The sequence below is a fragment of the Haliotis asinina genome, chromosome 9 (genome assembly GCF_037392515.1).
Source record: "Haliotis asinina isolate JCU_RB_2024 chromosome 9, JCU_Hal_asi_v2, whole genome shotgun sequence".
NCBI classification, from domain to species: domain Eukaryota; kingdom Metazoa; phylum Mollusca; class Gastropoda; order Lepetellida; family Haliotidae; genus Haliotis; species Haliotis asinina.
Window position 1 is genome coordinate 42130018 of NC_090288.1, and position 72089 is coordinate 42202106.

The window sequence follows — 72089 nt, forward strand, 5'->3', positions numbered from 1 at the left end:
TAGGGCTAACAGTGGCATGAGGCTAACCTAACCCATTCACTCACTCAGCTCCACTTCGATCCTCCTAATCATGAAACCCGAGGTACAGTTCATCTATCCGCCTCGATGCATGTAGGACACTTGCTGAGTCATGTCCAATATTGCGACCACTCAACCACGTTTCATCTCAGACGGTCATCTCTCCTATATAAACAACCACGACCAGAACATGTAAACAATAACATGTGCCTCTAGCGTGTCCAACCATTACATCAGCACATCGCTACATGAGCACCTATCGAATCCACACGTGGAAACTAGGACGTTGTGTCCAGAAACCATTCCTACCCTGCTAAAATCCAGGATATTACGTTGCAGATTCTCCCAGGGTCACGCCTCCCACAACAACCCACAATGTCGCAAACATGCATAGATATGCTGATAAATTACCCCCGAACTTTAGACGAATGAATTAGTTGCTGGTCATTCCGCGTTCAGGGTTTCTGCTGTGTCATGTCCCCAGCTCAATAAATAAAGCTCGAGGAACACAGAAAAGCAAGATCACATCACAATGGTCAAGGCAAAGAAGTGGATACTTGCTTCCAAGTTTGATGGAGAACCAAAGGACTCCAACTTCAAGCTCGAAGAGGAGAACCTGCCTGCGTTGAAAAATGGAGGTGAGAGTATGGCGTAAAGATGGCCTTGAGATCGCCCACGTACACAGGTCGCCACGATTGTGTTTAAATATTGTCGAATCTGGTGTAAACTTTCACATAAATTTCAATTACTGATGAAAACTAAAACAAAAAAGCATAAGCAATAAAGTAAAGCATCGGATAGGACAGGACAATTTTTCAGCTACATTTCCCTTTGCTCATTGATTGGCGTATTTTCTCGTGATTTCATTTAGTTTCTCACTGTTTCAATAGCTTTCACGTTGTTTCGATTGATTTGTCTTTTTTGTGGCATTTTATTAGTTTTAATCAAACGCAAACTCTTTCTTTTTTATCACATTTTCGCTATGATATTTTAAGACACGTGAGACATGATTGTGCCGTCAATGAACATCACACAAAAGCATCTCACGTGATGATGAAACATCACGAGGAGAACCATGGGCAGTGGAGTTGTCATTAACTATGCCAGGATCTCTTGGCAGGTGTTTGACCTTACCGTGTAAAAGTATTAAATATTTTACATTAAACATTTCGTATTAGCTTTAATTATGTGTCTGCGTTCTTAAATGTAAAAACATCATTTACACATAAACGTTTAATCCAGTGCATATATATATATATATATATATATATATATATATATATATATATATATATATATATATATATATATATATATATATATATATATATATATATATATGCTATTGTAACGCTTTTTATTGTTGGCGATCTAAGAATTAGTAATATTTCGATTCATAAACGAATGTGTTTCGGTATAAAGGTGAAGTCATATATGCACACACATGTACACGCATTACCTTTAGAATTTTCCTTCATAGCTAAATCAAGCCAATCTTTGCCGTGGCCTGTATCGTAAAGTTCGTTCAAATGGGCTGATGTATCACCTAGAATCATTCTCTATGTTTAGTTTTTAACAATATTAACCCGAATCACAAATAACTTAAAATCAGGATGAAAAGAAGGACGTGTAATCTCCTGATGCTACCACGTAAGTGTCACTTCACGTCAACTAAGACCCTTGTCAAAATGGTATTTACTACATACACGAGGAAAAGTCAAGTCGTATTCCCCAGGATCGAATACATGCATACAATGCTTTTAGATAACGACGTAAAGGATGGTAGAGCTTAGGTAGCACTATTCGGTTTGATGTCCATTAAGGGCACCTGTTGAGCAGTAGTGGAAGACTTAAAAATAACTCAACAATTTTCAAAGTGCACGTAGTTTTACTGACAGAAATATATATATATATATATATATATATATATATATATATATATATATATATATATATATATATATATATATATATATATATATATATATATATTTAAACGTCACTATATCCCCCATTATGTCCTAATTTGAAACTATACAGGACACAACCCTATGTGACCACCGAACCATCATGTGGTTTAAATTGAAGTCCTTATTTGACATCTAACAACTGTGCCCTCATTTGGCACTGTATGCGAGACAGTCACCGACAGCATGGTTGCCCTAACGAAAACATGTCTAAACTCTACCTGCATCAGTGGCCGTGTACACTGATGCAGGCGTTTGCGCTTGGTGTACATTTTTCACGAATGGCTAGCCACCGTCTTCAAGTGGTGCGTTCGTGCGAATGCCTGGGTTCGGTCGGACCTTCTGTCCAGCACCTGTGCACTTCTAATGTACAGGGGGGGAATACTTCTATGGATATAGTAGTTCTTTACCTCTATATATGTCTCGTTTCAGTGTAACTTTAAGGAACAAGAAAAATCGAAGCACTGAAATAAATCGAAGCAACGAGAAAATAATAATTATTGCAATTATTAGGAAGTATTAATTACGTTCAGTAAATTAACTATAGTGATGTGCCCCTCCCCCCTCCCCCTCTCTACGCCCAAGCAACATCCAACACCCCCGTCACACAAAGCCAAGGCTAGCGCTATTGTATAGCGCGACGACCATCGTACTTCCTGTACCACAATATCAGACTTACGACGGTAGTAGCGCTACAACAGCATTGTGAAACGAGGCCCAGGTCCGTGTCCTAGGTGACCGAGGTTTTGAACTGTCTTTATATTGACAGAAAGCCACATCGTCCCCGTTAATGGACAGGTTATCTGTCCGTTATATAGGACACGAACAGGCAGTTCATTCGAGAGTACAATTCATTCACCCTCTTCCAGAGACTGGCGGTATTTGTACACATGTGTAAATAAACTGCTTATCGCTGGTGACAGCGATCCGTCATTCGAAATAGCAAGTGATATTTCAGGCTACACAAACAAGTGACTCGCTTGTATATAAATTACAGATGTGAAACCAAGCAGAGACAAGTACGACTGTACCTAACTTCAGCTCCATAATATTATATTCGATATTTCCTGTAATGTACCTTAATGTACCCCTGTCTCCCTCTTACCAAAAGCTGAAATCAGGATGTATAACATTATATTTTCCTTTTCTTATTTATTTGTTGGTTGGTTGGTTGGTGGTTGGTTGGTTCGTCCATTTGATTTATCCATCCATCCATCCATTAAGCCGTTCATCCACCCAAACTCACTCGCTCATTCATTTTGGGGAATAATTTCTGGATTAACAATGCTTTAATGCGTTACTTTTACATCAGGCATCAGGACTGTAATAAATGAGACCGCGTTTTAAGAACGTCCGTAGACAACACCGAATGTAAATCTTGGACGAAGTTCGACTTCACAAACTAGAAGTTTACTGTGTTTTTAATGAACATTCATGTGAGGACACTTAAACATACACATGTAGGGTACTTTACATTAACCTTCAGCTAGATATATTTTCATTCTGGTTTCTTACGATTTCGACAAAGGGCTTTTACAATGCAAAAAATAAGTGAGTTGATATTTAGCGTCACATCGGCAATATTGCAACCGTATCGCGACGAAAACAGTTCAGTTTATGTCAATATTAGAAACAATAAATTATGATCTTAAAGACCTGTCATCGAGGGACTGTAAAACTATTAGATAATCACAGATCATTATTTAAAACTAGAACGCTATCATTAAATATAAATCACTAGGGACAGCAGTACAGTGTGAAAAACGGGCTGTAGATCACCAGGAACTGAAGACTGATCACCAAAACCGAGACCGCCCAAATTAAGACTTTACGAGGTCTGATACAGGCCTTCTCAGACCTTAGGCCTTAGGTAGTCTGTCTCACAGTCCCCGAACCTCGTTATTTTCCCTACTGCCAAGCCCTCTCTACAGCGCAAAACCCCTAAATATGGCAAGTCTAGATTACTACTGGTTCTGAATCTCTGCTCTCCCAGGGCTCATTTTCAATGTATAATAGGTTTGTTTGTTACTTTCAAAATTATATCTATTCAGAGACTAAACATTAGTCCAACCCTAAGGCTCTGCATCCTTTATAAGGCTCTGCATCCTTTAGAGATAAATTCGACAACGCACCATCCATAGCAGGGTCGATTGTACCTTTCTGACTATGTCAAAATAAACACAAAATATTTTGGTGACGGAGAGATGGTATTTCAAATAGAATTGTCAAGAATTGTTCTAATGGATGAAACAATGGTTTTGAGACTAAAATAGTCTAATTACTATGTCTATGTATTTGTGTTTTACTCATGTTTTGTTTGTTTTAGAATTCATCTGTGATGCAGTGTATCTCAGTGTGGATCCATACATGAGGTAAGGTCAAGCTTATATTAATTTTTCCGAAATGGAATTTTTCTTCAGTTACTCAGTAACTGAAATATGGTCATCACCCTTGGAAAGTCGAATATGCAGCACTGATCTCTTTACACATGGTGAGACGATGAGCCAGATCGTTAAGAAACCATATGTAGCCGCGAAGATCCGTGTTAGAATTGATCTTCAGTAACCCATTCTTGTCGTAAGAGGCAGCTAACAGGATCGGGTGAGCAGACTCGCTGACATGGTTGACAACTGCGTGCTGTTGGTCATTGGGCTGTCTGGTCCAAACTCAATTATTTACAGACTGCCGCCATATAGATGGAATATTGCTGAGTGTGGCATTCACCAAGAAACCAAACGAAAAACCCAAACAAACAAAACCAAGTCTGCACCTACTTTGCATATAGCTTACCAAACATACTTCAGTAAGTCACTCTCATTGTATCTGGTTTCACTTATCTTGCAGGACGCGTGTTTCTTCTGTTGGGAGTGTCGTCATGGGCGAACAGGTAGCGAGGTAAGCAGCTTTTTGATTTCTACTGAACACGTGAGTGAGTGAGTTTAGTTTTAAGCCACACTCTGCAATATTCCAGCTACATATGGCGGCATTCTGTAAAAGAATAAGTTTGAACCAGACAATCCAGTGACCCCCGGCATGAACATCGATCTACGCAAATGGGATGCAATAACATGTAACAGCCAAGTCAGCGAGCCTGACCACCCGATCCATCGTGAAACCAGATTCGACGCCAGTTCATCAGGGTCCAGGTGTGAACATGAGGTGCACCATTGAACATGATGTTGTCGATGCTCCTGACGCAGCACGGGGCCAAACAATGGTTTCTAGCTCTTAAACCTGCCTCTCGCAGTCTGATCCTGACGGTCTGTGCAGATATTCTTCTCAGTCCTGTATTTGCGGCTACAGTTGTAGCTGTTCGATGACACAGATGGTGTACCCGGAGTGGCAACTCGAGGTCGAAAGCTTCTACGCCTATCTTCATAGCAAGTTCTGCTGGTGATGTCTCTCCCAGAGACGAGAAATGACGTTCACACGACGGACAACTGTGTACCGAGTCCTTCTTTCAAGAGACCTCCAGCAATATGTCGATTTGCATGTTTCATTTGTGGCATTTTGCATTCCGTGAAAACTCCTAATTACAATAAATAAACCAAAGACAGTGGTCAATATATACCCATCAATGGCACGAGGTGTCAAATTTCAGGTGCATTGCACGTGCATTATATATTTTGTCACATTACACGCGTCTATTGAAAATCTATTGTTACGAACAGGTTTCTCATGCCGGATGCATTGGGATATGTTTTAAGACAAAAAAGCCATAGAAATGATTTGAAAGACCATAGGTTCGGGTTAAGACCGATACGGTTTAGTTCAATATTTAGCATTTGTTCCCAGGGTGACGGAGAGTAAAAACAAGGACTACCCCGTCGGATGTCTGGTGCAGGGTCTGTTGGGGTGGCGTTCACCTACACTGGTCGACGCTACAAGCAAGGAGGCTACTGATGCCGTATTTCTTTCCAAAGTGCCCGACCTTGGAAATCTAGAACCTTCCGTCGCACTGGGAATCTTGGGCATGCCAGGGTAAGTGTTCTCATCAACAGTGAATAAGTGAATTAAGTCTTTAATCAGTGAATTAGGTATCCTCAGATGAATGAACTTGGTGGCATGTCTATAAAGTACACGCGATGCAGGTAAGCGAATTACAATAGGCCTAGATGTCAGTGAATAGTTTCGATGTCATCAAGTACGACGTCAGTGATTTAAGAGTTTTGACAGTTAATCAACGATATGAATGAATAGGTGAATTTGATATGTTGGTGATTTTGTCGGTGTTGACGATGTAGTGTCCATGACGTTTGTAACATTCAGCAATATTCCAAGTATATCACAGAAGGAAAGTCCTCACTAGACAAACCAGCGGTTGATAAAAGACAAACCTCCAATGTCGTCGATTACGATGACGTGTGTTGATATCAGTGAATGTGCAACTGTAATTTTATTGGAACAGCGTGAACACCGTCGGGCTTTTTTATTGAGCGACTGCCACATTTCAGGATGACATCCTACTTCGGGTTCTTGGAGCTTTGTCAGCCAAAGGCTGGAGATATTGTAGTGGTGAACGGTGCAGCAGGGGCGGTGGGCAGTGCTGTCGGACAGATCGCCAAGATCAAGGTGAGAATTGAGACAGTGTAATCAAACAACAAGAACATATGTGTGATGCTTCAAGAGCTACCACCTCACCACCTCACCACACCAACTCCTCCGCACTTCCCCTCTTCACCATCCCGACCCCTGCCTCCCTGAGATGAACAGTTCCAGATGATGACCCGAAACCATTTAACGCGCTTAACCCACTGCAATAACCGTTGTGTACTGGAATCATATCAGCTGTGATTGTATATTGCCCGGTTGAGCCGTGACGTTAAATTCTTGATATTGGTAATTTGTAATTTACGTAAACGATTAATATTACTCACATACTTTTCGAAAAACCAATAGTTTTAACATCGTTTTCAGGGGTGCAAGGTGATTGGCTTTGCTGGATCAAAGGAGAAATGTGATTGGGTGAAGAGTCTTGGATTTGATCACGTGTTCAACTACAAGGAACAAGACATTGACAAGTCCCTGAAAGAGGCGGCCCCGGACGGAATTGACTGCTACTTTGATAATGTACGTACAGCGTCCATCTATTGTCAAAATACTGTACAAAACCAACGCCAGGAATGTACACAAAACAGTTTGTGTGTCCACTTCTGGTATTACTATTATTCTTGTATACATAATGAAGATATAAAGATTTCATAGAACTTTAACTAATGGATGAACTTTGAGATCCGGTAGTGGGCGACAAAGGATGGTCACAGTTAAATCTCGCAGAGGAAATGGCTTCGGTTACATAAGACGGTACACAGTATGGACAGTAGAAGACAAGGATTGAACACTCATCTGGCAGTAGGAGACGAGGATTTAACATTAATGTAATAGAGGAAGGCCATGATTTAACACTAATTTGGCAGCGGGAGACTATTAACACTAATTTGGCACTGAGAGACCAGAGTTATAAACTTAATGGGTAGTATAAGACCAAGGTTATAAACATACTTGGAAGTATAAGACCATGGTTATAAACTTACTGGGTAGTATAAGACCATGGTTATAAACTTACTGGGTAGTATAAGACCAGGGTTATAAACTTACTGGGTAGTATAAGACCAGGGTTATAAACTTACTGGGTAGTATAAGACCAGGGTTATAAACTTACTGGATAGTATAAGACCAGGGTTATAAACCTACTGGGTAGTATAAGACCAGGGTTATAAACTTACTAGGTAGTATAAGACCAGGGTTATAAACTTACAGGGTAGTATAAGACCAGGGTTATAAACTTACTGGGTAGTATAAGACCAGGGTTCAACAACCATTAGGCAGTGGGAAACCAGGGTTATAAACTTACTGGGTAGTCTAAGACCAGGGTTCAACAACCATTAGGTAGTAGGAGAACAGGGTTGAATATTAAGTAGGTAGCGAGTTCGTGAGTGAGGTTTTGCGTCGCATTCAGCAATATTCCAAGGCGGCGATCACCAGAAATGGGCTTCAGACATTGTACCCATGTGGGGAATCGAACCGTGTCATCAGTTAGATGCATTCAACCAGTAAGCTACCTCATCGTCTCCAAAGTGGGTAATGAAAACTATTTTTGTCAGTGAGAGACCAGGGTTGAAAGCCAAGTGGAGAAGCAACAACAGAGTTGTGCACAAATTTAATAGCAGCAAACTTTGGTTGAACAGTGATTGTATTTCTGGAAAACAATATGAGCATTTGAAGACAGCGATTACGCATAGTTTGGGAAGAAAGGGATCTATAGGCTCAGCAGTGAGAAGGACATTAGAGGACCGAATTATGATACCAGGAGACTATGTTTGCTCATTAATTGTGCAGGAAAAATGTAACAAGCAAACATTGTGTCGGGACAGGTCTATGTTGTTAGGGACACCAGTGGTTAGCGCTGAGTTGAGTAGACCTGGTTGTCCAGTTTGATCAAACACCAAGCTGTGACGGCAAAAGACCATCTTCCAGTAACTTGCACATCCGTAAAGACGTAGAGCCTCCATATACGTAAAGGCTTTCAATTATCACATGTGTAAAGACTTACAACTACGATGTTACATAAAGACTTACAACTGCCGCATAGGAGGATGATCTGTGTAGTTAACTCACTGGGCCCCGTCTCACAGAGCTCTCGTAGCGCGACGACTATCGCAAGTCAGTGTTACGGTATAGGAAGTACGTTTTGTCAAACGGGCCCTGGGTAGTAGTAAAGCAGAATGAACCTCTACGTGCGATATGGGCTGATGGTTGGCACAGATGTGGCAGTTTGAGACCATTGTGTTCACAATCCGTAATCACAACAATCATGTTCTTTTACAGGTAGGGGGAAATTTCACGGCTAAAGTTCTTCAACACATGAAAATGTTTGGTCGTGTTTCTGTTTGTGGCGGTATCTCAGTCTACAATGACGCCAAGCCAGCTCTCAGTAAGTATAAGCTTATTTTTGTCAATAATATAACATATTATTGCTGAAGAGTCGAATGTATAGTTCCTTCAAGTGTGGAATATAGTTACAGGTTATTAACTGCATGTAACTAACATGTTCAGGGCTATTCTCCTGCACACCTTGCTGACCATATCTACCACCTACAATATATTATCATATATTTCATTGATTCGAGTTGACTTAGAGTTTAATGTAATTCGCAAAATGTGTGTGTTCGTGTCTACAGCCATAAGTGTATTGTTTCCACTCACAGCTCCAGATCCGTTCATGACAATCCTACACAAACAACTTAGAATTGAAGGCTTCATGGTGTTGCGATGGAGGGCAAGATATCCCGAAGGCAAAGCTCAAATGAGGAAATGGATAAATGAGGTAACCACTATCTAAATTCAAAAAGAAAGAGACTCTTAAAATTAGAATTGGTCCACAGTAACCCGTGCTTATAAGAGACGACCAACGGGACTCATTGACTTGGTTGACTCGTGTCATCGTATCTGAACTGCATAGATCGATGCTCATGATGTCGATCACTGGATTGTCTGCTCCATTACTTACAAACCGCTGCCATATAGTAATAACTGGAATAATGCGGCGTAATACTAAATTCACTCACAAGATTCATAGTACCATTCTATTCATTTAACAGTACATTTACCATTATCCATAACGTTAAGTGACTGATGGGCATAAGTAACTAAAACCAACATTCACTATTTCACCAAAATATTCTATAAAAAGCATATAGGTCACAAGACTAGCGTGTTCGTGAAACGATGTTTGTAACGAAGCTGGAGTGAAATTTCTTCAACACGAATTCCAATTTAAGACCATATAACCATATGGCACCCGCAAGTCCTGACAAATAATTCGGGCTCGTGTTAAGTCTGTGGTTATGTAGATATTGCTGGAGTATTGCCAAAAGCGGCACAAACTGGTTGTATCAGTTGTTCCTGTAATCTGTGATCCGCAGTTTTGATCATGTTCAAAAAGCATATTTCTTTCCCAGGGAAGGATCAAGTACACAGAGACGATCAGACAAGGTCTCGACAACATGCCCAAGACCTTCATGCAGCTTCTGAAAGGAGCCAACACCGGGAAAATGCTCGTGAAGGTCTAGATCAGGCATATCATCACTGATTATTTCAATCTGTATTGACCACTGTTAATGAAATCGGCAACCTGCATTAATTGTTTATGATCTTGTAGCTGAGTGATTTGTACGTTTAACTTCGGAAACATTTAGAAGGTAAACCAATTCATAACTTGTCACATTTTTTCTGGAATTCCATTTGTCTAGAAGTGATTCAGTCCCAGGAAGTTCATGCATACACCATGTACGTATTTAATGTTTATGACTGATCTGTTATTCTGATGTTGTAGTCCTGTTCTGTTAAGATCTGTAACTCATTAAACATGAATAAAATCTGCAATCTACACATTCTGTGAGTTAAGGTCTTTGAAATACAGATCAGGCGACAGGCTGAAATCTATATTTTTGCGTTTATCAAATTTGATCAAATGGCATCTGTAGCAAACAAGTTCTGTAAACTAACTAGTTCCGAAATTATAGACAGAATGTTTGCATAATATAATGCGGTAGCTGTATTTACTTTTCTCATATTGTAAGACAAAGCTGAATGAATGTGTCTGTTTGCTCCATAACAAATAGTTATCTCCACGATGAGGATAACGAAACAACACTGTCAACAGACGTGATGTACGCCGAGATATTACTTAGGTTGACTTGGAGGAATAATTCCATTCTTTATCTTGGTTAGAGTATTGACCTTCAGTAACCCATGTTTGTCGCAAAAGGCGACGAACGGGATCAGACTCGCTGACTTGCTTAGCACGTCATCAAATCCAAATTTCGTTGATAATACTGTTGATCACTGGATTGTCTGGTCCGGACTCGATCATTTACAGACAAAACTAAGCAACCAGCCAACTTTCGTGGAAGAAGTGTCTCTTCTTACGACACTAAGGACGGTTATACATAGTTATATATCTGTGTTATACATAGTTATATATCTGTGTTCGGGCGTTGAAAGTGATGTGTCAAATATAAACGTAAATGCCTTCTGAGGTTTACTGAGATAACAAAATATGGCGGATATTGGATTTTCTTCGTTCATAATAGGACCGCCTCCGTGGTGTAGTGGATTGAGCGTCCGCCCGGACAGTAGAAGGTCGCGGGTTGAATACCCAGCCACATCATGCCAAAGCACGTCAGAATATGGCCCTAGATGCTCCATGTCTGGCGCATTAATGGGCAAAGCAAGGACTGGTGGACTCGGGGTCAATATAATGTGTCTACGTTTGGTCTTCATACTTAACTGCGGCATGGTACCTAAACGAGCTTGCACTATAAAATCAGATTAAGTCTGGGCTAAGGTGCCGTCCGAAATAGAATATATGGAGTTTCCCCATTTATATGTATAATTTATGTAGTTAATATGTGAAAGTGTGACATGTTTGTTAAACTATGTTCGGCGTAACTACAGTCTTATTAGTAGGAAGATAGGAAACGTTAAACAGGACTTTTGTGAGGAGTGATTAGTAAAGAAATGAGCAATGTGGTCCAAATCATGACTTTATGCAAATTATAGCGCGATGATATGGTATTACAGATAGTGCTGGGAATTCGTTGTAACTCGTAATTGATGATTGCTTCATTACTAACGAACAATCATAAAAAGATGGGTTAAGGTCAGTTTTCAGATTTTCCTATGCGGGTTGTTATTATTACGATGCAGCGTACTACTCTAAAGCGCTGACCAATATATCATGAACATACGTTTCCTGGTGTGACTGGGGCCTTCAATATATATTCACTCATGAGTTTTCAGTTAGTGAAGTGTGTGTGTTTTTTTCAAGAATTAAACACGTTTTCAGACCTTGACAACTTCGAAGATATATGTTCCATTGTCAAGAGTTGCAAAGGCTAAAAGAGTAGCTCCCAAATCGTTTGTGTTCTATTGTGAGAAAATGTGATCGATTGCAGGAACATGAAGTTAGAAACAGATTCGGGATTCAAATCCCGAATCTGAATATTTTGTTCAGATTCGGAGTTATGAACAACAGTGTCAATATACATTATCTCACCCCTTCTAAGGTACTAGGGGCCGCTAGTAACACCGGGAAAATTTCAGTCTCAACTTTGACTTTTCTTCATACTCGGGTATTTGAATCTGAAAAAAATTATTCAGATTCGGGATTCGAATCCCGAATCCCGAATCCCGAATCCCGAATCCGTTTCTAACTTCATGTTCCTATCGATTGCTTGGTCATTTGGTCACTGCGACCAATCTTCAAATATTTCAATTAATCGGAACACCACTAATTACAAAGGACCCCCTTTAAATGTCCGTCTTCATTATAGACGGTAGCTGACGTGAAAAATAATAACTTTGATACTGGAACCTTTAATGATGTATAGCTGCCGTACGACGTGGAGATACTGACACCAAAAAGAAATTTCGCCGTGACCATACTACGCTTCCGTAGTCTCACTATGACTAGAAAATGAACAGGTAGGAAAACCAGGGAGGGTATCGCAGACGGTGGTTGGGGTCGTACTGGGAAATAGAGATATCAACTAAGACAACATAATCCTTTAGGGCAATTATGCTGGGGGAGTAAATGATCCAGTTAGTCGCCTATGGCAGTATGGGTGACTGAAAACCAATTCTAACCGGGTTCTTCTCTGATGACAGGATAACAGAAATAAACTTCAACTGATATAGAATATATACTAAACTTGTGGTTGCTATCCTTTCATTAATGCAATGAAAACAACATTTCACAAATTATAAACGGATATATACATGTCTACATATTTCCTTACATTTTGTTTGTTGTATAAATTGGGACACTTCTTAAAGCTTATTTTGACTCCACTTTGAACTTTGTTTTATTTTCATGAGTGCCGGATCGAAAATATTTGGACACACTGCTGAAACACATGAACTGGTTGACAATGCTATCATCATCAGGGAACATCTGGGATTCGAACCCTAGACTAACCGTTTCTATTATGAAATCGATCTTACGCCTGGTGACAGAATAACAGGTTAAAATGTGTTCGTGTCTGTTTCAACCAAAGACCTCCACTGTCCTCGGCAAAACACTTGATAAAGCAGGAATTCTGCTGAAATAATGTTCCAAACCGAAGTGGATATAAGTAAAGGCACCAGATGTTCGTCATCAGCTTTATTCAACTTAGCAATGTATGTGTCATAAAATCTGCCATGTTCTGAAAATTGTGCATTTGTTACTTTAGGTATTCCTGTCTAACAGGGCGTGTGTTTTAACGACCTGCACATGTGTGGGGATTGAAACGACATGAATGGCGGTAATGTGCCGTGGTAGTTAATATGACGCTGTGGAAGACACCGTAATGGACTACAGATAGTATCAGGCAGTGTGTCATCATCATCGCCAACGGTGTATACTGCAGTAGATGTAGACAACCACGTGGTAGTCACATCATTTAACCGGCACTTTGTTAGAAGGACATCACAAACATCGCCCTTGTTACAGGTGTGGACTTGGTTTGAACCTCTGCCCTGTTGTAGAGTATCAGCATAATTATAATTAGTACTTACCTGCAAGGTCACTACAAACGCATTAGTACTTTTGCTACTGTTCCGATTTGGTTTTTGCCATAAGGTCGTGAATAAAAATAACTGCCTGTTAGTGCAAGACACATTCGATGAAATTCACACACACACACACACACACACACACACACACACACACACACACACACACACACACACACACACACACACACACACACACACACACACACACACACACACACACACACGCGCACACACACACGAGCGCGCACACGCACACATCTTCTGAAACTGTTCTTCAGTGATGAGGATAGTGTCAGGTAGTAATGCATCTCTATAACAATCATAAATCACCACAAATTCACTGTTTACATTTGTGGTTATTCTCATGATTGTGTCAGTGTCGGATGTTTGTGGCAAACAAGACAAAATGTCAAGAGATATCGATAGAGATATGTATTTACTGCTTGTTTGTCTTTGTGATCATTGTCATTTAGATATCAGTACAAAACACATTCGTCATTGTAGACGGAACAGAATAAGTTATATAACAATCAAGGCTATAATAATCAAGAACAGTTGTAAAGGAATGAATCGCCTCTTTTTGATGCCCGGTAACATATACCTTTTTATGATTCAAAACGGTGTATTGGAACATATGATCAAGATTAGGTTCGGCTATTCATTCAAACAGATACCTTAAACATGAGTAGAGTGGTGCGGGCGTTCCAATGGACCGAGGCCCACGGTCCCTAGTATGGTGGTCTGCCTTCAGTTGTTGGCAAGAACCTGTTTTCATATTGTATTGCTGATAGGTATTTTTGATTTAATATATATTTATAGAATATTTCAGATTTAATTTCTAGTCTTAAATCTATTCCTGTGATAATCTAGTTATTTTACCGTCCTTCGTCGCATAATGTAAATGTGTTCATTGTTAATTAACACCTTTCAAGTCACAATATGGCTACAATATTGCCGATGTAACTATGAATTTCAACTCACTCACTCAATCACTCACTCACTCACTCACTCAATGAACCGATACGAATCACTGTCTCTCTGTTTTGCACTATGGGGCGAGTTTATCCTATCCTGTCTTGTCTGTTGTAAGATTTATTGAATGAGATAAAGTAACCCTATGTGAGTATAAGGTTTATACTATCATTCATACTATAATCATCGTACATGTGCATGAATGTGATGTAGATCCACGGTCGGGCGAACACGGAACGGCAATACGAGCAGCTGATTGTTGCAGGAACAGACTGTAGCAATGCATTTGTTAATGGGGAGATTTAGCTACGACCTTCGGACTTTACAGCTGTTTAACACTGATAAAACGAATCAATAGAAATACCATCTACACCTTGATATGTTCTTGATATACTCTCCTGAAAGTTGGTTGTCACATAAATAGTCCTGTGTAGGTAACATACAACAGGCTCAGTGTGGCTTATGTGCAAGTGGAGCCAGGTAAGGTTTTTCAACATTTCGACATACAAATGTAGCATGAGTGACTTGTTGGAATTATATTTGAAGCCATCTGATATTCACAGACATGTATGACACTGATGTAGCTGTGTAGTGACAGGGGCCTCAGTTCTACGCTGCCCATGATAAGGCTGCTATTAACAATGATAAGTCAGTAGAGGGATGGGTGGTTGCCGTTTTACGCCGCATCCAACAACATTCTAGCTATATGGCGGCGGCATGCATATATTTGAGTATGAACCAGACAATCCAGTGACCAACAGCATTGGCATCGATACGCTTGGGATACAATGACATATGTCAGCCAAGTCAACGAGCCTGACCACTCGTAGGTTCAACAGTTACTGGGCGTATGCTTCACAGTTTCTGGGCGTATAAATACTTCACAGTCTCTGGGTGTAGGCTTCACAATTTCAGGAAGCATACTTCACAGTTACTGGGTGTATGCTTTACAGTTTCTGGAAGCATACTTCACAGTTTCTGGGCGTATGCTTCACTCTAACTGGCCGCATACTTCAGTTTCTGGAAGCATACGCCACAGTCTCTGAGCGCATACGTCAGTTTCTGGAAGCATACTTCGCAATCAGTGTCTGGAAGCGCGTTTCACAGTTTTGGGAGTATACCCCACAGTTTCTGGGCGTATACTTCGATGTTCCTGGGTGCATAACTCAGTATCCTGATGCACACTTCAGTTACTGGGCATATGCGGTGGTGTTTCTGTGCTCATACTCCACATTTTCTGGGCGTATATTTCACAGTTATGCACAGTGCGTGTTAGGCACTCAGGAAGGAACTGCAAGTTCTATTTGTCAACAATGCATGGTCATCATGAAAGGAGTTTGGCCCATACATCATGTACCAACTTAAGATGTTGAATGTCCCATAACCAATATAGAACTGATAAAACATTAATTTATTGAACAACATTTGCTCTGAAAAACGTTCACACCATCGATATTTTATTCTTTGAAAGAGTTCCTGAGCACATTTTGTCAATACTTTTTGTAATTTATTTTCAGCTTCACATACCAGCAATGGATATGTATTGAAAGAGCAAAACAAGTTTTGTAATACAAGACAAGAACTTGCTCGATATGCGGTTTCCAAGGTTGGTTGGTTTGATTGTTGGCACCTTTGGCAGAACAGCTCACTTTCATTGGGAATATGTTCTTTCATGTGATCTATTTCCCTTTGCGTTGTTATCATCTATGTAAAATGGCAACGTTAATCGCAACAACTGGATAAAAAGACGACGGGCCTCCAACTTTCATTTTGCGCATGCGTACAGGGAAACGGAAGTCTCGACTGCATATTGACATTTTCCAACTTGGACAAAAGTTACACCCCCTTTTTAAAGTACTTCGATTTGTCACCCTCATACTTGTGTGCACACCTGTTTAGTTTACTTTCCATTCGTATGAAATGATTGACAGTAATTATTTCGACAAATTCAAAACTGTTTCCACGCGAGGCGGTTCATGGTTGAAATTTGAAAGAAGCGCAAATAGTCGTGCGCATGTGCAATAGAGGTCAAACTTTGTTGATTCAAACGTGCTGCAGTTTCATATTAGTCTTTCGTTGCCGTTTTATTTTTTTAAGTCTTTCGTTGCCGATTTTTTTAGTCTGTCGTTGCCGTTTTTTTTCACTGTTTCAGTGGTGAGGTAATGTTTATGTTGCTATTTCCACGATTAATGTGAAGATTTCTGTCTTTTTCTGCATAGTGGGAAAGTTTGCTTTGGTAGACTTGCTATACATCTCCCCATTTTTCAATCATTAAGTGCAATGCTACCATACATAATGATTATGGGTTAATTAAAACCACTCAGAGGTAGACAATCACGTTATGTGAACCGATTAGCGCAGTGGAACCGTCGCGACGGTAAATTGTTCGTTTTAACATCTTAACAACGCAGCTATGGTAGAATAGAGATAAACATACTGTGTTGGAAACTCATGGATATTTAAGGAGCTTAGCTCTAAAAATGAGTTAAAGCCGAACGCATAGCACAGTATGTTTATCTCCTAAATGGAGTTCCCCTACTTTTGTTAAGAGTAATGCTATATATAACTATGCCAAACAATATGAAGAGCATACCGGCCTGCTTATACATTAGACTAGTTTGTCCTGATAACACTATAATCCTGTCCCTTTACAAACAAGGAGAATGTCAAGTCACCAGCTTAATTAAGTCATCGCTGCGTTGTAGTGTATTTGCGAACACAAGTTGCTGAGAATCTCTTCTATCTTGGAGTCCCTCCGGATGAATATACATTGATTATTTAACTGGGTATGGTATGTACAACTGTCTACTGGTCTGCTATGTATAGCAGAGGGGAATAAAATGGCGAGATTACAAGTTTCATAGCACGTCCCATGCCAGGTCGAAATGTGAGGGATTCAACGAACTGTTGATATCCGTGCAAATAAAACAAATAGAAGTCTGTTTGGCTACATGATCACACATCCAAGACACAGTGTATCTACAACCTTTATGATATCAAAGCTGATATTTATAGCACATACGGGAGTTACTGAGCTACGCTGACGCGCCATCATTAGAAAACGTCAAGCCTGGGTCAAACCGATACCGGTGAATCACTATCCAAACTGGCTTGCGTTCATTCATTCATTCATTCATTCATTCATTCATTCATTCAACGCAGAATGTTATGAAATCATCAGACTAACTCCGAGGAAAAAGTTTCATCTCGTATGTCTATAAAAAATAAAATGTTACTTACAACTGTTATCGTTTTGTTATGGTTTTCCGCGTTAAGCTTTACGAGGGTAAAGCAACAGTAGCGATATTGCTGGAACAGCCTCAAGGGCGGGAAGCATGTGCAGGTTCAAATGTAAACATTTAGGGGTTGTTTCAAAACTTTTCCGGACTGGTATCTGAGGAAATTCCTGATTCACTTTACTCTAAATTGTACACATGTGATGACTGGTTAAATGGTGGCATAATCGAAACCACTTTTATTCAGTACTGATTCTCTACTTAACTTTATGCACACAGTTTTGCCAGATTGCTGGTGCTATTTTACTGATGACTTTGTGTACTTCCTTTTCAACGTCAGAAAGTTGGAACGTGATACATGTATTGTTGCTTCCCACATCCGATTTTATGATACCCGACACAGATGCTGTTGAATGAGATCGCAATGGTAAGGCGGTATAGAAAGTTTCATGGTTGTGAGCTTTGAGATATTGATCTACATCACAGATTGGTGTTATTTTCCTGTGCTTTATTATGTCATAAACAGGTTTAGATGTTTTTTGCTGGAAACTGAACACCTAGTTTTCTGGTGTTGGAAGTTGCATCTGGATCCTGCACGTTTTGAAATAGTGCGTTGTCTATAAATTCTGTGGAAGTGCTGGAACCAGCTGTTATCACCAATCTGAAGAAAACGTCTTTGTTGACTTCGGTGTGGTAATGACTCTGCTGTCTTTGGAGCTCGCCCTGAACACGACTGAACAACAAGGTAGAAACCCCAAACTCTTACTGCCTGCGTGTAACACAATGAGTTGCTTGCCCTTGCCCAACAGAGTTTCATGTTACTGTACAGGAGATATCGCACCCATGTTTCGTCTAAAAACACTGGTTCGAGTCCTTCTTGGCATTTATGCCTAGTAGTGCGTACGTAGGTGTTGCATGAGAGCAGGATATCAACTCTTTCACATAGCACCAGCCTGTTTTCCACACCTACCTTTTAGTAACGAAACCCAAATGTATGCAAAAGTTTCTGTGACGGATGTTTGGATATCACCTCTGAATGTTCTGTATCTGTGCCTTTTTGCAAACTGCGTTGTAAAGGAATGTACAAGTCATGTATCTTTTTTCTTAGAGTTCTTTGACAGCATTTCTTAAGAACTCTTTCTGAAAATAATCACTTTTGTCAACTTTTTAAAGTGGAGATTGCTATATTTTTATATTTTTGTAAATTGTCTCTGAGACAATTGCAACACATTTGCGTGTGTATTTGCGTACAGAGGGCGTATTTAAGGCGACTCACTTTCGCCTTAACTGAAAAGATCATAAACTTTCAAAATAATGGCCAGGACATAATGTGAGAGGTAACGTTCATTGTCTCATGGGATTCTTGGTATGACGTCACAACTGTCACAGACGTCACGTGATTCGCGCCCGTTCGGCTGTTCCCGCTTTTGTACTGCAGTTATTTTACCCTGGTAAAACTTCATAAGGAAAATTAAAACAAAATTATGATACTTTGTTAAGTAACTTTTATTTTATCGTGTTACTGTTAAGAATTTACCGTGACAACAATTTAAGAAATCCCCTGTGAGCCAGCAAAACAGAACAAAGACAAGTTGTTTACGTTCAAACTCTATTTTTATGCAACGAGAGCACGGTATACAAAGTCTCAAGTCGATATAACAATGCAGATTTCAGGTACAATTCAAGAGACAAAATCTAAGTCAATGGGTCACAAAATAAAATAAAGCAAACTCACAAAAGTATTGGTGTGAGAGAGAATCAACTATGGCAGAATGTCAACACAGCGATCGGTGCGACAGCAGATGATGTAGATTCAGTCTTTGACGGAATTTTGATGATCAAGCATGTTGGCAGTAACTCCAGTAAAATATGAATGAATATGAGTGTCACCCTCCACACGGCAACCAGCCTATTTATATATAAACTGAGTCGTTTTCCGAAAGTTCGGGCACAAACGAACATCGTCAACACTGTAGAATTCCCTAGAATAAGTCACCGGAAGTAAACATCGAAAACTAGGAGCAGATAAATTCCGGAAAACCAGAATGTTAAAAGTGTTGACCAGCTATTAAAACGAAATGTGACCCATCATAATTAATATTCAAAACACTAAATGTTGTGTCCCAATAATAATAATTACTTAATTAATAACAACAATATACAGAAAATACACACTCGTAATCATCGACAAACGTGAGAGACCTTTTCAAAGAGTTGGTCTGCGTTGAAATGAATGTTGTGTTACTTACTGATTCATCAGTATCACTTTGGCCCAAATTCACCTAGTCTGTAACTACTTACGGATTGTGAGACAGGAGGATGTAATAAATTAACTGTTTACTCTCGGTCCTAGTGAGTGACTGACTTTAGTTGTACACCGCATTCAGCAATATTCATTAGTATAGTGGCGGTGGACACCAGAAATGGGCTTCACGTATTGTACCTATGTGCGGAATCAAAACCGGGACTTCCGTTTAACTGCATGGGGCCAAATCCGTTGGGCGTGTGGCCTTAGGGCACATACGCTCGAAGTTGAGGTCTTGGTACTAATCCGCATGGGATTCGAACGACGGACCTCGTGATCCTATGCCTGACGTTTCGTCTATATGACTTAAATGCTAAAACCAGACAATTCAGCAGAGTCATCTGAAAGAAACCTCGCGTCCTGCTATATTCTCTTCTTGATTCAGTCACAATATAAATTGCAAGACATTTCTTTTAAATTTTAACCAACCTTCCCTGTCGTTTGTTTTAGGTTAAAGCTTGTTCTCGGCCTCGTGCTGTCCCTGGCTTGCTCTGTGTTTATTCGACACCTTCTACCAACTGTACCGCACCTTCCAAGGAGGCCCCAAGTTAGGGTTGCGCCAAGAATGGCTTCAATCACTATTGTGAAGACGAATGCAGCGTACAACATGACACAGCAACAATGCAACAGATATCTTGCTGTGTCATCGCAACCCATCCTGGGAAATACTGTAGAAAAAACACACGTTGCTTTCCTAAAAGTTCATAAGTGTGCAAGCTCTACATTATTCAACATATTTTACAGGTTTGGTCAACAAAGACATTTAACGTTCGTCGTTCCACGAGAAGGACATATCATCGGGCGATATACAGCCATGAGGAAAAGAAAACTATTTCCACCTCCGGGGAATAAGACATTTGATATTGCATGCCTTCATTCTGTTTTCGAGAAGGATGTGTACGAAGCATATCTTCCGAAAGACACAGTATACATCGCCATAATACGTGAACCATTAAACCGCCTTGTGTCGGCATTCTGGTACTACCGCACCCTGTACAAAACTCCGTATCTAAAGCAGATACCAGGGCCCGATCCGTTGAGCTCATTTCTATTGGACCCATCTAAATACGAAAACCAAGATATCTATTACTCTCACACCAACAACAAGATGGCACTTGACTTTGGTTTTCCTCCTGAACATTCCGGTAACATCTCTTACTTCAAGCAGTATCTTTCGTTGCTTGAATCTAGATTCGACCTCATCCTGGATGCGGATCTTTTCCCGGAGTCCATTATTCTGATGAAGCGAAAACTGAACTGGAGCCTCAAGGACGTACTGTATATATCACAAAACAAGCTGAAAAAGAAGCCCGTTCGTTGGACAGGCTTCTTAAAAAAAACGGCAAAAGATTTCTTACATTTGGATTATATGCTTTATGAGCACTTTTCAAGACGACTTCGGGAGGAGATTAAAACCCAAGACACTTCGTTCAAGGACGAAGTGGAGAACCTCCGCCATGTTCTGCGAGGTGTGACGAGGTTCTGTGCCGACAGTGGGTCACGTGACATGGGTAAAGTCCTCGTTGTGGCTGCAACAAGGTGGAATCGCGAATTTAGGGTACACTTCTGTGACTGCAGTTACATGATGCTGAAGGAGATTCCAGCTGTTGGCATGATGAAGGAGAGCATCAAAACTCGACTCAAGAAGAAGGGACCAAATACTTCCTATTACCTTAACCTGCCCATGTAACGGCTTCCTCGGAGATGCTTTAGTGTTGCAGAATTTAATGAACGCGGGTTGGAATCCCTTTTGGTTGATGATAATGTTTCACAGTTTGTCATCATACACCAAACCTTGTATTCGTGGGTTTCAATAAAATGCTATATATACGAAACATTTATCACTTCAGACTTTTCTTGACAAATTTCGATGACATTTTGATCTTACTCTCAGTTTCATCGGACACTATGATCTTATGACTCGCCGATTTTTCTTGACAAATTTAGATGACATTTTGATCTTACTCTCAGTTTCATCGGACACTATGATTTTATGACTCGCCTGAAATCGGTAACGGAAAGTTTGAAGCGAACAGCTTGAATACATTTGCCATAGATGGACTGTAAACGATTGCCCCGCACATCAAAAACTGTCGCACGCGGCCGAACTTGCCTCAAACACGAGTTGCAAGATTTTCGTAAAGAGCGTTCCAAGGGACATAACTCTATTGGGTCCGCTTGAAATAATGTACGGTCTGTGGGGAGCGCGTGGATCGATTTTATGCAGCGCTACAATAATTCACTCGAACTTTCTAATTAAATATTATAATCTAAATATGTTTTCTTAAACATATTACATGGTACCTTCCCAGAGGAGTGACGGCATTACTGACAGAAATCTATAATTATAGAGATTTTTAGAGAATTGGCATTGTGCCTTTAAGCCTTAAGCATTATGTGAACCATTCCTTTATGCCAGGCACTGTTCCAACAGTCACGGTCACTGGTGTTTACATTTCACAACTAATTAAGGTACAATCAAGCATAATGTTTCTAAATCTCACAAGACGTGTAGCGCCCAAGACGCATTTGAGTGGGTGCTTGAGAAAGTCATACACTGCTTCTAGCAGTATTCCAACACCTCAGCGGAGTACACCAGAATAGGGCTTTCCACACTGTACCCATTTGTGGAATTGAACGGGTCTCCGGTGATATCAGCGAGTGCTTTTACCATTTCCTATAAGCTTTAAAATGAATATTCTCCATGTCTTTCAGTTTTTAACCCTCACGCAGTCTAACTATATCGCAGTATCAGACTTGCTTAAACACCATATGTTCCAGAAATGGGTAATAGAATATTGATATGTTCACGTTTATTTATTTCCTATTTGTGCACTGGTTTGTTTGTTTTCATTGGGCGGCCCTCAGCAGTATTCCAGATACATCCCAGCCTCTAAACCCTTACCATATTCTCACACTTTTCGATTCCAAATCTGTCATGAGCAAGTTTTTGTTGTTGTAACTAATTAATGAATATAAAAATATTTAAATGAACCAAGTCCTTAATCCTAACACACTCCAAGCTTCATGATCACTGTTTTCCTCTTTAAGTTCTAATAACTACCATAGAGGTTTGTTTTATTTATCACACGTAAAGATCCGGGTTAGAATTGGCCTTCAGTAACTCTTCTTTGTCTTTAGAGGCGAGTAACAGGTTTGCTGACTTGGTAGATCGATGCTCATGATGTTGACCACTGGATTTTCTGGTCTATGTTCGAATATTTACAGACCGCCGCCATATTGGTGAGCGACGTCAAACAGCAGCTCAACCTCTAAACCAATCATCTAAATTGATCAAAATGTGACCGATGGGAACAAAAGTTACATATGATCTGTGTTTGGATGTCACTAACAATCCAAATCGTTAAAGGTGTTAGACGTATGCCAGGTAACAGGTGAAGTCAACATTTGGATGCATGCGTTGCCGGGATACTTCACAGTATTGCTCCTAAACTCGTGTCAGAGAAATTCATATTTCCCTCGCTCTCGCTCGTTCTCGCTCGGGAAGATATGGATGTTTCTGACTCCCGTTTCGTAAAAACAATCTGACACTCTCGCGAGTGTAATAATCTCTCTGTGTACCCTGGAGATAAAAAATGCTTAAATCAAACAAGTGGATACTTGCTACAAAGTTTGAAGGAGAGCCGAAGCACTCCAACTTCAAGCTTGAAGAGGAGGATCTACCTGCGTTGAAAGAAGGAGGTGAGATGTTTGCGCAGTTGTGGCCTTGAGATCTTCAATCCTGGAATATGTTTACACACTGACCTATATAGGACACAGTGTTATATAGAGCACGGTGTTATATGTAGTGTACAAGTGTAGTGTAGTGTAACCATCCCAAAAACCTCCTCGTCCGTGACCTAACTGGAAGGCTTACATGTCTATTTTTTCTTCGTTTTTTTATATGTCAACAAATCGCTAATCGTCCCAGAGTATTTCAGCTACTATGTAGGTCACGGCTACACACTTAATTCGGGTGTATCGTCACCATTAACCTCTCAACCAGTCAACCTGTTTCCACAGACTGGCGATATTTGTATAAACGCAGCCCCATAAATTAAGTGCCTTGCGATGAATATGGGGCTCGAAAAGTTGAAATTGCAAGTCACAACTATAGAGTCTCTGTCCACCTGAGGGTACATAAAACGTGACACAGGTTGTGGTATCAAATACAGCATGTGTACAGAGCAGAACAGAATTTCATGCTCGAAAACCGTACAGAATCCTATAGAGAACATATCATCGTTTTTAATAGTGAGTGAGTTTAGTTTTACGCCGCTTTTAGCAATATTCCAGCAATATACTATAACATATATAGAGCATACTAAACGACATTCCGTGTAATACCAGTTTTATTAAACGAGTTAATGGTTTGGTATCAAAGGCGCGATAGCGATACCAAATCTTTAATGGTATTTCACGGAAGCGAGTTTAGTATTCTGTTTATTACTCGCCAACATAAATTGACAGAAACTGCGGCGAAATTGTCTACAGTGTGATGACTAAGAACGGTTTTAGCCAAAAGTGATAGTTTCGATGGGAGAGTATAATCTGATGTCATAAGTGAGATAAATTTGTCCATATTGTGGATTATTACAAAAATGAGAAGGGAGCATCTTCTCACGTTCAGCGTATAAGATGTGTACATGATAAACATGTCCTGTTTTTCTAGATCTGGATTAATATTAATGCATCGTCCAGTTTCAATGGGTAATTTATGATTAGAATTGTGTTAACCAGATACGAAACTTTGATGGGATATCTAAAAGATAAATTTCTAAAGTGAGTGAGGTTTTACATAAATGATAATATTTTGCACAAATGTTAGATTATGAACGACTATATGTCTCACAAAGTCATTTTAGTTGTTTGGGTTTGTTTTCGTTTTTTTTTTGTTGGTTTTTTTTTGTTTGGTTTTTTGGGTTTTTTTTGACATTTTGTAGTGAACATTCGTTTAAGCATATTCATACAGGGTTCATTAGATAGACCTTCAGCAGAGACATCTTATTAATTGGTTTCGTACAATTATGAAAAGGGGCTTTGTTTTGTAGACGTAAGATTCATGGTGTTCAAACTGAGAATGGACAAGGTAGGACACGGTCTCCACACTTAATTTAAAAAGAGAAAAACTCTGTCTGCATCCAAACAAAACGCTCGAGCGTCTAGAAGTAAAGTCGATTTTACGCGTCTGCATGATGTCTTGGGATACTTCGTTAAGATAGTATAAATCAACAGTTCACATACAGTTGTATAGATGTGGGTAAGTGTATTGGTATTTGTCTATAATCATGTAATGTATGGGTTTTTATGTTTTAGAATTCATCTGTGATGCAGTATATCTCAGTGTGGATCCGTACATGAGGTAACATCGAGATTTGTCTCGGTTTTCTCAAAATGGTCTTATTAAACTTGGTTAACCTACCCAACAGCATCCATCTCTTTCCACATTGAGGGACGATATGCCAGCTCGTTACTAAACAATATGTGTTCCTGTGTCTGAAATTGTGAATATGGCTTAACATGCACATTTAGAACCTCATCCTCGTCGTATATTTTCTTGTGTATTTCAGGGCTTTCGATTACCCTGTCGAGAGTTGTATCATCGGTGAACAGGTAGCGAGGTAAGAAGCGGGGCGATCTCTGTAGTCATTTTGTTTTGAATTCTTGATCATGCATTCGATTATCAAGGCATATGCTAAACAAAGGTATATTCTTAATACGTATTTAATATGCATAGAAATCATAAACAAATCAAACAGTTTTGTAAAATTCTTCCTGTATAGTGCTCTACTGCGTCAAAATGCCATTTTTGTTATGTGTTTCTTTTTTAGACAGCATATGTTGGTATAAAACATTACATGGGCAAACTGAGTCGAAGACTATTGACGGACGACAGCGTCAGCTAAAAGACTAAAAGTCGGAGCACCCAGACCAAATTTAGTTCACCATTTAGCGTTTGTTCTAAGGGTTTTGGAGAGTGAAAACAAAGACTACCCAGTCGGATGTCTGGTGCAGATGTACTCGGGATGGCGTTCACGTTCATTTGTCAACGCGGCATCTAGAAAGGAAACTGAAGAAATTCATCTACTTAAAGTGCCCGACCTTGGAGAACGGGAGCCATCCCTCGCTCTGGGAATCCTGGGCATGCCAGGGTAGGTGGTCTTCTGAACTGTGAACCAGGTGGGTGGTCCAAATATAGCTGTTCTCTTAAAGTGAATGAAGTGGTATGTCAGAATATCACATATGATGCAAGTCAATAAATCATGCTTGATGTCACTGCATTAGTTATTGTATCAGTGAATCATTTAGTGTTAACTATCACGTCAGTGAATTGGGTGTTCTGTCAATTTAGTAGGTTTGATGAAAGTAATTTAAACATGTTAGTGAGTTCAATTATTCCCGGGTAATGATATCAAGTAATTCGTCGCTTCAACTACGTGATGACTGCGGGAACATCACCAGGTTGTGATATTTTGATTAAGCGACTGCCATATTTCAGGATGACTGCCTACTTCGGGTTCCTGGAGATCTGTCAGCCCAAGGCTGGAGAGACTGTACTGGTCAACGGTGCCGCAGGTGCGGTGGGCAGTGCTGTCGGACAGATCGCCAAGATTAAGGTGAGGACGTTACATAATAAATAAATCAGAACTAATGTTAGTTTTACGCCGCTTTCAGCAGTATTCCAGCAATTTGACGATAAGTGACACCAGAAGTAAACAGACTTCACACCTGTACCTATGTGGGGAATCGAACACGGGCCTTCATCGTGACGAACGAACACTTTAACCACTAGGCTATCCTACCGCCGCCGAAATTATTGAACTACTACTGGTTCACCCTCCTTTGGGACCCATGACAACGAGAGCGGATATAGCGTTACACAGGAAATACTACTAGCTCTATTGATGAACTGCTCGATTAACTATAATTCGCGACAGGTGAAAAGTACGGATACAAGGGCTGGTATCTAAGCCTACGTAACTTCTAACCCAGTATCCTTCAAGGACCTGTTGCTTTCAAACTACTTGATCTATTTGAGTAAAATGCTGATGCTTATGAATAACACTGTCCAACAACATTCCTAGGATTAGTTGGTGTGACCAGTGTAGAAGTTATGTAGGCTTAGAACCTTTTGACCAGCCCTCGTGTAATGTTACACACACAGAGGGAACATTCAATGTATTGATAATGATGTAATAGATTGTATCTAGTGAAGGAGACAAACTATAGCCACCAACTCTGAAAATGCATATTTGATCCTCCAAAGGCAGCCATGTCACCAACCCACCAACCCACCAACCCATCTCTTCACCACCTCTATCCTCCACACAGACTGTGATAGTCCGTATGCTCTCAGACCGTTACAGTGATAGCATGTATATATTTTTACACCCGGAATACACATGTGAGGTTACGTTGGCTTCTGTTAATGAGTTGGTAATACTGGAAATTTGTAATTTACATAAACTCGTAAAGTTGTTCAGCAGATGGTATTGAAGCAGGCGCAAAACTGTTTTAGATGAAACCAATTACACGTGCGTTTTCTAGGGATGCAAAGTGATTGGTTTTGCTGGATCAAAGGAGAAATGTGATTGGGTGAAAAGTATTGGATTTGATCACGTGTTCAACTACAAGGAACAAGACATCGACAAGTCCCTGAAAGAGGCGGCCCCCGACGGAGTGGACTGCTACTTTGATAATGTACGTACAACAAACACGTGTTGTGAACATGACGCACGTACAACAAACACGTATTGTGAATATGACGCTCGTACGACAAACACGTATTGTGAACATGCCGCACGTACAACAAATACGTATTGTGAATATGACGCTCGTACGACAAACACGTATTGTGAACATGACGCACATACAGCAAACGCGCATTGTGAATATGACGCTCGTACGAGAAACACGTATTGTGAACATGCCGTACGTACAACAAATACGTATTGTGAACATGAGGTACGCACAAGAAGCACGACATTTGAGCACGACTTACATACAAGTGCCACTCACTGTCAACATACTGTATGTTCAACATCAATACTTTGCCAGCATGTTGTACGTTCATCACTGACCCACTGCAAAACAACTGTACGTTTCACATCCATCTTTAGTACGTACATCCATCCGTCAGCATACTGTCACCTAAGACTGTCAACATTCTATACGTTCAAAACCCATCTTTTGACAATATGTTCTACGTTCATCACCAGCCCACTGTCAACATATTGTACTTATCTATTATCTACTTATTTACCCATCTATTTTCAACATACGTACAATGATTACCCACTGTTACCATTGAAAACTACCTTTGCTGACTAAAGATGGCTAACTGAAAACCAGGCTTGAACACCAACTCAGCATTTGAGAGAAGGATGTTTCGAAAGAACGGAATGTAGGTTGGGTATTGGTATGGGCTGTAGAGGGTCGAATTAGAACAGTATTTGGGATGCTGGTCCGAAGATAAGGGCTGTTCATCATAATTGTTTGGACAAGGACATATTCTGGTCACCATTTGGTCGAATAAGACGTGTTGGCAGAAGCAAAGATGAGCCTGCGTCACGGAAATGTTAATTGTTGGCACCGATTTGGTAGCTAGAAACCTGGGTTGCTAACAATTGGATCAAATACATGGATAGAAGCATCGATGGCAGTAGGTCATCTTCCAGTGGCATGGAGATCTGCAAAGACCTACAGCAACTATATGCTTTTGCAGGTTGGAGGGAATTTCACGTCTAAAGCACTTCAACATATGAAACAGTTTGGTCGTATGTCTGTTTGTGGTGGTATTTCAGTCTACAATGCCTCACAGCCAGTGCTTAGTAAGTATGCGGTTACTATAGTTATACTACTAGTATTGGATATCACACACGTTTATGTTTCCAATTGTAATGTTTTATTATTAATATTGATAAATAATACAAAAACATAACTGGTTCATGGCCAGACCATTTTGATTAACTGTATATTGACTAAATTTAGAATTATTGTAGATATATCCCAAATATTTTATCAGCGTTGTTATCCGCACATATATCGCTTTATTTTACATTTTGTAGATTCCCTGCTATACAGCACTACTTACATGCTTTGATTTAGTGTTGAATATAGTACGTGTCAAATTTCAACGACAGAGTTGACCAAACTGAGCTGATATGAAAACAAAGCATTATTCGAAGCAGGGCTGCTATTTTTGGCTGTACATCCATAAGGATGTTGTCTATGCTGTCAGCTCCAGATCCGTTCATGACGATCCTGTTCAAACAACTTAAAGTTGAAGGCTTCGACGTGATGCGTTGGGAGACAAGATTTCCGGAAGGCAAAGCTGAAATGAAGAAATGGATAGATGAAGTAATCGTTATCTATAAAAAAATTATGTATATTAACTTATTAACTTTCCAATTCCGTTCACTTAACATAGACCACCTTTTCCAGTTCCCAGAACGTTTCATGTTTGGGGGGGAACCTTTTATCATTTTCAATAAGTTTCATAAAACAGATGCAATACGTTCCATCCATGCTAGTAAATCGCCGTCAATTTTGACATCCTGGGTTTGTTAGCTTCAACCATGACCATGTAAGTTTATGGCACCAGTAGATCGTGGTAAGGACGACGGTCTCTGTTTTTAGTTATGGATGGCTATGTCAGTCTTTCCCGTGACATTCAGTTACCAAGTCTTCTCGTACCAAACATTTCGTATGACCCCTTCTCCATAGTTTGTAATATTATCATGGTTCTGATCACGTTGAAGAAGTTGCTTCCACATTGCATTCTATTCCAGGGAAAGATCAAGTACAGAGAGACGGTTGAAGAGGGTTTCGAGAACATGCCCAAGATCTTCATGTCACTCTTGAAAGGAGCCAACATTGGGAAGATGATCGTCAAAGCTTAGATAAACAAACAGATGACTGGATGTTTGCATTTCAGTCCAATAAGTTCATGTTCATGCATACATCATATATGTAATTTGTGGTGAATTGAATATTGTGATATAGTATCTGTAGGATAGCTTTGTTCAGATCTATAGCTCCAGGGACATTTCTAATATCTGCAAACAATGCAAGAATTGACAGGCATCGTGCCTCTGTTTGCTTCCTTCTTATTTAGTCCCGGTACCAGGACGTTGATGTAATCAATCAAAAAGAGGTCGGATTGTTTGTATTAGAGACACTCCGATCCTAGTGACTCTCCTATCCCAGTGACCCCCGATCCCAGTGACACTCAGGTGCTAGTGACACTCCTATCCCAGTGACCCCCGATCCCAGTGACTCGCCGATCCTAGTGACACTCCTATCCCAGTGACCCCCGATCCCAGTGACACTCAGGTGCTAGTGACGCTCCTATCCCAGTGACCCCCGATCCCAGTGACTCGCCGATCCTAGTGACACTCCTATCCCAGTGACCCCCGATCCCAGTGACACTCAGGTGCTAGTGACACTCCTATCCCAGTGACCCCCGATCCCAGTGACTCGCCGATCCTAGTGACACTCCTATCCCAGTGACCCCCGATCCCAGTGACACTCAGGTGCTAGTGACACTCCTATCCCAGTGACGCTCCGATCCCAGTGACTCGCCGATCCTAGTGACACTGCGATCCCAGTGACTCTCAGATCACAGTTAAATCGGAGCAGCCAAGAGGTTTGAGCGTTTACACGAATTTATTTCTGCTGTGTAGAAGGTGTTCTGGTGTACCCCACCATGAGTTTGATTGATCATGGCTACGAACGGTGAAGAACTGTTTTAAATCACCCGTGTCTTATGGTATTTCTGTAACTGCCCCAGTGTTTGGCCTCTGGTTTATTTGCCGATACGCTTAGCCGGCTCTTGTTTATGGTTTATAAGTCCGATAGGTGTTAATTTCAAACTGCATGTGGTCAGTGATTGAAGTTGTGCGTTGCATATTATCATTAGCAGTCAGGCAGGCAGACATAGAGGGGTAAAAAAAACAGACACTGCGTTTTATCTGTGACAGAGTCTGCTTATCACAATCAGCATGAGTAGATTATTTACTTGTTCGTGTACACCAAGATTAGACTACTGCTCCCGACCTCATATTCCGGGCAGGCAAACTGTTTCAAGCTCCGAGACACTATTCACTGCGCATGTGTTATGAGCGCAGCGCAGCATAGCAGTTGTAACCACTTTTTCACCCAGCGTTGGAGGAAAATTAGTGAATCGTTTGAACTCCGATTTCGCGGGCTCTTTTTCATCGCGTTTTTTTCAACTTTATAGGTTTAATTGGCATGTTTGATGATTTGTTGCGGTAAGGGCATACCCAAAGGTATCAGAATCTGCAAAGCTGTGTTTTATCAATTTACGTTGCATGTGACCTTTAAGTACATGTATTGGGAGTGGCCACATATATTTCTAACAGCCTTGAACCAGGTTGTTATTGTTAGAAAGACCATAGATGCAACTGAATGTCCTCAGACGTTCATGGCAAACTGCCATTCTGAGAAAACAATACGTGAGTTCTTCATAGAAGACATCCATGGCAGGGAATGCAAATACTATGACAGACATTTAACGACTTGCGTTCCCTACCTTCAGTAAGAACAGAAGATGGATCCGGTGTGGTTTACACGACATCCTCATCTCAGCCAAATACAGCCTGTACACATGCCGTACAGTGTGAAGCCCATTTCTGGTGTCCCCCGCCTTGATATTGTAGGAATATCACTTATCACTTAACTTACTCACATGCCGTAAAAGTGTCGGGTTAGTGTGTACTAAACGGGTGTATGCTAATATACCTGTATTCCAGTTGTAATCGAGTCTGGTACATACAATCAAGTGAAAAACAGCACGAGCATCGATCTGCGCAACTGGGGACCGATGACATGCGTCAACCAAGTCAGCGAGTCTGACCACCCGATCCCGTTAGTCGCCTGTTACGACAAGCATGGGTCACTGAAGCCCAGTATTGTACCCCGAACCTTCACGGGTTAAGGAAGTAATCGATATGAATGTTTCAAAGCAAATGTTTTCTGTACCAGGCTATCTGTTACGTGTGTATACCGTTGTATACTTTATAGTATCTGATCCTTCTATATGGGAGAAATCAGCTATATCGATATCATTATTAGTTTGTGTTGTGTTTTCATCTTACTGGGGCTGGGTAGTCGGAATCAACATGGACAAATGAATACGGATATGTCTTCTTCTCAGGACAAGCCAATATCCTTAGATATGATCTTCAGCATGCCATCTCTACGCTAGCTGTCTTCAATATATTTTGTTGTTTGTGATCAGAACTGGCTGCACTAAAAACCTACACAATAAACGCAATGCCTTTATCAATATTTGAAAATGCTGTATCAGAAGTTTCAAGTATCAATTCAAAATGAGCATTCCACTTAAATTGCTGAAACATGTTACAACCCCGAACATAATTAACTTTTTTATGATCACTCTCGTGATCGCACGAACAATCCAGATCGTTGAAGTATTGATAATTACATGCACCTGATACGTCCACCCGACCATTGAACGCATGCGTTGTTGGCCAGCGACTCCCTACGTCAGTGTAATTGATGTGTCATTACCTCGCTCAGTACGTATATATAGCTGAGGGCGAACGGGTGGACACGGTCACATCACAATGGTCAAGGCAAAGAAGTGGATACTTGCTGCCGAGTTTGCTGGGGAGCCAAAGGACTCCAACTTCAAGCTCGTGGAGGAGGACCTTCGTGCGTTGAAAGATGGAGGTGAGAGTATGTCCTTGTACTGGCAGTGAGATCTCGCACTTCACTGCACGTGCATTAATGATTACTTTCTTTATTATTCGGACAGAATGTGTCTCTAGTTCCTATTTCTGGACAAAGACAGAAAATCCTCTTTATAAGTACCTAGCTTTGAATTTATTTTAACGGGGTTTAACGATTAAGTTTAGACGTTGATGAATCTGGTGTAGAAAATACCAATCACGCACTCAGTTTACATATTTCATTTAATAAAAGGTGATTTAGTTGAACCACTTTTTCACAACTAAAAACTGGGTTTTCAAGCATTCATGATATCTCACAAATATGTCAGTGTTCCATTAAATCATTGACCTGGAAAGTCTTTACAATCACCTGAACACGGGTACAAATGCACCTGTAGCAGCATACCACGTGACCAGCCCTACCAAACAAAACATCACCTGTCTGTGACCTGGCTTGGCGGCTTTGAGCACTGCTCGACACTTGATTCGAGTGCAGGTTCAAACTTCACCCTTGTCCAACCAGCCTCTTTCAACATTTGTGTACAGGTACTCGAGTAAATAAAGTGGTTCTCGTTGTATACGATTACGGGGACTGAAAACGTCAAACAAAGATGTAATTTCACCGTCCATTGTAGAATTCATAAACATGTGACAGACTGAATTCCGTAGACCTCTAGCCGTTGTTCTAGCGACAGGCTGTCACATCAATCAAAGTGTGTGTGCGACTTTATGTATCACCAGTTCGTTTCGATTGTTTTGTAAATATGTCTCTCCAAATTAACTAGAATCAGGAAACATAAAATTACAGAAAAAATCCAGTATGGCCAAAATGTTCTACTGCATTGTACCTATCATTGATATATGTGTGTATTTTGTTTTTGCCATAACATTAGATACTTTGCTTTTAAGAGTTCCATTTCAGGGGGTAAAATGTGCTCTAGTTGAAGCTAGGAAGAGGTACATATGAAATTAAAATGAATTGAACATTACTGTATTTACATTACACGTGGGGCGGTAGGATAGCCTAGTGGTTAAGGCGTTCGTTCGTCACGCTGGGTTCTATTCCCCACATTGGAACAATGTCTATAACCCATCTCGGGTGTCCATCGTCGTGATATTGTTGGAATATTGCTAGAAAGCGGCTTAAAACCACTCACTCACTCATTACATAAAATGCCACCACCCATGATTTTCCCCGCTTCCATATGTCGAGAGAAGAATTGTTAAACAGACAGATAAGAAGATGGACTTTGCTTTGATTTATTTTAAAATAGTTTTACATTGTTTCGGTTGCATATTAGGTGCACTTTTACATTCTATAAAAATGCATTACCTCATGTAATTGTATTCCTTCAAATAACATGTAAGAACAAACTGGAATTCCTGAGAACGTGTTTTGTTGACGTCCATCCACACACCGGCTCATTCACACTGTAGTTGTATCAGCTAAACCATGGTGACGCTTTAGCTGTTTTCTTGTCATTATGGTGGTATGTGGGATTGATCATGTCACCAAATGTTAACCCTGAAAGAAGTGTGTGCCTTAACGATCAGCTGTAAAAAGTGATTTTATTCAACGTCCATATGAGAAAGCAAATAGATCCAGGGTGCACCAGCAGACCTTTAGTAGAGCTATTGTACGATTTGGGCGATTCACGATTTAAAAAAGAGGGGTTTTTTTGCAGACCTGTGTTGTTGGTTTTTATTGTTTGTTTTGTTTTTTAGGGGGATTGTTTGTTTGGTTGGTTGGTTAGTTGGTTTGCTTTTTTTTTTTTGTCGTCACTGTGAACGTTTGTATTAGATCAACAATTAAATGTGTTTTATTTAGCATTCAGTCAAGAGACCTTAAGCAGTCATATGCTTCGTACATTAAAGGTAAACTTTGGTAGAGGTGTTTTATGTTTCATGATTACTATTATGAAAAGGACATTATTTTGTAGACATACGTTTTTAATTACGATGTGCTAATTAGGAATGGACAGGAGAGGATATGGACGCTTTTTAGCGAAAAAAACCCCACTTTCTACATCCATAAAATGACACTTCTAAACGGAGAGTCGGCTTACAACTTCGACTATATATTCAACTTCTGACAGAACGAAGTCTTTTAGTCTTTTAGTAGCAATGTGCCAGAAATGCGTGTTGAATGACTGGTGTTGAATGTCTGGTGTTGAATGACTGGTGTTGAATGTCTGGTGTTGGTGTTGAATGACTGGTGTTGAATGACTGGTGTTGAATGACTGGTGTTGAATGTCTGGTGTTGAATGACTGGTGTTGAATGTCTGGTGTTGGTGTTGAATGTCTGGTGTTGAATGTCTGGTGTTGAATGACTGGTGTTGAATGTCTGGTGTTGAATGTCTGGTGTTGAATGACTGGTGTTGAATGTCTGGTGTTGAATGACTGGTGTTGAATGTCTGATGACATCATATCAATAGCATCACATCAGCATTTCAAATGAATTGCGTACTTTTGTTTGTTTATATTTATGTAATTTATGCTTTTTGTTTGTTTTAGAAATCATCTGTGATGCTGTATATCTCAGTGTGGACCCATACATGAGGTTAGGTCGATTAATTTTTCTTAAAATGGCCTCCTTAAATTAGAGTCAACCCTATCATTGAAATAAGGAATTCCCCTTTAAGTCATGTCCATAAAGAAAAGGTGTTTCCGTGAGCAAGGCCAAGCGTGCCTTCTTGACAGGCACACTTTGGTGAGTTTAGCATTACGCCGAACTCCAGCTATGGCGGTCTGTAAAATCATCTGGACCAGACGGTCCAGTCATCAACAGCATCAGCATCGACCTTCGAAACTGGGATGCGGTGACGTGTGTCAGTCAAGTCAGCGAGTCTGACAACCCGATCCCGTTAGTCGCTTCTTAGGAAGAGCACGGGTGGCCGAAAACCAGTTCAAACCGGTCTTCACGGGTACCATTCTTTCACCCACATTGCGTTTAGTTTCACTCTGTTTTCAGGGCACATGTTTTCCCTGTCGGGAGTTGCATCATCGGTGAACAGGTAGCGAGGTAAGCACAATGATGATCTTTTCTAAATTAGTTATATTGTGGATGCTTCAATATGATTTGACACGTTTGAGTGTTAACGCATATAATGATACGTTGGTACATTAAAATTGGAAAATGCATTTAATAGGTTCATTGGTATATATAGGTTATAACGCGAGTCTGTTTTGGGATGGTATAAACACTATGTATGCATTAGGTATAAACATTATGTATTATACAATGTTTATTCCCAATGCAGGATATTACCCATCCCAAAACACACGAGTGTGATGACCTATTTATCATACAATGTCATTCTTACTTTAAACTTTGAAAAATTGTGACTTCATTTGCCACAGATCATGAAACTAAACCTCCTGAGATGTTCCCGCATATCTATGACGTCACAAACATGTGCGTAGTAATACGTGACGTCACAAGCTCGGTGACGCAGTCCTCTACTGATCACTCATTTGACTGCGTTACGTCATGTAGTTCCCAATTAGCTTTTATGTTCAAGAGGGTACTGTTGTCAGCAAATATTAACTTAGTTCGAAAAAATGACAAAAAACACGTGTGGACTTTGAAAATTTTTCAGTTAAACTTTAGTTGAACAACAAATATAATGTGCGCGAGGCATTTTGCTAGCGCACTTGTCAACTGACAAAGTCTCAAACAGTTCATTCGTATCTTCCGGACCTTAGATCATTCTAACTTAGCTTCGTAATTAATCCCATCTATCATTACGAGACAACAATTTTTTTCTCATCAAGGCACTCACAGTACCGTAACCACGGCCGTCAGTCTGGACACGATCGCCGATAGATGGGCGTGACGCCATGTTTGTTTACAGTGTGAAAGTAGTCCCTAAAATTAGCATATGACCTCTCTTATTTGCACCGATATCCGTATATGACGCCAACGGATAATGAAAATATCCGTTGGCTTTATCCTGCCGAGAACACTACCCATTGTATGATACATACATTTATCATAGCGAATATGCATGTAATGTGATGGGATGATGTACTGGTAAACACAGTCATGGCAAATTTCGACACAAACCGAAAATAGGTTTTAAAGACGTCACTAAAAGGGATAATACTTTCTAAGTCACTTAGATCAAAGTTCAGTTTTGGTACATATGGACTCTTCCGGTAAGGTAGCCTGATAGCAAAGCGTTCGCTCGTCACGTGCAAGACCTGGATTCGATTCCATATATGGGCACAATGTGTGAAGCGAATTTCTGGTGTCCGCAGCCATGATATAGCTGGAATGTTGCTAAAAGCGGCGTAAAACTTCACTCGCTCACTCATATATGGACCGACATAATTAATGATCAATATCAAATGGATTTCTACATTGGGAAGCTGGAAATACTACTTATACAAAAGACAATGAATGGTAAAGTCTTTATACATCAGATTTGTGCCGATCCCTTATGTCTCACTTTAATCACTTGTACACTAGATGATGTCATTTCTGTTACACGTCTAAGAATATTGACGGAACGCAGTTTAAGGTGAGATTACAAGTCGGAACACCCAGACACGCTTTAGTTTAACATTTGTTCCCAGAGTGACGGAAAGTAAAAACGCGGACTATCCCGTCGGATGTCTGGTGCAGATGTACTCGGGATGGCGTTCACGTACACTGATCAACGCTGCAAATAAAACTGCTACTGAAGCCGTTCATCTTCTCAAAGTGACCGACCTTGGAAAACTGGAGCCATCCCTCGCTCTGGGAATCTTGGGCATGCCAGGGTAGGTGGTCTCATCAACAGTGAATTGGTGGGTGGTCCAAATATAGGTGTTCGCTTGAAGTGAATTAAGTAGATGGTCCAAATATGGGTGGTCTCATCAACAGTGAACGAGGTGGATGGTGGTCCAAATATGGGTGGTCTCATCAACAGTGAAATAGGCGGATGATCTAAATATAGGTGTTGTCTTAAAATTCGAATTAAGTGGTATGTCGGAGTATAACATTCATGCAAAAAATGAATGAACTATTTGTGATATCATTGAATTAGGCGTACTATCAGTGAATAGGTTCAGTTTCATAAGCCATGATGTCAGTGAATTAGGTGTTCTGTCAGAATATTGTAATGATTCAAATGAGTGCGTTGATTGGACATTCTTTAGTGATGTCTGAAAGCTCTGTTTCATACGAAATGCTATTGACAATGGGTGAGTGGGTGAATGTTGTTGTTTTTTTGTAAAGACATTGAGCAATATTCCAACAAAATCACAGCCGAGATAACTAAGCATATCAATGTTTGATATAATGACAGACGTCCAATATCGTCGAGTACATGAGTGTTGATGTCAATGAATGTGCCACTTGAATGCTATTTGAAGATCGAGAACATTCCCGGGTATTAACGTTAATTTTCATTGAGCAAATGCATCTCTTCAGGATGACTGCCTACTTCGGGTTCCTGGAGCTCTGTCAGCCTAAGGCTGGAGAGACCGTTCTGGTCAACGGTGCCGCAGGTGCGGTGGGCAGCGCCGTCGGACAGATCGCCAAGATCAAGGTGAGGATATATTACATAATACATAAATCAGGACTAATTTTAGTTTTACGCCGCTTTCACCATTATCTTCCAGCAATATGACGGCGGATGACACCAGAAGTGGGCCTCACACATGTACTCATGTGGGGAATCGAACCCGTGTCTTCATCGTGACGAGCGAACACTTAAACCACTAGGATATCCCACCGCCCCTCTGAAATTATTGAACTACTACTAGCTCACTCTCCTTTGGGACCTATGACAACGAGAGTGGATATAGCGTTGCACCTAATTTTGTGATGTAACGATTCGCGCTTTGTAATCGTTTAATATTGATGTCTACATACGAAAGTAGTTTGCTGTGCCAAACACTACCTCTGAATCCCCTACCACTTTACCAACTGTGATAAATATGGTGCACTGGCTTGTTACAATCGTGTTTTGTATATTGTCACGCACCGTTACTCAGCTCACCTACTACACTATTTCGGAAAACTAATTTCTTTTAGCTCTATTACCAGGGCTGCAAGGTGATTGGCTTTGCTGGATCAAAGGAAAAATGTGATTGGGTGAAGAGTCTTGGATTTGACCACGTGTTTAACTATAAGGAAGCCGACATCAACAAGTCCCTGAAAGAGGCGGCCCCCGATGGAATTGACTGCTACTTTGATAATGTACGTATAGTGAGTGAGTGAGTTTAGATTTACGCCGCTTCCAGCTACATTGCGGCGGTCTGTAAATATTCCTTGTCTGGACCAGACAATCCAGTGGTCAATATCATGAGCATCGATCTGCGCAACTGGGAACCGATGACATATGTCAAGCAAGTGAGTGAGTCTGGCCACCTGTTCCCGTTAGTCGCCTCTTACAAGCATAGTCGCCTTTTGTGGCAAGCATGGGTTGCTGAAGACCTTTTCCACCCCGGACCTTCACGGGTCTATGTACAGCGTCCATCCATTGTCAATGTTCCACATACCTCACCTGTAGAACAGTAGATCACTGGTCCGCCACCTTTTGGTCGAGGAAAATAGTTGTCGTTTACTCAGTGGGCACAAACCAGCATGAGCCCCTACCAGCGCCCATGGTTGATACAGACGTGCCAGTCTGCGACCTTTGTGTTCACAATCTGCAGCTACTTACAACTATCTTGTGCTTTTACAGGTTGGAGGAAGCTTCACATCTAAAGCGCTTCAACACATGAAAGAGTTTGGTCGTATTTCTGTTTGCGGTGGTATCTCAGTCTACAATGACACCAAGCCGGCTCTCAGTAAGTATCTGCTTATCATATTTCTAGCTAGATAACAACATACATTCATGTTTCCTTCCATGATATTTATTATCAATTTATTAAAATATGCTATGAAATTGTTGCAGGATACAAAGAAAAAATGGCTCACATTTCAGACCATTTCTGGTAACAGTTTATTGATTAGCCAACGCTGTATCCTATATTTATCTGTAATATACCAACTGTGTGTACCCACACATCGTGTCGACAAATTAAATCACTTGTACATCTCTGTAATTTCTAATATTGCTTACACGCATGAATTTACTGTTTAATATAATTCGTACACTCTACCGTTATATTTCAACAATACAGTCCCGACTGAGCTGATATACAGAGAAAGCGTTATTTCCAACAAGGTTCCTATTCCCGTGTGTACATCCATAAGTTCATTGTGTCAGCTCCAGATGCGTTCATGACGATTCTATCCCAGCAACTTAGAGTTGAAGGCTTCATTGTGACGAGGTGGTGGAATAGATTTCCTGAAGGCAAAGCTGTCATGAAGAAATGGATAGATGAGGTAAATCAATAATACAATTGCTCTCAGTTACAAGTATTTCTACCATTACCTACGTGTAGAAAACTCCGTCCATTTTGATGGCCTAAGTTGTTGTGAATGTTCGTTACTTCGAATTCGTTCGATTCCATATGTGATTCTATGTGGAACCAGTAGACCTTGACTGAGGTTGAAGTTCAAATTTTACGCTATATTCATTCCTATTGTTTTCTAGGCTTCGAATTAATTATGTTTTACGTGTTAGAATATGATTTGACACCCTCTCATAGTTTATGATATAATTTGTTGGTGCGGTCTGTTATTTACTGTTATGCCATATTGCATAAACAATATTGCACTATTTCACATATTGACGTTCTGTTACAGGGGAAGATCAAGTACAGAGAGACGGTCAAAGAGGGTTTCGAGAACATGCCCCAAATCTTCATGTCGCTCTTGAAAGGAGCCAACATTGGGAAGATGATCGTCAAAGCTTAGATTAACAAACATATCACTCAGGGTCGTATTTCAGTCCCACGAATTCGTGAACGCGCACAAATCATATACTCATTAAAGGTTTATCAAACATGTATTATTGTGATATGGCAGCTGTGTGATAGATCTTTATAACAAGAACCAATTAAGATCTGCAATCTGTACAATCTGTACTTTAAAACATTCATCAGTTGACACATAAAATGTGTCTTTGTCGGTTTTATAATTTGAAACCATCATCAGTCGCAAACATGTGCCGTCAAATGTCCATTTCCCTAGTTCTGAAATTAAAGATCTGCTTTAATATATAATGTGATTGCTTTATTTGCCGTCCCTAAGAATTCACGTCAGGTACCAGTAATGCGACTGATGAAAGTGGACGCGAAACGAAATGTGTATGTTTGCACAGTGACTCTGCATTCCGATCCTAGTGAAATGAGGTTATCGGAGCAAGGAACCGAACTGTCCTGAACTGACCTAAAGCTGACCCTGGTATTGCCCAGTAACACCTATACCTTTTGATGTTTCAGTACATTAGCATACAGTGGGCTATGTTTTCCACAGCCGTCTTGAAGGAATGCGTCTTTTTGTGATCATATTGCTCTGGCTATAGGTGACGGTAGACACAACTACATATATGTCTCCAGACGCTTGCCAAGCTGAAGTTTACAGCGAAAACAATACGAGACTTCCTCACAGATGGGGGAAGTGGGTTAGCCAAGTGGAGTTATGGGTGAGACAGTGAGACATTCAGACAGGCAGTAGACATGATCGTGGACACCAATTATGATCCCCTTCTCGCTGATCTGTTTCTAAACAAGTCAAAACAAAATAGTTTTTATCGAGAAGTTTTAAGAAATCAGTTTACGAATAGTCACATAGTCCTAGTGTTACGGTCATATAGCGATGAAAACAAGGTAATTACTTTATAGTATCTGTCGACAAAGGATAGTAAAACCAATAAGTTTATTACAGATATATATTTAAAACTAGTAATGAAATTTGAAAAAAAACGCATCGGTTTTTTTGTTTTGTTTTGTTTTGGGTTTTTTTTTTAGATGAAGGCTTGAAACCAATATAAATGTCGTTGCTAACTGTAAATATAGCCCTTACAATATTATACACGAACACAACATTTGGTGAATTGTCGCCAAATACAAATTAAAACTGGAGGAAATTGCATGGAGAAGAAGTTGTAAGCATGTTGCACGTGCAAATATGGGCACTAAAGCTTCATACCCCTGGGTATAAAACTCTGACAGCCCCGTTGTGAATCACTCTGTATAAGCGACCCTCAAGACTGAAAGAAGACTGTATAGACAGAGGTGTTGGGCGTCTTGATGCTGACACCACAATTCTACAAGACATAGACCTGGCAGACCAAGAACTCTTGCACAGAACCTCATCTTCGCAACCGGACAATCAGTGCAGCATACAGAGCCAGTAATGTTCCAAGCCTACGTAGAGTATCAGCGCAAACCTTCCGAAACCGCCCACGACTGCATGGGACCATATGCGACCATGTACAGCGCCTGTTCTGCGGCATCATGATCGTTGACTCGTCTGCAAGTGAGCAAACGTTCGACCTTTGACCTTGGAGCACGATCTGTAGGATGCATTCAAATTAGAAACACGAGAATAAGACTTAGCATATATGTCAAGTCCGTAGTAATGAGTTCTGTTGTAGAGGGAACGAATGTAAACACGTTCAAAACCCATCTTGCAAGCATAAAAGGTATTTATGTAAAAGGGAATCACGATGTTATCTGTGTCAAGGCACCATGTAATATGAACCAGTGTTTGCTCTTAGCCCTGAAAGGCTGCATACCCTAAGGACCCAGTTGGCGCTCTGTAGCCCGTTTTTATACCGCATTGTCCAAATAGTGCTGTTAGTTTTAACTTTCCTTACTAGTTGTATTAATTTTGTAATTGCGACATTCTAGTTGTTTCACTGTCCTGTGATGACTGGTTTTTATCATACACACACCTTCCATTTTAATGTCACATATGCTGAAATATTGCCGATGTGACATTAAATATTAACTCTCTCCATCACTGACTCACTCAAAGTGAGCTGTAGGTCCTGATCAGAACGTGTAGTCCTATATTTTAGCTACAATATAGGTGATTTCCATAACATGAACAGCTAACATACTGAGAGTTTAATTTTATCCTAATGACTGACTAGTCTTTACAATGTATTTGGATATCTTCCTTGAGTTTAAATGAAAACATTTCAGTAATCTAAATTGTTTAATCGAAAATGATCGTCGTTTCACGTACATACAACAGATGGGGATCGATATAAAACCTAGAAATAAGAGATGATATTTCCTGAAAATATAATACCCTTAGTTATGGAGGGTGAAAATATGCTGTCGGTTATACGGGCATACAGGAAACAAAAGCGGTGGGTCCGAGTGGTTTCAGTCAGTTTCGGGCCTAAGGACCGATGTTAATTTCGAACGCTGATATGTATGTGTTTTCAATTCACTAAATATCTGGATTATAACCACCACAGAGAAGTAACTTTAGAAACTGTGAATGGCGAACACGTAAGGAAAGTGTGAATGACTGGCGAGGCAGGGGCGTAGCTATCATAACGAAAAAAGCGCGTACTTACACATGATCTTTGCTAAAGAGGGCAAGCCTATCCATGTCTAAATATGAAGCTTTGTAACCCACTGGGCTTACGCCAAACATTGCTTGCTACCCGCCTGCAAGGACTTTAAGTTCAAACAAAAATTGTTCTTCCCTCAGTATCAAACCATTCTTTTTTTTTCTTTGCCACATTCTATACATAATTCATGTTTTACACTAACAGCTGCACTGAAAGCCTACAAACCTAAATAATAGACACAACACGTTTTTCATTATTTGCTGCACAGATCAGCAGTTCCATTTATAATTTTTCATAACCATCAAATCTGCACAGCTAAATCATGGGACAGTGACGGACAAGTCTATACATCTAACCCATACATGATTCGCACGAACTCCAGAGCGCAGAAGGTATGGAGAGTTATACCTAGCTGATAAGATTCTACCCGACCTTTGGACGCATGTGTTGATTCAGCCTGGGACACTCTACTCTCACTATTACTGCTGTGTCATTACTCCTGCTCAGTAACTACATATATAGCTGAGGGAACACGAGCGGGCAGGCTGACGACAAAATGGTTAAATCAAAGAAGTGGATACTTGCTACAAAGTTTGAAGGAGAGCCGAAGGACTCAAACTTCAAGCTTGAAGAGGAGGAACTGCCTGAGTTGAAAGACGGAGGTGAGAATATGGCGTGACGGAGGATTTGATATCTCCCACCCACACTGTTATAACGTGATGTACCGGTGACCGGTATTGCGCTGGCTTAGCGTCTTGCTAACTGGGTAAATGAACGGTGCTTAGCTTTGTTATGAAATGTTGTGTTATTCACACACACACACACACACACACACACACACACACACACACACACACACACACACACACACACACACAAACACAGACACACACACACTGTTGCTTATACTCAGATTCATCACAAATAAGCTCAGGGTGAAATATTTCTCTCGCCATTTGCTCAAAGCACCTTGCCTGTATTCTACCATAGCCACACCGACGTTGTTAATAATTATTTTTGAAAAAAAAATTGCTCACTCACACACTCTCTTGGTGACCTACAGACTAACTGACTGACTCACACTCACTAAACGTGAATGACTGACGTATTAATATTCGTACCGCTGTACCACGAAAACCAAAACAAGGACACCCCATCGAATCACTTGTGACGGTGAAAGGTAGGCCAGTTAGTTACAACGAAGATCCTGGTTCAATATATGGGTAAAATGTGGGTAGCCCATTTCTTGAGTTCTTGTTGGAATATCACTAAACTATTGCTAAAGGCGGCGTTTAACCACACTCACACTCAGGTGTGATTGCCTTGTGTATGTGTTTGAACTTGGTCTTTGGCTTTGGTTGAAATACATCTAAAGCCATGTTAAATTTGAACTGGCTCACTACATACTGTGGATATTCAGTCCTGCCCCAACACGCTGCTGACCCAGTTGAAGAGGTTCGCCACACAGATAGCTAATCGTCCCAGTTTGTACCCTGATTATGTGTCTACCCAGGGCAGGCGTAGAGCCTCCATTGAGCTTTCAGCAGAGGGCGGTATTTGTACACACGAACGCTTGGTGGATACAGGACTCGGTCATCTGACTGGTTTGTTTTCTAATGCCACACTCAGCAATATTCCAACTATGTGGCAGTGGTCTGTACATAATTGTAAGTGGACCACACAATCCAGTGATAAAAGGAATGGGCATCGATCTACGCAGTTGGGACCCAATGGCATGTGTCAACCAAGTCAGCGAGCCTGACCACCCTATCCCCGTAGTTACGACAAGTATGAGTCACTGAAGATAAATACGAACTAATCTCCACGAGACCATGGTTTTATGAAACTGTAGACTTAAAAATATAATCCCACATAAGGATTATCAGCTGCGATTCCTGTCAACCGTACCAGGATATTTAAGGGGTACCTTGATGATTTGAATAGCTGGAGGCCCATGAGAGGTGAATGTGTGCCCAATCCCTTTGTCTTTGGCGCGATAAGATATGTTTAAAACGTTTGAATAGCTAGTTACAGTGGTAGCCTTTTTGCGAAGTTATGACAACCAGCAGCGGGCTGTTATATCAGGTACAGCGTATCTGTGAGTTAATCTAGGACAGGCATGTCACCGTGTAAGGAAAAGTTACTTCGATACGTATTTGAATCCCCCAGATACACAAAAGCAGGATGGAAATTGTATTACATCCCTGAGTAAATATACTCATGGAATAAAATATCGCAACACGCCATATTTTCCATCGCATTAATATGTTGACCATAGCAAAGAATGGCACTTATCCATAACTAAAGGTAAACATAAAAAGAAATTTAAACTTTATTTTTTTAGGAGGAAACATAACAACAGATATTGTGTCGATAAGTATGTTTGCATGGCGTTGAATATGTGATCATTTTCAAGATTCCGGGATACAATTATCAAGAAATCAAGAATTATCAAAAAGGCGAGCCGACCACAAAGCCAATATCTGGAGTAAACTCCGCCAAATGCAATAACATCCCCGATCGCCACAAGTGGCTGTATCAGACGTTGAATTTGACGTTGAGATCGTGTGGCATGTTCCAGTGCAACCCACTGGAAGATCACTTTGGCGTAATCTACAACCCATAATATCCCTAACATGCTCTACGAGTTTCTCCCGCGGCTTGACGCAAGCAATCACCAACGTCACGTGCCTAGCGTTGTCGTCAATGCCTTTTGTTCAGAGGGTGGTCATGAAACATGGTACAACAACCGTGTCCAAGATGTCACTAATGTGCCGTTGTCCATTCAGATATGCATAATCGTCACATGGTCACGATTACAGCCATGTGAGAGGCACACCACCATCAGTGAATCCCCACGAAACGGTGTTGATACAAGGTATTGCGTTATGTATATGCAGTGTTCTCTAGCGTCAGAGCTCGACCATCGGTCATGAACAAAAGACATCGACTTTCCTCCGACCTGTGGACGCTCCTCTGAGCTTGATATTCAGCATGCTGCTTTATGCTGTGAGTGAGTGAGTTTGATTTTATGCCACTTCTATCAATACTTCAGCACCCTTTTCTGTGCTCTGATGATAACACTGGACGCCTGTGAGAACAGTTAGCTGAAACTTGACATTTTGTTAATGGCGTTCTGCAAGTCACAAAATGACAGATACATCACATTTCACTAGACATATGAATTATTCTATTTGATTGCAAATCTAAATATTATTAATCAGTTGGTACGAGACACTGGACAGTAAGCGTATGTTCTCACTGCAGTGAACATGAAATTTCTGTCTGTTCGAATCCAGGCTTGCAATGATTACCCGTACTCGTGCGTATCAACAGGGGGTGGGGTGATAGCGATATTTTCATAACCACAGAATCTGCATAACTTAAACTATGAGCGAAAAATTAAGAAAAATCAGAAGTGTTCCAAGTCAAAACAATGATTACACAACAGTCTCAATTCCTACTGACTTGGTTCCGTCCTATTGCGCAACTACTGCAATAACTAGTCCAGAATTTATATACATGTAATTCATTTTATTGGATGGATAAATATTAATCAGCATGAGTTGGTACATCTAAGCACAACGCTCCTTCCAATCCTTGCTAATGCCTCGTACAGCGAGCTCTGACAAACAGAAACCTGGAAATCGTGGAAATCTCAAAACGAGGCTCTGCCGCTAGAAAGGTTTCATGTTCCGGTTTGTGTGAAAGGAATGTTTTCATTTCATGATTTTATCACAGATACAGAGACTACTACATAAGGTCTCATTACATACCAATTATAAAAGACTCGTGACCTTCCCAATTCGTTTGTAATGAGAACAAGCGTAGCATTTTATTTATTACCCATATCTCACATGCATTACATTGACGAAACAGCGTGTTTTTGTTATTTGTATGGTTCCAAACCGAAACCGGTTTCATCTTGTGCAGTAAAACACGGTGAGCATGCAGTAATGCTATCAATAAACATTTTTGTCGATATTCTAAAGACAAATACCGACTCTGATTTATTATAGTTCTCTGTTCATGGTGTCGACCATTATTTATAGACCTCCGTCATACAACTGGAATATTGCGACGTCAATAAAAAAATCCTTCTCTATATAATATACGTGCTTACGAAAATATGTTTCAGAATTCATCTGTGATGCAGTATATCTTAGCGTGGATCCCTACATGAGGTAAGAGCGCGACTGGAGTAATGATTCTCAAAGTTATAATGTGGTATTGACTTAAACTACGCTCAAACTAAACTACAGTGTTCGAGCTCTTGAATAACATTACGCAGCCAAAGCCTACAGAATGAATCTCTGAAAAAAGGTCACACAAAAGCAGCCTATAGAGTGGACGCCTCAAAAATAGTCACACATAAATAGCTTCCGGAATGCATCTACCACATAGCTTCAGGAAAGCGGAGTTGGTGTTTAGAATGAGATGAATCACTGCACTTGGATGTTTATTAGCCCCGGTGCTTAAAACCTGTTGTACAAGTTCCTGTATACATATTTCAATACTTCACACACTGTATTTTGTTTTTATTGCTTTTTCAGGGCACACTCTTTCCCTGTCGGGAGTTGCGTCATCGGCGAACAGGTGGCGAAGTACGCAACTTTGTAATTTCTACTGAACAAAATTGTATTGCTTTGTTTTCACAAAAACACTAGTTAGCAATACGAGGTTGATACGTTTGGTTATATGTAATTATTATTCAGTACAGTATGGATCAATGCACACGGAGAGGGGAAAAACAGAGAGAAGGGGAGAGAGAGAGACAGAGAGATGAGTGTGCGTATGCTTGTACGCGTTTGAGAGAGAGAGAGAGAGAGAGCTTCCTGGGAGTTATTGACAAATGGAGGATAGAGGTATACTGAACTGCATATTATTAACATGCAAATGCAATATACCTTTATGTGTAGGCAGGACAACGTTGTCTAACGATCACTTTTGTTTTCATTTATGGGAAAAAAGATAATTTGTTCACAGGGTCTCGGAGAGTAAAAACAAGGACTACCCCGTCGGATGTCTGGTGCAGATGTACTCGGGATGGCGCTCCCGTACACTGGTCGACCCTTCAAAACCAGAAGACTTGGAAGCTGTCCGTTTCCTCAAAGTGCCCGACCTTGGAAATCTGAAGTCATCCCTCGCACTGGGAATTTTGGGCATGCCAGGGTAGGTGTTCTCACCAGCAGTGGTTGGTTTAATGGTTGGTTGGCTGATTGGTTGGTTGGTCAATGCCACACTCAGCAATATTCCAGCTGTATGGCGGCGGTCTGTAAATAATTCAGTTTGGGCCAGACAATCCAGTGATTAACATCATGAAGATTGTTCTATGCAACTCGGATGACATGGCATGTCAAATAAGACAGTGAGACCCGTTAGTGCCCTTTAACGACAAGTATGGGTTACTGAAGACCAGTTCTAACCCGGATCCTCACATGTTCATCAGAAGTGAATAAGGTATTACATCACCGATCTTGTGAAGCACTATTTAAAGTGACGGGGTGAAAGAATCTGAGTAACGCAGTCGTCATCAATATTCAAAATATAAGACATTTGACTGATGTATACGCTCTTTAAATAGTGATCGATAAAATAAGCAACGTCTGTAGGTGCGACGACAAGCACTCATAACGCCTATCTTGTTTTAGCTTTAGTCTGATTCCTGAGTGCAGGTCTCAGTGAAAGTGCCACATCAGTTCTGTGCAGACTGTGGTTGTTGTTATTGGGTGAATGTTTTTCAGCAATAAGTATATAAATATGTACAATGAGTGAGTTTAGTATTATGCCGCACTCAGCAATATTCCCGCTATATGGCGGCGGTCTGTAAATAATCGAGTCTGGACCAGACAATCCAGTGACCAACAACATGAGGATCGATCTGCGCAATTGGGAACCGATGACATATGTTACGAGTGACAAGTGACAGTGACAAGCTGTACAAACCAGTTATTAATATCAAGACAAACCTCCAATGTCGTCGCGTACGATGACGTGTGTTGATGTCAATGAATGTGCCACTTGAATTTTATTTCAACAACGGAAACATCCCCAGGTTGTAACCCGTAGAGTTTGATTAAGCGGCTGCCACATTTCAGGATGACTGCCTACTTCGGGTTCCTGGAGATCTGTCAGCCTAAGGCTGGAGAGACTGTACTGGTCAATGGGGCCGCGGGGGCGGTGGGCAGTGTTGTCGGACAGATCGCCAAGATCAAGGTGAGAATAACATATAACGCCAGTCTAATAGACTGATGCACCAAATACCACAGGGCAGCTCTTCACCTTCAAAGTGGACCCTGGAAGATCCGGGTTAGAATTGGTCCTCAGCAACCCATGTTTGTCGTAAGAGGCGACTAATGGGATCGGGTGGTCAGGCTGATGAAACATGTCACCGAGTGCCACTTGCGTAGATCGATGGTCATGATGTTTATCACTGGATAGATGACCAGACAAGTGTCAACAGTAAGACATCGAACTCGTTATATATTAAAAGATATTATTCCACACACTTATCTCCCTTGTTCATCGTAAACGCGACTGCATTTTCCTCATGGTATAAGAAGGAGGATATAACTGTTCAAAAACCAATCGTGTTAACATCGTTTCCAGGGGTGCAAGGTGATTGGCTTTGCTGGATCAAAGGAGAAATGTGATTGGGTGAAGAGTCTTGGATTTGATCACGTGTTCAACTACAAGGAAGTAAACATCAACGAGTCTCTGAAAGAGGCTGCTCCGGACGGAATTGACTGCTACTTTGATAATGTACGTACAGCGTCCATCACCTACAACATAAACCCAAAGTCACCATACTGTAACTACAACACCCATCTATTATCGACATACGTACAATGCTTAACATAATTACACGAAACCTTTGATGACAAAGGATAACAAGCGCATTGTTGGGCATCGTAAATATGGGCAGTGGAGGGCCAACATTACAGCAGTATTTGGGAAGTAGGAGACAATTGTACCGATACAAACATGTCCTGGTAACCATTAGGCCGAGAGACACATGTGTTGTTAACACGTTGGGCAGAAACCTGGCCTCCAACATTCTGTAGGCAACACTACATATACAGTATGTACAAGGCCTAGTCATATTTACTTTACATGCTGCACCCGAAACACCAACTGTTTGCAATGGCGGATCGCTGTAGGGTTGAGGGTGGTCAGGGGGTTCGAACTCCCCAACGATTTGCCAACATCCCATGCGTACAACACCCTCCTAGTACAGCTAGTACAGCGCCCCTCCACCCACAGTCAAGGCCATTTACGTCCGTCCGCGTCTTCAAAACATGCACATTGCAATCCTTGATGCACACTAAAGATACACAATTTATATGACATTTGAGGATAAGGATGAAAAGACAGCGAATCGGGCACAAAGAAGTATGGTGGTGACCGGGTCCTGAAACAGGGTTGAACAGTGACTGGACAAAGCGGGCCAGGGCTCATCACTAAGACGGCTACACGTGTAGGCAATAGAACAGGATTGAACACTTATTGTGAATGTAGAAATACATATTTAGCTAGATTATTAGTACGAGAAGCATTTTTTTAGATTACAACAATTGTAAAAATTTATGGAGAGATGGAGAAGAGCAATATTACTTTGGGAGCAGGGCCGGTCGAAAAATTGTTATAAAAGTTACATTCTAAGCAGAAGTGGGATTCAGAAGTGGGTACAATACAAAAAGAGCATAATATTTCGCTTCATGCTTGGCCGATCATTCGTCCTATTGATGGTTAGAGCATCGGAGCTTACAGAGTGCAATACGGAAAACTGGAAGATAACTTGATATGTTTTCAAAGAAACACTGGTTATCAATTACAACACACCTTTCCTTAAAACTGGAAATAAAACTGCTAATACAGCCTACATCTTAATTAACCCATACATAGCCGAAGCCGTAACCAAACAACACTTTTGTAACATTTAATGCCCAACACTTCCTTCCAGCTTCTGTCAAACTATACTGAGACTTATAGGCTTTGGGACAACAATCTCGCCCAATATTTAATAATTTTAAAGTACTGATTAACACTATGGGAATATCTACCAAATTGGTCTACAGGGGTAAATTAACGTCAACCTTGATGAAAGTAAACTAAAATCATGATGTTTAAAAAGAGGATCTAAACTGTCAAATTAAGAAAAAGTCTATAAATCAAATGCACTTGAAACTGTCACACCCTACCAGTATCTTGGCGTATCATTTAAAAGAACTTTATATTGGTCCTTATCTGCCGAAAACATATCAGTTAAGGCAAAGATAGCTTTAGTGACCATTACAAAATGCCTTTGTAGCTTTCAGAACTTGTCAGATGATATCTACTTCAAAATATTGGACTGTAAGAAACCCATGTTCACTTGTTATATGGGTCAGAATTATGGGGTTTTCATAAACATGAAGGCTTGGAAAGGGTATTACATTGCATGTAAACGATTCCTTGGTTTGCGAATGTCAACAGCAAATTATTGTATTTGGAGAAACTGGTACGTACCCTATCCATGTGTAGACTGTTAAAGGTTGTACTGTTTACTGGTTTAAAGCTCCTCTCCATGCCCTCTTCACGCTGCCCATCTAAAGCCTACAAAATGTCATGTAATCGTAGATTCAAACGCAAGCATCGAGCGAAATAGGTTTAATTGGGCTTTACATGTAAAAACTGTTCTCTTTAGATTTGAACATGGATATGGCAGGGAGTTGGAAATAAACACCATTTCTTAAATTTACCCGTAAGAACAAGCAAAGATTGATTTATACAGGCACGGCATGCAGAACTGCAAAATAGCCGCTGTACATTTACTTATTCCCTGTTAAAAGAAACTTTCATGTGTGAATCATATGTGCGCTATGTCAGGCCTACGAAAGTAATAATAGCCATGTCACAGTTTCGTTCCGTTATCATGACTTAGGCTGTTGTAAGGGAAACTTTCACAAGCAATCTACTGTGTGCAAATACTGTAAATTGAATGTCCTGGAAGATGAATACCATGTTCTTCCAATTTGTGATTATTATAGAAACATTAGAAGCAAAATATATACCCAGTTATTTTACGAAACAACCGTCAAAACATAAATTTATCAAACTTTTGTCAACTTCAAATCACATGTTTATTGGAAATAAACCGCTCTTTTTATCAATCGTGTTACTTAGAAGAGAAATCCACTCTGCTGTTGAACTGTGTAAATACATGTGGCATGTGGCCTTCTGTTCTGAATAAAGATTGAATAATTCATTGAATAGGGAATATCTACCCACTTCACCACGAGCTACCAAATTTGGCGTCCTTACCTGAACAGCATCTTGACAATGGGAGAGCAGGTCTGTTATTAATTTGCAGAAAATGCGACACATTATGCTGTGGAACAACTGCACACTGTTAAACAAGGGTTTCCAAACAGCAGCTGGAAACAACGAAGTCTATGACAATAGTGAATAGTGAAGACGCCTGGGTCTCTTTCCAAGAAAGGTTAACCTTAGCTCCCGCTCTTTACACTGCATTACGGCTGCCTTTGTGACTTATGACCACAGTAGGGCTGTCTAAAAACTGAAACTTGACAAGAAGCATTTACTGTTACAGGTGGGAGGAGACTTCACGTCAACAGCACTTCAGCATATGAATTTGTTCGGCAGGATTTCTATTTGTGGTGGTATTTCAGTCTACAATGCCACAAAGCCACCTATCGGTAAGTATTTATCGAGCTATACCACTAGCATACCCTCTTGGAATTTGTTGGATATTTGGTGAGATATCAGGTTATGCACGCATATCAAGCTCGTGCGTGCTTGGTTAAAAAAATGCCGTGTAATTGTATTTGGACCGAAATGTCGAAGTTGGGCGTGGGAGTTGTTACAGGCCTTCCAACACTATCTATACTGTGAGGGCCATATCCAACTTGAAACACAGTGTCATTACATGGCAAACTACGGAACAAACTGCTATGTGCATGGACAGATGATGGACTTGTTTTGTAAGACAGGAGTCGTGGCAGGTTGTTTTAATGCGATCAGATGCATTTAAAATTACATCATCAGATAGACAATTTACATCAGGTGTCTCTTCTCTGAAAATATTATATCTGAATATGATCGCCAGCTATGATATTAATCAGTTACCACATAAACATGACTATTAGGACAATCATGTAGTTTGCGAATGAAAACTACTGGAAGAGTCCTGTTCAGTAATTGGACTGATGGCATGGATGCTTCCATGAAGATGTTTCCATGTCAGTTATGATTTGTACATGACGTGCAGTCTCTTTATCTGCAAACATGTTTAGTGTTAGATATATCTGTTAAATCATCGTTCGTGTTATTTGTCAGCAGCACAGTCGAAATCCCGTGAACAGTGATGGAATTTTGACGATGAAAGTTGCATTTTCAACAGGCTTCCTATTTTCTTCTATACATTCATGTAAATTTATTTTGTGTCGTCCCGTGAAGATCTGGGGTGGGATAGGTCATCAGCAACCCATACTTGCCTCAAAAGGCAACAATTCTTGTCGTAAAAGGCGAATAACGGGATTGGGTGGTCAGACTCGCTGACTTGATTGACACATGTCATCAGTTCCTAATTCAGCAGATCGATGCTCATGCTGTTGATCACTGGATTGTCTAGTCCAGACTCGACTATTTACAGACCGCCGCCATATAGCTGGACTAATGGTGAGTGCTTGTAAAACTAAACTCGCTCACTCACTATTTCGTGTCTACTCTCAGGCCCCAGCCCCTATATGACCATCCTGTCCAAACAACTGAAAATTGAAGGTTTCATTGTGTACCGGTGGTGGAAAAGATTCTTGGAGGGCAAAGCTGAAATGAAGAAATGGATAGATGAGGTAAGTATCGAGATCAAGTATATATTCAATAATATTCAACTGTGTTCCGGCTTTGGAGATGATAATGTTAAAGAGTTGTGTCCAGCGTCAGGAGACTTCTTCCAAAGATCAGTTTTGTTCGACATAAAAGCCAGATTATCACAACGGTTGTCGGTAAAACCACTGTCTCGACATTTTACCACGAGGGGTCACGGAAATATCTCATCATTTCCACAAGACTTATTCCATATTCCATTCTATTATATATTACAGGGAAAGATCAAGTACAGAGAAACGGTTGAAGAGGGTTTCGATAACATGCCCAAGATCTTCATGTCGCTCTTGAAAGGAGCCAACATTGGGAAGATGATCGTCAAAGCTTAGATATCAAAGCGATAACTGATCATATCAGTTTGCATACTATATATGCTTGTGTTTATGAATATTTATTCATTCTTGTAGCATTATAGCTGACTGTTATTCTGTGAAACTTTGCAACATTAATATGTTATATATATATCATATATATTTATATATGGAGAAATAACAAAAAAAACGTGTTTGTAGAATGAAAGCTGTATTCTTTCAATCTATTGTCGGAGTGAGTTAATATTTAACGTCACATCGGTAATATTTCAGCAATATCGTGACGAGAACATTTAACACTGAAATGGAATATATGTGTATTATAACAAGCCTGTCGATGTCGACAGTAAAACAACTAGAACATCACAATTAGCATTATCACTAGCGTGGTGAGTTTAAACTAAGATCACTATTTGGACAATTCTATATAAAACAAGCTACAGATCGCCAATAACAGACGGTAGATCACCATACTAGGGGTCATGGTCTATTGTCGGAAAACAAAAACAATACAGTTAATCAGGTCAACGACAAATATGATTTATTACAAATATTTACAAGATTCTATTTTCCCCATTTAGCCACAAACACGTATTTAGTTAAGGTATTAAGCCCTGTCTGCCACCAAGCACCTTTGATCAGCTTGTTGCAATGTCGCCAGCCTGCACAACAGAACGGGCTTGTACAGTGACCTAAATTCAGCACTAGTGTTGAACAAAGACCGATTACAAGCGTACCGCCGTTTCCTGTTGTTTCTGTTTCTTTTTTCACAAAAAACAACTGGATCGGGTAATTGACACCCCGACTGGAGCAGTGTTCCAGGAGATCGCATAGTGTACCCATCATTGGGAGTAAATGAGTTAAGATTTAAAGTCACATCGGCAATTTTTCAGTCTTATTGTGACGCGAACATTCAATGGTGTGTGTCTTGTGTGTGCGCGCACTTCATTTTCACGCGAGTTTCAATGGTCATTTAACAAAGTTTCGGGACAAAAGGGGGATAGGGCGCAGCCCTGCAACCCACCCCTCTGGATCCGCCAATGGACAACACGCGATAGCGCCAAAAGCTACTTGACAAACGAATGTGTTTATTGAAAAAAATCCTACTCCCACTTACTGCAAATAGCTAATCGCTCTCATTATGCGTCAATATTCAAGACTTTGAAACATTTAAAGATCTGTTGCAGAATTATTGTCTCCGTCAGGGAGCCACGACATACTACATAACAGTTCAGTTGTCTGGCCATGCACGACAAATTTTAGTATCACGTCACACTGCATGTCATGACGTGATTGTACGGAAGATGTGTACAATGTCACCCCGTTTGAGAAGTGCAAGTGCACGAACGCAGATTCACAGTGATTGTCTACTAGTTGAGATCAGTTGAGGTTTTGTTGATTCCTTGAAAGATATGACAAAATACAAAACAAACACGCTAATGTACAGTATTAATGTAACCGGGATGTGTATGGATACATTGAAGGCCAGACACTGATTACATGTTGTGAGATCTATATCTTTACGGACAGACACCCTGAGTGACAGAAAAAATCTGATATAAGCACGTGTAAGTATATGTAAACATGTGTGTGTGTGTGTGTGTGTGTGTGTGTGTGTGTGTGTGTGTGTCATTGCATTTAGCACATCATTGTTAACATACAAGGAAAAAGGAAAAGAACTGCTAACAGACGCACATTAAAAGATGTTTTAGGGGTAAACTTTACATTGCTATTAACACATTGACTGAAACCACCGAGAAAGATAACTCCTTTTACTATGAGAACGTTTCAAACAAAACTAAACTCAAGTGCAGAATTTTTTTCTCATGTTTTTTCCCCTAAAATTATGTATACAGATTTTAAGTCACTAGTACAGTATAAATACAAATAGCTTCATAATACACAAGTACAGCGTATCCTACATCACATTGTCAAGTATCATACTGTTCAGAAGTATGTAAAATGATCAAACTAAGCGTGTACATTAATTATTACACGTTTGGAGACTTAGTACAGTGCAGGTAGTTCAGCAATACAAAAGTACAATGTTTCTTTAGTCACTTTGTCAATATCATGTTGTCCCAAAACATGCTAAATGATCAAACTAAACATATTTATGGAGTGTGAAAATGTTTACAGACTTTACCTCAATAATACAGTTTAGTATAGGTAACTTTGAAGTACTCAAGTACATTGTTTCCTTGATCATATTGTTAATATCATGCTGCACACACGTATACAAAAATGGTCAACTAATCATGTATATGGAGTGTACATGTTTGCAAACTTTACCTCATTTGTGTAACACAGTACAGGTAGCTTCGTAGTACACAAGTACAGTCACTGTGTATCCTCAATCACATTGTCAAATATCATGCTACTCACAAGTGTAGAAACTAGTTAACTAAGCATATTTATGGACTGTTACACGTTTACAGACTTTACCTCATCTGTGCAGCACAATACAGGCAGCTCCATGTATAGAAGTACGGTGTTTCTTTAATCACATTGTCAAATATCATGATGCTCAAAAATATGTAAAACGGTCAAATAAGCATATATCTGAAGTGTTACATGTTCTACACGTCTGTTGATAAAGTTAATCCTTAGCAAATAATGTATGGAAGGAGGACCAGAAGCTAAAGAATTTGGCATAATTACAATTAGAAAAAGCTATCACTTTTGTTGCCTCATAATATTTGATTTCTCCTTTAATATATCTAATATTCAGAGTTTGCCTCTTTCTGCTTTTTCTGTAGATAGCTTCTTTAGCTACCAAAATTACAGCATTCAATGGGTTATAATGTTTACCTTTAAATCCAAACATAATATTATCTAGTGAAAACTTTTTTTCACCCTCTGAAACAGTTTTGAGCCACTTTTGAATTTCCTTCCATATCTTTTTTTTTACACAAGGACATTCAAACAACAGATGTACCATAGTTTCTGATTCTTGTCCACACAAATTACATAAGTGTGATTCAGATATTCCTATTTTGTACAGAAAGCCATTTGTTGCTAAAATATTATTCACTATTGTAAACTGGAACCATCTCATATTCACACTCTCAGCACATCTATAAGACATCAAATTATTATTTTCTTGTTCTGGTCTATCAATTAATCCGTTCAAACACTTTTTGGCATTTCTCTTGCGCAGCTGTACACGGTAAAGGTTAGGCACACTGGTAAACATTTAGGGTCATAACAAAACTGGTAAAAGTTGCTGCACAGGAAATGGCAGCAGAATACTGTATGCTTTATTAATAATTATAACCTGGTATTCAATAATGGATATATCAGAATAATGTGACTCAAATATAGTAAAATAAGCAAACACCAAATCATTAATGATACAACCACTGTGGGAGTAACTTAGTTTGTTGGCTGTGCTTTAAGTCTTTTCTTACTAACGTTTGATACCATCAAAATATGGAGATTTATTTATTTCAATTACACACACCACACACACCACACAGAGAAAGTGTTTGTTGTGTGATTGTTGTGTGACTAGAGAGTTGAAAAAAATGTTACTCAATAAAACAACAAACTTCTAGGTCTAAAAAATTAAACATGGTCTTCGTGACTAAAATAACCATCTTATCATTGTTATATTTACACTTGGCACTGTCACTGTTGAGATGATCTAATACAAATACATTAACACAGATTTCAAGCAGGAGCGGCAAGCAGTTAATTTACTACACACTTCGGAACATTTCATTGCTTCAAAGTCAAACATTTTCATCACAGGTTTCTCAGATACAAACTTGCGCACGCCAAACCTTATATTCCTTCTCGTTATTGGTTAGCTAAAAATAACTGACCAATCATTCCTTTCGTTACAAAAAGGCGTAGAAATGACCCACTGTTTTGCAAGATTTTGGAGACAAGTTTTCAGGTCGAGATTTGGGGTGACAAGAGTTACCTCCCGTATGTGGATATATAGCTAATATGAAGGGCGGTGGCGTAGCCCTTGACGTTAGCTGAGATACGCGATGTGGTCGTATCCACTGCTTAAAGCTTTCGCCCGTCATGTTTGCCCTGATAGTGCTGGAATATATTTTAAAAAAACACACGCACTCACAAATGCGAAATTCAAAACGATTTACCCATATCCATCAAGCCGATTAACTGAATGGGTAAAACCCTCATGTTAAAAAGTTAGATGTGTGCACACGTTTCCAAAATTTCCAATACGCTATTTTGTATTGAATATACAATCGCGATATAGATATATTTCATTGGTTACCACAAAGCGACACTGAACCCTTCATTCAATCACTTTCATCTTAAATATTGTGGACCTTTTCCTTTCTACGGCTTATTTCATGGGCGCAGCCATTTTGTGGCAGCCATTAAGCGGATACAACGATAAACTGGTCTGTGCTATTTGTAACGCTGCGTATGATATTGCAAACACGTCTAGACGGTGCCCAATCTACGCTAAAGCGGCGGAAAAGCATCTTCTCCTTACTAGGTCAATTCGATCTCGTTTTAAGGATTTCTGATATCATGTCTAAAACAAGCATTGCATGTAAAAAAATATTTACGGTACTAAAGTTTAAAGAAATGACCAGGTAACGTCAATACCATGTGCAATTTGTTGTAACTCGGCGATTGCCAGTTTGCACGAAAACTGAGGATCTTTTAACGCAGCTGTAAACTGTTAGGCCGTCTGCGTCTTCTAAGTCTCGTGTTCTGAACTTGAAGCTGCTTGTATTTTCGAGGGCATTTAAACATTTTCAAAGATATTCCCGTCAAATTCCCCCTATGATTTGATAATTCAAGAACTATCGTCAATATTTATTTTATGTCAAGATTTAGATACGTTATCTCTTACTAAATGCTCAGGAATTCAGGTTGATAAATAAATTACAATTTACCAGTATTAAATGAATATGTGTTTTTGATTTTTATGAACATGATTATTATATTGATCAGTATCTACATTTCATGTGATTACTTACACTTAAAATGAAAATGTGAAATTGTTGTGCTGTCACACATAATCATAGCACCATGCATACAGTAATAGAAACTTGTGAGATTTGCCTAGTAGCAATGTATCAGTTCAAATACTCCCACGTTTTGTGGCCACTAACTGCTATGTTTATCCAAATTATCAGTGTCAGTGGCGGCCATTTGTCACTGGTAGTTTCTGTATGAATGGTCATACATATATTACAGTCTAAGGATTAAGGTAAAGTGTGATTTACAAGTTTGCATTAATTTATTATCTACAGGTTGAAACAAAAATCAAGGTGACGTGAACATTCGGTTTAATGATTAAAACATCAATTCATTTCAACGTCAAATAGAGAATATAATTCTCGTTGGTGACACATCATGCTGCAAAACCATTACATCCCATTTGCAAAAAGACGCTTATGTATAAGTGAAAACAAGAAACACTGACAATAAAAGTATTCTTTACAGCTGTGTGCAGTAATGATACATAACGGTTAAAGTAATTAAGTGATTTGAGTTTTACGTCGCACTCAGCAATATTCCAGTTATATGGCGGCGGTCAGTAAATCATCGAATCTGGACCACACAACCCATTGATCAACAGCATGAGCACAACTGGGAACCGATCTGCACAATTGGGAATCGATGACGTGTGTCAACCAAGTCAGCGAACCTAACCACCCGATCCCGTTAGTCGCCTCTTACGACAAACATTGCCGCTTTTTACGGCAAGCATGGGTTGGTGAAGGCCTATTCTACCCCGGACCTTCACGGGTGTTAACGTAATTAAGTAATTAGGATAAGTTAATCAAATAACGTAAAAATTCAGTAAAGATATGTGCAGCTCTTTGATGCATAGCTTTACCCTGCTGCGCAGCACTGTACTGCATGAATAACAAGGTAGCTAACGTTGATTGCAATATATCTAATTAACAGATTGGATAACCTAAACCCTTGATAAAGACATACCACACTGCTATCAGGTGGGTGAGAAAAGATCCGATTAACACGTGACCCGAAAACACGACGACGATCTTCATTCACAGGAAACCTATTGACATGGAAGGTAAACAAGCAGGGGCAGTCCTTCCGCGGCATTTTATGGATGACACAGAGTGATTCCTTCAGATTTCTCTGGCTATTTCACAGCTCAAATTCTCCCTGATCAACGTTCATAAGGCCTTCCTTTCAAGTTCCCAGACGTCAACGTCAATTTCAGTTTGTAGCCACTTAATGGCGGATGACACTAGCGCCACCACAAACGGGGGTAACTCTGAGCGGCATGAAGCACTGCACCGTGGAAAGGCCAATAGTTGGAGAATTTGTGAACACGTTATAGATTAATAATACATATATTAATATGTTCATATATACATGCATTTACCTCAATGTCTTCCTAAACGCTCAGACGAAATTATGAAACCCCGACGGAAAAAGAATTGACGTTGAATTTTTTTCAGGAAACCCATCACAATTTTAAAAGAAATCGGATACTGGGGTTATGGAAATGTCGAACAATTAATTCTAACATCCTCTTTGAATGTTCGTCGGCGTATTTTATAAATAAAGGGACCCCCGCTGCCACCCAATGTGAATGATTCTCGTACCCGCGCATGAAAACTCGTGCAAAGGAAATCTCCCGCGATGAGCTGAGCTCGTCACAATGACACCACGTGACAATTTCGGTGAAGTATCCATCCATGCTGATAAGATTGACGTTTGTTTACATGAAGAATCTCAATAACCCAACGAAGCAAGTGGTGTTAGAGTAGTACACCGAGGTACAAGCATCGACTCGATACGCCGAGTCACCAAATTGGTACACGATGTAACGCCGTGAGCTTATGATAAGAAAAGGGCAGATACAGTCTATTAAGTCGATAATCGTGGGGGGTGATGTGGGCCTAGATTTTCGAAGCTCTCTTAACGCTAAGATAGTCGTAAGTTAATGGTCACATGCAACCAAAACCTCAAACATAATTAAAACACGTACAGCTGTCACTTATTCATGATATATAAAATGCATTGCTGATTAAGAAAAAACAAATAAACAAAATTATAAGCGAATAATCATAAATCAAAAGTGCAATATTTTGTATTTATCTCCCTCGAAACGAAGCAGCCGCGATACCGAACCCAATTAGAGCCAGTGAGTGTGCACACATGTGTAACTCATCTTTTTCATTGGTCACTGATTTATTTGCCGACACGTTTAACCGGCTCTTTGTTTATGACTTTTTAGTCCGTGAGGTGTTAATTTCAAATTGCATGTGGTCAGTGAATGAAGTTGTTTATGCGAATCAACGAATATGGCACCCCGAAACACCACTATGCCCAAGAAATCAAACATATTTGTTGTGTAGAAATGTTTGAAAAATCCATTCATGGGGAAACAAGAAAAACGATCATAGTGAAGCGCAATGGAGAATCATTTGCTTGTCAAATCGAATGTCCCCATCCTTCCGGTAGAGTACTAGGTTAGATTATAACATTAGGAAGCGATTGTATGTCATATAACTAGTTCTCAGGTATGTACAAAATACGCTTGTTACCTTACCGTCAGAACAAAGTATGTGCGTATATGTAGCCCTATGGGTGTTAGAATGTTGTTGAAAGGTTGTTTCCTGGGCGCCGCCGTCTTGGTTTACGGGTCACTCGTATGGTCACTGCAGTGGGTGCACGTCGATTGTAACATTTACTCACATGAAACATTCGCATAGGCACTGATACACAAATGGATGCAAAGATTTAACTGAAAAATATTTTATACGGCCATGGCTTTTTTTTTAAAGTAGTCACTCATTGTCAGAAATATTAATATATATTCTTCGTTAGTATTATCCCTTGCAGTCTGGAGGTTTCTGTTACTGTTGAGCACTCCTTTACCGGGACGGTTGGGTAGACTAACCGAAGATCCGAGTTCGATTCCCCACATAGGTACCATGTGTGAAGTCTATTTCTGAAGTCTCCCTCTGTGATGTAGGAACATAGCCCAAAGCGGCGAAAACCCATGCCCAATCACTACTCTAGTAACACTGACATAATGTGAAATGACAACACAAAGAACTACATATTTAATAAAGAATCCCCTAACGTTGTAACAACAAATACGTATATGTAAATACACACTCATAAACTGTAAATGTTCAAAGGTTAACACGAACACAGGAGAATAATTTGTCCGTTAGGCACAACAATCTTATTTACGTGTCGCAGGAACTACATTATGTCGATTCTGGCTCAGGTTTAATTTGAAGAATGATAAACCATTTGAAGAATGACAATACTGGGGTTAAATAATTGTCAAATATTCAAGATATCTTTGGTGGAATTAATTGTACTTTAAACAAATATCACTTGCAATTCTCCCAAAGCATGGTTTGATATTATGTTGAATTTAAGTCATACATGAGAAATAAATACTGTTTGCATATTTACCACAACAATCATTCAAAATTCATACCTATGGACCACAACAACATGCTATAGTTGTTGCTTGAAATGGTGTGTGCTGGGCCCCGGACACATGTAGCTTTTATAGAGAGCAGTCATTTGACCTGCCTCAGCAACACTTGCATGGGCTGCATGTGCCAAGGCCCAGGATGTACCTGTACCACAAGTAAGGTGGGCTGTCTATGCCAACATCAGCGAGTGCTGGAAAGTAAGGTGCAGTGTTAATGACAAAACAGATTTTAGCCTGTGACATACGTGGAAGTTATTTACCTTGTACAAACACATAATTAACCATATCGTAATGATAATTAATTATTATATAATTAATTAATACTAATACTTTTGGAAGTGAACATGAACTCCAGTCACCCATGCAGTTTTAAATACCTAAACCCTGGATGACGTGTTTGTGGAATATGAGGATGAATTTCTGGGAATACAATAGTCGATCTTGCTACGAAGGCAGCACTCAACAATCTGTTACACCACTTCTTATTCCTTATTCTGACTACAAAGCTAGCATTAGGGGTTACACCCCTGATCTGATGCAGAAGTGGGACACGCAAGTAGGTATAAACTACATGAAATAAAACCCTACATTGGTTATACCTACTTGGGTTATCAGACCAGATTTGAAGAGGCCATCATGCGACGATGCCGTATTGGCCATACAAGATAATACACATGCATACCTGTTAAAAGGTGAGGATCCTCCGTTTTGTAATCCTTGTGATGAGAGAGACACGGTCAAGCATATCCTGCTTGACTTTTTGAATTCTCCATCAAAAGGGATAAATATTTCATTGTCAGAACTGTTAAGGATCATTTTACTACTGTTAGTTCTCATTTAATTAAAGAGATTGATTTCTTGATTGAATTTTTATTAATATGTGCTTTAGATAGATATATTTTAATGAGTGGTAGTATAAAGTAGCAACTGGTATTCTTAGTGTCTGTATCCTCAAAGGTGGTTAAAGTATCGTAAAATTATTGTCCTCCTGAGAGGGTACCTATGTCCCAAAACTTTCAGACTTTATTTTCTGCTTACCCGATTTTAAACGTAGCATGTTTGTTCTTTTAAAATTCGGCTAAACTTTCCTACAATCGCCAGCTGCCGAGGGGATGCTGTAAATCCAACTAGGGTCATAAGCCCCCATGGAACCTGAAATTGTTGGCGGTCTTTAGTCCGTTTTCACATTGTTGATGTAGACTACTAGTTTTAAATATCCATGTGTGATAATCTAGTTGTTTTACTGTCCGTGGACATATTTTTTACCATTCACTATTATGAATAATATTTATAGGATATTAAACGAGCTTCCCCTTTCATATCAAGTTTATATCCCGAGTGAAATAATTTTGGTTTGTCACGAGCTTTACTTCACGAGGGACATGAACTTGATATGAAAGGGGAACGAGTTTTGTATCCTATTTATTATCCACGTTCTAAAAAAATATCGTTAAAATAAAGCAATATTTTGCTTTCCTACATAGAACCATGTAACGCGGATTAATACATCATATTGGTGATTGGAATGTCAAGCACTTCACTCCAGGACAACGTACGCTGCGTAGAGGCAATGTATTTCCTATACGGCGCCTAATCACAAGAAAATAAACAAATTAAGACAGAATCAAGTTGTAATCAACATTTAATTTTTTTCAGTTGAGAAAGCAATAATGTAATTCATCAAAACACTTGTGAAGGGTAAATATTTTGTACTTGACTACGTGACCTAAAATCTTGCCTGAACGTCAGTCGGCCATCACGGTGGGGCTAGTCGTCATGTTGAGAAGTGTTCACAAAGAAGATTACAGGGATCATAAAGTAGGATCGGCAAACTCAACAGCAAAGATGAATGTGAATAACAAGGGACTGTATGTCTCAAATAGTTGAGCTTAATGTTCTTCATCGGAGGATGAGTTACTATAAATAATTCGGCGACGCTTTGCGCAGGATGCCAGTGACGCCTTTTCATTTCGGCTTGGAATTCCCACTTGTCCAGATTCGATGTTTATGTTGAAGACTCCACCGAAAATTGGGGCTGAAAACACCGCCTACAACCTCGAACAAAGACGATTTTGACCCCTACATAAGAAAGCACGGGAGGCATGGCAGTGACAATAAGTTTGTGCGGTAGGACGCGAATGGATGCGGCTGACAGTGACAGTGATAGTAGAGATACAAGAGCGCCGCTCGTGTTTTGATGTTGTGTGGTACTGTGCAGCCCTAACTACATACACGCAGAAGGTATTCAATCTTTTGATTATATTCACACCTCTTCCAACCAATTGTCCGTCAAAGTTTGACGTAATCAATAGCTTTTACGGGTGACGCCATATTTGTTTACACTCGTGAGAGGCCTACTTGACGTGTTTGTTTACGTATTTTTATAGATTGTTTTATTTTCGTTTTTATTTCAGAAACTGGAGTTATTATAGAAATGAAAAAATGCTAGTAACCACACTAAATGAAATAAATTTTATCTAATTCCACAGACGTGTTTCCGTTTTACATGCTCTCAGGTGTGAAAACTTTTAAATGAAAATCATGAATGGAATGAGTGATCAAAGTAGTACAAGTAATGTCAAAGTTCACGTATTAGCCGATCAAATCACTCGAAGGTGTTACACATGTGTCATAACACTTTGTTATGAAACACCTTTACGAAGTACCACGTGGGTAATAATATAATGGGTCTCGTCATGATATGGCTGAAATATTGCCGATGTGACGTTAAGCTCACTCACGAAGATGAAGTAATATATGACCTAAGGAAATCTTTCGACGATTTTAGACGTAGATATGCAGTGGGTGAACTTGTTTGTCGTGTAATGTCATATCAACAGACACTATAAGATTACTTCATGTTTAGCAAGACGCGTGCTTCATGCTTGTGACCGAAACGGATTTTCAAAAAGTACAATTCGGAAATTAGTTCTGTATTGTGTCAGATTGGACATTATGAAAGTAGGTACAAGAAAATTCAGTCTCGTTTTTATTTGTTATTTAGATGGACAGTAGAAGCAGGCCCTGGAGGGTGCAGTTGTCGCAGTTACGAGATAGGGTCGGTCATTCTGACCTGTCTCCGAACGAATAAAGTTCCATGACTAAAAGCGACCATGTCCGGGGAATATATTTGTGTGAGGGAGTCTTGGTATATTGCTAATGGCGGCAGTTGAAGACGAGCTTGCCGATGGAATACAGGCTGCAGGGTTCGGAATGACCCATCGCCAGTGTGTGTTAAAGCTAGCATGCATACGTATGTTAACGACTTACGCTAAAGACCCCCTTCAAGAATGGTGTAACTGGGTAAAGGTGGGTATCGCTGGGTTTTTGATCGCCACTGCCTCTCACCACAGTCACAGCATGAATGCTTATTCCATCAGTGACAAATAATTACTTTGATGAACTTGAGAAACTTCTCAGCAGCCTTGAGCTTAACGATATACCGCAAATAAACTGATCATCGATGAAACAAATGTTCCGTTGCCACATAAACCAATAGAAGTTCTGGCTGAGGTCGGTGGTATATATGTTCCCGGGCGTGTGGGGAACACACGTGATAATGTGACGGTCTTATCCTGCTTAGATGCTGCGGGTGGCAACATCCCCAGTATGGCTATAGTTAAGGGTGATATTCAAAATGCCCGCAGGCTTATAAATACTCCGGCTGCAGGCCTGATGAAGAACTCTCTGGGTGAAAGATGGTTTGAGCCCCTCTTCCTGAAACACTGTGGATCAGAGAGGCATCAACTTATCGTGCTGGACAGCCACAGTTTGCACGAAACACTTGAGCTTCTGAAGAAGACAAAGGAAAATGATGTAACCATCCCCGCGTTTCCTCCACACACAACTCGGTGGCTTTGCCCTCTAGACAAATCAGTCTGTGGCCCACTCAGTAAGGAGTGGAATTGAGTATGCAGCAGCAAATTCATTAAGAAAAGTCCCAATAACCTGGTGGCCAAATGGGAATTTCCCCGTTTGGTGAAAGAGCCTTATAGTATGGCTTTTATGCTCTTATACCTGTGTAGTGGATTTCGGAAATTCCCTGTAGAAAGGAATAGCATCCCAGATAAAGCTTTTGTCCCTAGGAAACCCTTTCATGTGGAGGAGTAGTTGCTGATACTCCTGTTGTTGCTGAAGCTGACAATCCGGTTAATTCTGGTACTATCACACCTGATGCCGGAATATCTGCTACACCAATAACTGCGACATCACTGGAGATCTGCATCAGATGCGATGTTACCAGAGGGCGCGTCTCTCCTCTGACACTGACTTCCTCTTGTCTGTTTTGACAGGTAAAACCCCCTCTTCTATGGATGAAATCAGGCAACTTAGTTGTTGCAATTACTACAATGTCCGAGGCGGATGCAATGGACGCTATTAAGTTTTCCCTTGATGTAAGAAAGCTTTAACTCAAAACCATGGAAGCTGACTTCCCATCCTAAACTGACAAGCGACGAGATCATTAAGATGAAGGCAGAAAGAAACATTAGTAAGAGACTAAACCACTGCATATGGAGCCATGCAATGTCGCCAGACGGGTGGAAAGTCGGCTTCTACATCTAACATTCTCTTGTAAACACCTGTAAGACCTCCGATTTCATTTTAGACCGCTGAATTGCTCTTTAACACAAACATGCGATCATTCCTTTGTAGTCACTTGTCACTATTTCTTATGATGGGGGAACCACTTGCTGGTAGAACATAATAATGATAGTTTGTTACACAACCGTTGTATTCGAGGGTCCAATGGCTTTGTGCAATATTTGGTTTTGATGCAGTAATTAGATTTGGTGTCCGTGAGCAATTCAAATGTGTTTTGTTACACAAGTTTCGTTACTTCCTTACTAGCATATGTGCCGGAAGGTAATGTTCTGTGTTTGGTTTACGAAACATAAATTTTATCCCCCATACATCATACAACAGGAGGCACTGAAGTGGGTTATAAACTCTTTCTCATGTTATTCTGGATTTATCTATTTACGGGTTAAAACGGAAAACGATGACCAGCCGGTTTAATAGGTAGGCAAGATGATTCGACAACCTTGTAAAGATTATGCGCCATGACGTAGAATTAGTGGACGAAGCGACTCCGGTGATACTGGTTGCCAAACGTGTACTCTGAGTACTCTAGCACTCCGTTGTCAGGCTGTAGATCGCTTCAAAGCGATTGGTTGTTTAAGTTGGAGCGGGGAAGACCTGTTATCATGTCGCTGTGACGTCATTGGCTCTGGCCACAAGGTTAAACAAGAATCATCAGATGATGACATATCACCCCGAACCCCAATTATTTGGAAGAGAAAATCATCTGACGGACAGTTACTTATAGTCACGTTTGATGAGGCTGTTTAGACAAATTCCAAACCGTTTCCATTGGAAATACTGAAAAATGTAAACGCCCAAAATCTGTAAAAGACACCACTTCAAGTTCTACACTCGTGTGTCAAAATACAGTTTACAAAATGGCCGCTGGGACTCTTGCCAGCAGCAGCTGGTTCTTTTAAATGAAAGTGTGTTTCGTCCTGGCAATAGTTATAGGGTATAAAATTTTAGGGGATACAAATTGGACTTAACACCTAATACATTTTGTGAACAAAAGGGGAATAACTCTCAAGTATTTAGTATGACGCCTGCTCAAGGTGCCATGGCACCTAGAGGGAAAGATCTTACAGCCTGTCAGAAAAATCCCATATTAAGTTTGAATTCAGAAGGCACGAGTTCAAGTGAAATAGGTAAACTCACACATTTACTAGGGCTTTATTGAAGACTGTTGAATGTAACATAAGGAAGTCTTCTCAGGATAAATCTTCACTCTGGAACCAGATATCTCAAGTAAGACTATCCAAGAGGACAATACAAAGGCATCTTCATGTAAATGGTTTTCATAGACGACTTGTGAAGAAAACCACCATATCCTCCAAAAAACAGGTTCAAGAGAAGAGCCTTTGCCAGAAGACATTTGAGATAGAATGTGAATAAGGATTCGTCCAGGGTAATGTTTTCAGATGAGACTCAATTTATTGCAGAAAAAGATAAGATAGTTTAAGTTTGGAGAACCAATGAAGAAAAGTGGAAACCCCGGTGCCTTATGGTGTATTGGGATAACGATGCTCCACGCCTCAGTGTCCTATTTTGGACCTTTATTTGTTTTGACAGTGTTGGAGCCTTGGTCAATGTAGATGCTCAAATCAACTCAACAAAGTATACAGATAATAGGGGATGTCAATAAGTGTTGAGCCTTGCATAGAAAAACACAAAATATTGGTATGAACCACATTTATTTTTCAACATAGTCCCCTTGTGAGTCAAGACACTTGTTCCATCTTTTCTGCCAGGCGCTGATGCCATCTCTGCAGAAGGCGCCATTTTGGTCCTCAAACCAAGCCTCAGTAGCAGCAATAAGCTCATTATCATCATGAAATCTACGACCACGCAATTGTTTCTTGAAATTTAGGAACAGATGGTAATCACCTGATGCCAGGTCTGGAGAGTAGAGGGGATTAGGCAAGATATTCTTGATTACAGTATAAACAAGAATATAACCAATTGAAAACTAAATATAGCAATTACAAACCCTTATTTACAGATGGGTCCAAGGATGGTGGCGCAGTAGCTTGTGCCACTGTCATTGGATCCCGAACAATATCTTCTAGATTGCCAGACAACAGTTCTATTTTCACAGCTGAAGCAAACGCCATACTAACGGCTCTTAAATATATTCAAAGACACCCTAAACGTAAACAATATATAATCTATTCAGACTCTCTTTCTTGCCTTCAGGCTATTAAAAATATTTCTTGCAAACATCCACTTTTAATAGAAATTATTGAATTGCATAATGATCTTGCTACTGGCCAATACGACATCGTCTTCTGTTGGTTACCCAGCCATGTAGGGATCTCTGGTAACACATTGGCTGACCTTGCTGCTAAGGCAGCACTCACCAAATCTGTGACAGCATTGCTTATTCCTTACAGTGATTACAAAGCGAGCATTAGATCTTATATCCGTGATCTGATGCAGAAGAAGTGGGACACCCAAGTGGGTATAAATAAATTACATGAGATAAAACCTTACATTGGTTATACCCACTTGGGCTGTCAGTCCAGATTTGAAGAGGTTATTTTACGACAATGTCGTATTGGCCATACTAGATATACTCAGTCATATCTTTTAAAAGGTGAGGATCCTCCGTTTTGTATCCCTTGTGATGAGAGAGTCACGGTCAAGCATATTCTGCTTGACTGTGTTGAATTCTCCATCACAAGGGATAAATATTTCAATGTCAAAACTGTAAAGGATCTTTTTACAAACATTAATTCTCATTTAATTATAGGTTTTTTAAAAGAAATTGATTTTTTGATTGAATTTTGAACAACATATTCTGTAAATAGATGTATTTTAATTGTTGGTTGTTTAGACTTGTAACTAGAATTGTTAGTGGCTGTACCCTCAAAGGGGGTTGAAGTATTGTAAAATTATTGTCCTCCTGAGAGGGTACGTAAGTCCACAAACAGTGAAAGTAAATCCTAAATTTCCAGGTTTTTAATCGTAGAATAAATGTCTTTTTTTGTATGGCTAGATTTCACAAATTGCTGACGGCTGAGGGAATGATGTAAATCCAGCTAGGGTCCATGCAGGTAGCAAAGGTACTGTAAGTCCCCATGGTCCCTAGTATGGTGATCTACCTTCAGTTGTTAGCAATCTATAGCCCATTTTTACATTGTATTGTCCTGTATAGATAAATTGTTTTAGGCATAGTTACTAGTTTTATATTATAATCTGTGATATCCTAGTTGTTTTACTGTCCTTCGCTGACAGATTTTATAATAGACATATATTTCATTTTAGTATTGAATGTTCTCGTCACGATATGGCTGAGATATTGCCGATGTGACGTTAAATATTAACTCACTCACTCACTCCTGGACAGCAGCGGCTGCAACGCGAGAGGTGTGTACTGGAGCATTGTCTTGATGTAGAATACCACGTCTGATCTTGAACCGGCGCTTCTTCTTGATTGACTGTCGCACTTGCCTCAACAAGTTAGCGTAATATTCCCCATTCATTGTTCTTCCTTTTGCTAAGTAATCTATGTGGATGACGCCTTTACCTTCTGCACTGATCTGGAGGCTTTGAACTTTTTGGTCCTGGCATGTTTCCATTCCATGGATTCTTGTTTGCTCTCTGGATCATAGTGGTGGATCCAGGTTTCATCACAGGTTACTAGCCTAAAGTGAAAATCTTCTGGATTCTTGTTGTATCTGGTTAGCATGGAGTTGCTTATGGTGAGCCTTGTTTGCTTCATTTCATCTGTAAGCATTCTTGGCACCACCATCTTGCGCACACCTTAGACACGACGAGATGTTTATGAAGAATTGTTTCGATGGATCCGTGTGAAATGCCTGTGGTCTCCTCTAACTCGTGGAGTGTGATTCGACGATTTTCCAGCACAAGTCTTTGCACTCTGTCAATGTTTTCCTAACTAGTGCTTGTTGTTGGGCGACCTGGACGGGGGTCATCTTCAAGACTCTCTCTACCATGCATAAAGTTCATTGACCCATCGTTTGATGGTAGCAGATGAAGGGGAAGACTTCCCATAAACTGCTGACAGCCTTTCTTCAATGTTCTTTGTCGAGTTTCCTTCAAGAACTAAAAATGTAATTACTGCTCTATACTCAATTGTATTCATTTGCACTGCCGTAAGGTTGTCTCTTTCTGTCAATGTGAGCTGTTCAATAATTTCTGAGAGTAGGATACCAAAACTGATATATCACATCAGCTACACCCCAAGGTTCAATGTCGTACCATGAAAATGCTCAGGGCTCAAAACGTATTGACACCCCCTCGTATACTGGACAGTAATCTTTGGTCAGTAACACCCAAAGTTCCAGCAAGTCGGGGCTATGTATTGCAAGAGCACAACTGTCCTGTCCATGTTTCTAGACAGACAATTCAGTGCGAACGTGAGAATGACAGTCAGACAATGAATTGGTCTCCTCAGTCCCAAGACTGCAATATCATTTAAAATTTATCTCTGAACATCATTCTACAAAGACAGTTACATGAATTAAAAACCAAGCAGGATCTGATAGATCAGGTTCAAGGTATCTGAACATCACTTACTCCAGAGACCCGTGAAGGTCCGGGGTAGAATATGCCTTCAGCAACCCAGGCTTGTCTTAAAAGGCGACTAGCGGGATCGGGTGGTCAGGTCATATAGCTGGAATATTGATAAGTGCGGTGTGATACTAAACTCACTCAATATTCAG

At 40.1% G+C, this 72089-nt stretch overlaps 5 protein-coding genes across 5 annotated transcripts; all 5 read left to right on the plus strand.

Moving 5' to 3' along the window:
- Window positions 1-550: 550 nt before the first annotated feature.
- LOC137295716 (prostaglandin reductase 1-like) lies at window positions 551-10057 on the plus strand. Its single transcript, XM_067827234.1, has 9 exons — window positions 551-656; window positions 4312-4357; window positions 4830-4880; window positions 5781-5966; window positions 6440-6557; window positions 6903-7055; window positions 8814-8919; window positions 9194-9312; window positions 9947-10057. Exons 1-9 carry the CDS (start codon window positions 551-553, stop codon window positions 10055-10057), a joined length of 996 nt encoding a protein of 331 aa, XP_067683335.1.
- Window positions 10058-14935: 4878 nt separating this feature from the next.
- On the plus strand, window positions 14936-21895 carry LOC137295713 (galactose-3-O-sulfotransferase 2-like). The gene is made up of 3 exons (XM_067827231.1): window positions 14936-14999; window positions 16037-16125; window positions 20511-21895. The coding sequence occupies exons 2-3, from the start codon at window positions 16112-16114 to the stop codon at window positions 21748-21750; spliced, it is 1254 nt and encodes a 417-aa protein (XP_067683332.1). The 5' UTR covers window positions 14936-14999; window positions 16037-16111; the 3' UTR covers window positions 21751-21895.
- A 1643-nt stretch (window positions 21896-23538) lies between these two features.
- On the plus strand, window positions 23539-32353 carry LOC137295715 (prostaglandin reductase 1-like). The gene is made up of 9 exons (XM_067827233.1): window positions 23539-23762; window positions 25377-25422; window positions 25631-25681; window positions 26027-26212; window positions 26560-26677; window positions 27609-27761; window positions 28786-28891; window positions 29302-29420; window positions 29852-32353. Exons 1-9 carry the CDS (start codon window positions 23657-23659, stop codon window positions 29960-29962), a joined length of 996 nt encoding a protein of 331 aa, XP_067683334.1. The 5' UTR covers window positions 23539-23656; the 3' UTR covers window positions 29963-32353.
- Window positions 32354-32606: 253 nt separating this feature from the next.
- On the plus strand, window positions 32607-40872 carry LOC137295714 (prostaglandin reductase 1-like). The gene is made up of 9 exons (XM_067827232.1): window positions 32607-32777; window positions 35291-35336; window positions 35748-35798; window positions 37355-37540; window positions 38193-38310; window positions 38811-38963; window positions 39451-39556; window positions 39979-40097; window positions 40461-40872. Exons 1-9 carry the CDS (start codon window positions 32672-32674, stop codon window positions 40569-40571), a joined length of 996 nt encoding a protein of 331 aa, XP_067683333.1. The 5' UTR covers window positions 32607-32671; the 3' UTR covers window positions 40572-40872.
- Window positions 40873-43472: 2600 nt separating this feature from the next.
- On the plus strand, window positions 43473-55130 carry LOC137295820 (prostaglandin reductase 1-like). Its single transcript, XM_067827373.1, has 9 exons — window positions 43473-43850; window positions 47327-47372; window positions 47742-47792; window positions 48175-48360; window positions 49287-49404; window positions 49798-49950; window positions 52781-52886; window positions 53923-54041; window positions 54294-55130. The coding sequence occupies exons 1-9, from the start codon at window positions 43745-43747 to the stop codon at window positions 54402-54404; spliced, it is 996 nt and encodes a 331-aa protein (XP_067683474.1). The 5' UTR covers window positions 43473-43744; the 3' UTR covers window positions 54405-55130.
- The last annotated feature ends 16959 nt before the right edge of the window (window positions 55131-72089 follow it).

Bases quoted from the DNA above. Each gene is read 5' to 3' on its own strand.
- LOC137295820 (XM_067827373.1), top strand. From the start codon at position 43,745: ATGGTTAAATCAAAGAAGTGGATACTTGCTACAAAGTTTGAAGGAGAG. The intron at 47,373-47,741 runs GTAAGAGCGCGA...TTGCTTTTTCAG, and splicing joins AGCGTGGATCCCTACATGAG to GGCACACTCTTTCCCTGTCG. The intron at 54,042-54,293 runs GTAAGTATCGAG...TATATATTACAG, and splicing joins TGAAGAAATGGATAGATGAG to GGAAAGATCAAGTACAGAGA.
- LOC137295716 (XM_067827234.1), top strand. From the start codon at position 551: ATGGTCAAGGCAAAGAAGTGGATACTTGCTTCCAAGTTTGATGGAGAA. The intron at 4,358-4,829 runs GTAAGGTCAAGC...CTTATCTTGCAG, and splicing joins AGTGTGGATCCATACATGAG to GACGCGTGTTTCTTCTGTTG. The intron at 6,558-6,902 runs GTGAGAATTGAG...CATCGTTTTCAG, and splicing joins GACAGATCGCCAAGATCAAG to GGGTGCAAGGTGATTGGCTT.
- LOC137295715 (XM_067827233.1), top strand. From the start codon at position 23,657: ATGCTTAAATCAAACAAGTGGATACTTGCTACAAAGTTTGAAGGAGAG. The intron at 25,423-25,630 runs GTAACATCGAGA...TGTGTATTTCAG, and splicing joins AGTGTGGATCCGTACATGAG to GGCTTTCGATTACCCTGTCG. The intron at 25,682-26,026 runs GTAAGAAGCGGG...GTTTGTTCTAAG, and splicing joins ATCGGTGAACAGGTAGCGAG to GGTTTTGGAGAGTGAAAACA.
- LOC137295714 (XM_067827232.1), top strand. From the start codon at position 32,672: ATGGTCAAGGCAAAGAAGTGGATACTTGCTGCCGAGTTTGCTGGGGAG. The intron at 37,541-38,192 runs GTAGGTGGTCTC...GCATCTCTTCAG, and splicing joins GGAATCTTGGGCATGCCAGG to GATGACTGCCTACTTCGGGT. The intron at 40,098-40,460 runs GTAAATCAATAA...GTTCTGTTACAG, and splicing joins TGAAGAAATGGATAGATGAG to GGGAAGATCAAGTACAGAGA.